At 40.9% G+C, this 60,948-nt stretch overlaps 4 protein-coding genes and 2 pseudogenes across 6 annotated transcripts; 3 read left to right on the forward strand and 3 right to left on the reverse strand.

The window, feature by feature from the left end:
* The first annotated feature begins 8,183 nt into the window (after positions 1-8,183).
* On the forward strand, positions 8,184-10,661 carry LOC146705778 (uncharacterized; annotated as a pseudogene).
* Positions 10,662-17,052: 6,391 nt separating this feature from the next.
* On the forward strand, positions 17,053-23,284 carry sftpba (surfactant protein Ba). The gene is made up of 10 exons (XM_085463592.1): positions 17,053-17,164; positions 17,239-17,288; positions 18,756-18,830; positions 21,470-21,592; positions 21,685-21,795; positions 21,888-21,968; positions 22,118-22,301; positions 22,647-22,705; positions 22,793-22,858; positions 22,941-23,284. Exons 1-9 carry the CDS (start codon positions 17,113-17,115, stop codon positions 22,847-22,849), a joined length of 792 nt encoding a protein of 263 aa, XP_085319718.1. The 5' UTR covers positions 17,053-17,112; the 3' UTR covers positions 22,850-22,858; positions 22,941-23,284.
* Positions 23,285-23,597: 313 nt separating this feature from the next.
* On the reverse strand, positions 23,598-32,725 carry mat2aa (methionine adenosyltransferase 2Aa). Its single transcript, XM_085463591.1, has 9 exons — positions 32,372-32,725; positions 30,580-30,657; positions 30,120-30,242; positions 29,631-29,743; positions 29,366-29,509; positions 27,857-28,075; positions 27,564-27,746; positions 26,771-26,904; positions 23,598-26,199 (listed from the first exon to the last, which is right to left on the reverse strand). Exons 1-9 carry the CDS (start codon positions 32,469-32,471, stop codon positions 26,097-26,099), a joined length of 1,197 nt encoding a protein of 398 aa, XP_085319717.1. The 5' UTR covers positions 32,472-32,725; the 3' UTR covers positions 23,598-26,096.
* Positions 32,726-38,385: 5,660 nt separating this feature from the next.
* Positions 38,386-39,868, forward strand: LOC146705781 (serine protease FAM111A-like; annotated as a pseudogene).
* A 766-nt stretch (positions 39,869-40,634) lies between these two features.
* On the reverse strand, positions 40,635-53,650 carry inpp5ja (inositol polyphosphate-5-phosphatase Ja). Of its 3 annotated transcripts, none has more exons than XM_085463593.1 (13): positions 53,380-53,650; positions 53,103-53,280; positions 50,554-51,228; positions 47,047-47,154; positions 46,769-46,877; positions 46,546-46,662; positions 45,947-46,122; positions 45,497-45,608; positions 45,196-45,305; positions 44,004-44,214; positions 43,755-43,892; positions 43,438-43,683; positions 40,635-41,856 (listed from the first exon to the last, which is right to left on the reverse strand). In XM_085463593.1, the coding sequence occupies exons 2-13, from the start codon at positions 53,108-53,110 to the stop codon at positions 41,371-41,373; spliced, it is 2,496 nt and encodes an 831-aa protein (XP_085319719.1). In that variant the 5' UTR covers positions 53,111-53,280; positions 53,380-53,650; the 3' UTR covers positions 40,635-41,370. The 3 variants fall into 3 exon arrangements, with proteins under 3 accessions (XP_085319719.1, XP_085319720.1, XP_085319721.1); XM_085463594.1 differs by having other exon boundaries at positions 43,438-43,542; positions 43,618-43,683; positions 53,103-53,649; XM_085463595.1 differs by having other exon boundaries at positions 43,438-43,542; positions 43,618-43,683; positions 53,055-53,649.
* Positions 53,651-53,946: 296 nt separating this feature from the next.
* Positions 53,947-59,839, reverse strand: smtna (smoothelin a). The gene is made up of 8 exons (XM_085463596.1): positions 59,641-59,839; positions 59,014-59,116; positions 57,476-57,551; positions 57,232-57,360; positions 57,084-57,141; positions 56,796-56,901; positions 56,518-56,669; positions 53,947-56,390 (listed from the first exon to the last, which is right to left on the reverse strand). Exons 2-8 carry the CDS (start codon positions 59,095-59,097, stop codon positions 56,243-56,245), a joined length of 753 nt encoding a protein of 250 aa, XP_085319722.1. The 5' UTR covers positions 59,098-59,116; positions 59,641-59,839; the 3' UTR covers positions 53,947-56,242.
* Between the last annotated feature and the right edge of the window lie 1,109 nt (positions 59,840-60,948).

The raw sequence follows: 60,948 nt of genomic DNA on the forward strand, positions 1-60,948 counted from the left end.
GAAAGAAGTTAATTTAATTGACTTTGAGTGTGCCGTTACTGTTGACAGGCTCCCTTCATCTCAAGAGTCGATTTCTGCTGAAACATTTGAATTGCAGGGTCAGAATTGGATTCAATTTCAATTTCAATTTTATTTCTATAGCACATTTAAAAGTCACAGGTACAACAAAGTGCTTCACAAACGAGCATATAGCTTAATATATAACTACATTAAGCTAAGTAGTTATATATAAGTTATATAAACAAGATGAAAGCACAGGCTGCTGGCAGTGGTGTAATCATGTAGGGGGTATTTTAATAGCACACTCTGAACCCTTCAGTACCAATTTAGCAATGCCAGAGCCTATATATTGTTGCTAGCCGTGTCCATCCCCATATGACCACAGTGTAGCTTTTGATGGCTTCATTCAGCAGAAAAAAAAACAAACCTCAAATCATCTCAAATTGATTTTCTGAGCATGACAATGAGTTCACTTTACTCAAACTGACTCCACCGTCATTAGATCTCAATCCAGTAAAGCACCTTTGATGTAGTAGAACAGGTGATTTAATTCACAACCATCAAATCTACAGTAACTGTGTGATGCTATCATGTCCATATGGACCAAAATGTCTGAGCACCTTTTTGAATCTGTGTCATGAAGTATTCAGGCATCTCTGAAGACAAAAGGATTCTAGCAAGTGTGCACAGAAACACACAGAGTAATAGAGACAGACACAAAGGTAATATGTGTATTAAATCTATGTTTATTTGTCAACTTCAATCCATATTCCTCAGAGAAGCAGCTTCCACGTATCCCACCCCTGAAATTAAACTATATTTGCTACTGGCTTTATCTTCTGAGATTCAAATTTCAAATATCCATTCAAATTTCACGAGACTGTATTACAAGACTGTACTGTTTTCCAGCTTTTGTTTGGTGATTGGTTTGGTGATTGGTGTCCTCGCTTGCAAAGCTGCAAATACAAATATTTATTGTTTCTGGTTATACATGAACGACAAACGGAAAAAACCCCGTACTGTGATCTACAATGAAGAGATGAGCTTGATCGCGTCACAAATTGTGAGGTTGAAGGAAGAAGAAATGTGCAGAATGCCAAACTGATTTCAGAAGCTGTGGAAGAAAAAGTACCTTGGAGAACAATGGGTTTAAATTAAACAATGAGTGATGCAATATTCAGTGGAATTCCAGCCTTTTTATTTACTGTATCTATTGTGACACTAGGAACACGATACTATAGCTTTCTGTTAATGTCTGTCATCTCCTCTGATTCAGATTACATGATACACATGATCACCAGGAAGTTTTATTTTTTATAGGGTTGAATAATGAAGCGGAAGAACAAAAAGAAAATATTAATCATTTTTCATTTCAGTACACGCCTCTGCAACACAAATCCAACACTCTTTGTTAGTTTGCGTGAGATACTATTCAACCTTTAACAACCATCATAAAAGTACATTATTACTCACAGGGCAGTGCATTTCTTATTGTGCAAAGAGAAGTTATTAAGTGATAATGTGATAAACTAAATGACTGTGGGGTTTTGCAGAATAGCAACGATGAGGAAGGATCTTCCTGCAGTGTTGATGAGCCAGGTAATGAGGTGACGTTGGTATGGAACAGTGTTAAACCATGTGGTTGATACAATTCACAATGAGGATAGTGATGCCAAACTGCATTTCTTAGCAGCTTTTCAAGGCAGTTCTTGGAAAAATATTTAACAAGCAAATAAGCTGTCAAAAAAGAAATCGCTGCTCTGTTTCTTAATCTCTGGCTGGCAGTGGCCAGTTTAAAACATCTCATACCAGCTTTGCTCCGTATTTTTAGATATTGTGCAACATTTACTGGGTTTTCCTGCATGCACGCAAAAATAAAATGAAAAATAAATTGGCAACCCCTCCAAGAAAGCTTTGGGCTCACTGTTTTTATATATATATATATATATATATATATATATATATATATATATATATATATATATATATATATATATATATATATATATATATCGTAGTGGTTAGACTACACGCCTTTGGAACAGAGGATCGCAAGTTCGATTCCTGCCTGGGGCGTCTGTATCCAGTAAGGGTCCTAAGGCTAGACCCCCTATGCTAAGCAAGCCTACCGCAGACATGAGCGAGACAGATAAATATGAAGGCATGCCGGCTCGGACGTCGCCCGGATCAACAAGGTCCGCGTCAGGTGTTGAGGAACCAGGGCACCCTGACGAAAAGTGGGCTACTGGAACAAGAAGGCATCGGTGGGCAAGAGACGAAAACAGGGCGTTGTTGGAATGCTACTACGCAAGTAACCCTGGCGGAAGGGGCTACATGAATAGGCTGAGGGACCTATGGATTCTTCGATACCCAACATCCACAATGACAGCGAAACAACTAGTAGCTCAGTGTTCCAACATTCGAAAGAAGGGACTGCTCTCACAGCTAGAGATTGACAAGGTACAACACAAATGCTACGGCAAGGAGGAGTCAGGACGCCAGGTCAGGGGGGCGATATCATCACCCCCACCCGAGATTGGGTACATAGCCCCAAGTGCGATAGGAGAAGGATCGTTAAGTGCGAGAGGAACTGACCTGAAAGATAGGATCATGGCCAAGCTTGAAACCTGGATCCCCCGTAGCCGGTTACCAAGATTACGTGAAGTACCCTCAGAAGGTCTGCTAGATGATGTTAATGCAGCACTACGGGCAATACCTACAACCACGATTACCGACACTAACAAGCTGATCTACAATACGGCAGCAGTGATCAGTGAGATGCTTGGCTACAAGTTGAACAGCCACAAGGGGCAGTACCCTCCATGGAGAAGGAGGCTAGAGGGCAAGATCAAAGTAGCACGGAGGGAGGTTAGCCAACTAACGGAGTTGCAGAAAGGTGCGACAAAGAAGGTGCATAAGAAATACAGCAAGCTGTCCATACCTGAGGCCTTAGAAACTGCCAAGCAAAGACTCACAGCCTTGGCCAGCCGCTTGAGAAGGTACACCAGAGAGATAGAAGGCAGGAGAATAAACCAGCTGTTCTCCACAGAACCAGCAAAGGTGTACTCTCAGTGGCAAGGGAACAATAAGAGAACAGCACCACCAAGGCTGGAGACCGAGCAATACTGGAAGAGCATATGGGAGAAGGACGCAACCCATAACGGCAATGCTCAGTGGCTAGTGGATCTGAGGGCAGACCACAGCAACCTCCCCGAACAGGATCCAGTAACCATCACAGTGGCAGATATCCAAGAAAGGGTCTCCAGTATGAAGAGTTGGACAGCACCAGGGCCCGACATGGTTCACGCCTACTGGCTAAAGAAGCTGACTGCACTCCACGAGCGTCTAGCAGCACAAATGAACCAGCTGCTAGTTAACGAGAGACACCCGGAATGGCTAACCGAAGGTCGGACGGTCCTGATCCCCAAGGACCCCAAGAAGGGACCGGTCCCCTCCAACTACCGACCAATAACCTGCCTCACTACTACATGGAAGCTCCTGTCAGGCATCATATCGGCTAAGATGAACAGGCACATGGGTCAATACATGAGCGGGACACAGAAAGGAATTGGCAAGAATACCAGAGGCGCAAAACACCAGCTACTGGTAGACAGAACAGTCAGCCGAGACTGCAAGACCAGACTGACCAACCTGTGCACTGCCTGGATTGATTACAAGAAGGCCTATGACTCAATGCCCCACAGCTGGATACTGGAATGCCTAGAATTGTACAAGATCAATGGGACCCTAAGAGCCTTCATCAGGAACTCAATGGGGATGTGGCGTACAACACTAGAGGCCAACTCCAAGCCCATAGCACAAGTCACCATCAAGTGCGGGATCTACCAAGGAGATGCTCTGTCCCCACTGCTGTTCTGCATAGGCCTGAACCCCCTCAGTGAGATCATTAACAAGACTGGCTACGGATACCGACTACGGAACGGAGCAGTTGTCAGCCACCTCCTGTACATGGATGACATCAAGCTGTATGCCAAGAGTGAACGAGACATCGATTCACTGATCCACACTACCAGGCTATACAGCAATGACATTGGAATGTCGTTCGGACTGGAGAAGTGTAGTCGGATGGTAACAAAGAGAGGGAAGGTAGTCAGAACTGAGGGGATTGAACTACCAGAAGGCAACATTGCAGACATAGAGGACAGTTACAAGTACCTGGGGATCCCGCAGGCGAATGGGAACCATGAAGAGGCCGCTAGAAAAGCTGCAACCACCAAGTACCTGCAGAGGGTCAGGCAAGTCCTGAGGAGTCAGCTGAATGGTAAGAACAAGATCCGGGCCATCAACACCTATGCCCTGCCCGTGATCAGGTACCCTGCTGGGGTAATAGGCTGGCCAAAGGAGGAGATAGAAGCCACTGACATAAAGACAAGAAAGCTCCTTACCATGCATGGAGGGTTTCACCCCAAGTCCAGCACCCTGAGGCTGTACGCTAAGCGGAAGGAAGGGGGCCGGGGACTGGTGAGTGTCAGCACCACAGTCCAGGATGAGACAACGAACATCCAAGAATACATTGGGAAGATGGCCCCAACTGACCGAGTGCTCAGTGAATACCTCAGGCAGCAGAAACCCAAGAAAGAGGAGGGAGACGAGGAACCATCATGGAAGGACAGGCCCCTGCACGGTATGTACCACCGGCAGATAGAGGGGGTGGCTGATATCCAGAAATCCTACCAGTGGCTGGACAAAGCTGGACTGAAAGACAGCACAGAGGCACTAATCATGGCAGCACAAGAACAAGCTCTGAGCACAAGATCCATAGAGGCTGGGGTCTATCACACCAGGCAAGACCCCAGGTGCAGGCTGTGTAAAGATGCCCCAGAGACAATCCAGCACATAACAGCAGGGTGCAAGATGCTAGCAGGCAAGGCATACATGGAACGCCATAACCAAGTGGCCGGCATAGTGTACAGGAACATCTGTGCCGAGTATAACCTGGAAGTCCCGAGGTCAAAATGGGAGATGCCCCCAAGGGTGGTGGAGAATGACCGAGCTAAGATCCTGTGGGACTTCCAGATACAGACGGACAAAATGGTGGTGGCTAACCAACCGGACATAGTGGTGGTAGACAAACAGAAGAAGACGGCCGTAGTGATCGATGTAGCGGTTCCGAATGACAGCAATATCAGGAAGAAGGAACACGAGAAGCTGGAGAAATACCAAGGGCTCAGAGAAGAGCTCGAGAGGATGTGGAGGGTGAAGGTAACGGTGGTCCCCGTGGTAATCGGAGCACTAGGTGCGGTGACTCCCAAGCTAGGCGAGTGGCTCCAGCAGATCCCGGGAACAACATCGGAGATCTCTGTCCAGAAGAGCGCAGTCCTGGGAACAGCTAAGATACTGCGCAGGACCCTCAAGCTCCCAGGCCTCTGGTAGAGGACCCGAGCTTGAAGGATAAACCGCCCGCAGGGGCGTGCTGGGTGTTTTATATATATATATATATATATATATATATAATTTTGTTCTTAACTTCTTTTAAGTAGAACAATACAGAATCACTATGCAGACCAGTTATGCTTACATAAAGAGTCAGCCCACAAAGGCCCATTTTGATCCAGGAACAAACTCTCCTTTCCCCGCTGTATGTCGACTTGTATCCTCAAACATAAAGCCTGAGGGGGGGCATAAATGTTGGCCCTTTAACTGTATTTTCATAAATTTTACAGCCTGTCCTACTGATAAAGACCTTCCCCACAGCCATTCATACCACTAAACTGAAGTAATAGGTGAACAATTAAATAAACGAAAAGCTCCTGTTTTTTCACTGTGCACTCTGGAAAGATCTTTTCCAGCAGTTTGCTGACAGCAAAAATAAATCAAATAAAATAAAATAGGACATTTTCTATGACTTAACAAAACACTTCTGTAATTTTACACATTTATTTCTTACAATTTAAGCTCAAGCCCTGACAGACATCTTTCATTTACTTCAGCAGTATTTCTTTATCATGTAAAAAAACAAAACTGAGAGGTACTGTTGAAATGGCACTTCCTTCTCTTATACTGAGATCTCTCGGGAATTTAAAGTTAAACTACTTTGCACTGACAGAAAGACCGCTTAAGATCAAAGTATGTTGTATGTGGCTCATGAACATACATGATTTACATGAACGTGATGTACGCTTGACACTGAATACTAATATTCTAATTACTTTCCTTGGAGGCCAGCAGTTAAAACAATAAAATAATTACTTACTGTTGGGGGCGATCGTGGCTCAAGAGTTGGGAGGTCGCCTTGCAATCGGATAGTTGCCGGCTCGAGCCCCGGCTCCGACAGTCTCGATTGTTGTGTCCTTGGGCAAGACACTTCACCCGTTGCCTACTGGTGGTGGTCAGAGGGCCCGGTGGCGCCAGTGTTCGGCAGCCTCGCCTCTGCCAGTGCGCCCCAGGGTGGCTGTGGTTACAACGTAGCTTGTTATCACCAGTGTGTGAATGTGTGTGTGAATGGGTGGGTGACTGGATGTGTAAAGTGCTTTGGGGTCCTTAGGGACTAGTAAAGCGCTATACAAATACAGGCCATTTACCAGTACTTGAAAAGTAAGCTGGAACATGAAAGGGAACAAAGGCAACAGAGCTGACCACAAAAGAGGAACATGTGAGGGAAAACAACACATTAAATGAAGCTCAGACAATGGTGGCAGCAGACCATTTTTTTTGTAACAGTTTCACTTTGTTACAAAGAAGTGCTTTACCCACACTGAATTAAAGTCATCTGTGCAGCACTGAGGCTAAAGGATAAACAAAAACAGAAACATGAAGAAAAGGAGCCTACATTTCCAGTTCTTCCACAGATTTGGACACCTGACAGCTACATGTGTCTGCAAAGGTCAACATAGCACCAACCAAGAGCCATGTTCAAGGCCTGGAGTTTCATCAGTAATAAGTTAGTAATAAACGAAACTCCAGAATCATTGTGTGGTTCTGACTTTGACTTTTGAATCATAGTTTGGTTCTAGGGAAGTGGATAAAAAATGTTTTTTGCCACAGGTATGATAATAATGATCGGGCCATGAATGGGACAAAACCCCTCGGAGTAAAGAAACGACACTTCCCTCCTGATTATGAATTCAAAACACGGCAGTGGACTTTTATCGGTTTTATCAGATGTGATCACATCAGCCAATTCCTGGCGTCGCTCTCGCTGTATCCTTTAGATTAAAAAAAAATCCTATTAAAAAGTCCTATTAAAGTTTTTCCACCTTTAGTACTAAAGAGTTTTCAGACGGAAAAGTAGAAGAGAAAAGAATCATACCCAGGCTGCTGCACCAAGCATTGTGGCACATGATCACCTGCTTACAGTTTTTGCCCGTTGCTTGAACACTATAAACCCATGCTTAGACTAAAGTAACACAACTTGAAGCTTTTGTTGCCATACCTCAAACACATGTACCCATACCTTGAACAAAAGCGCTGCTTTGCACCCTAGTTGCAATTATGCAACACACTTACTCCTTTATGCAACACACATGGTCCTGCACACTACACTCTATTTCATACATAAGACACCTCGTTCACAAAATGACATTTCAGGGTGCCATTTGGAAAACACATGTATCCAAAATACAAAACACATCGGGTAATTGCAACCACTCAAATACACACCTGAAGGCACTTACTTGCAAAACTGAACACCAATTAGCCAACTACAAAAAGCCCTCAATTTAGCCAATTCAAGAACTTTGCAAGCATGGATGGAGGGAGAGCAAGAGGAAGAGGAGGAGGAGGAGGAGGTCGAAGAGGCCATGGACGGACCCATATTTCTGATGAAATAAGAGCAACTTTGGTGGACCATGTCATCAACCATGGCCTGCCTATGAGGGAAGCTGGGCAGAGAGTCCACCCACATCTAAGCCGCTTCACAGTGGCATCTGTAATAAGAACATTCCGACTAGAAAACAGGTCTGTCTTCACCTCTCTACCTTCTACTCTACTCAGATGGTTTTTATAGCACTGTTCTACAGTATATACCATTACCATATCAAGTGTACAGGGTATTGCAGAGTGCTAATGCTCCTTTTGCAGCCAAAGTGGTAGTTTCTGTGAAACATACCATGATTACTTATATTGAAGTACAGTGTTGTACAGTGGATGATACAGTGTATACAGTAAAGTACTGTAAGAAAAACAAGCAAAGCGATGACAATATGAGGTTGTATTTCTCTAGAATGACTCGAAGACCTTCTGGGGGAGGACGCCAACGCCTGTTCACACAACAGCAGGACCTTGCCTTTGTGGACCTAGTGGGGGCAGACAATGCCATCCGTCTCCACCAGCTACGAAAGCAAATACTTGCAGACAGGCAAGTGTTCAACAACATAAACCATGTGAGCATCACCACCATCAGACGCATCTTGGGAAAACACAGCATCACCATGAAGCAGCTCTACAGAGTCCCATTTGAGAGGAACAGTGACAGGGTCAAAGGACTTCGAGCTGAATATGTACGGGTAAGTGTAACTGTCCCTTACATGTACAATAGAGTATTGGTGAAATCCAGTAGCAGCTGAATATGTACCATATCAGTACCACATGGATCTATTCTGAGAGCTACACAGGTACCTGTGTGATGGGGTGAGGGTTCTGTACAGTGGGGCAAAAAAGTATTTAGTCAGCCACCAATTGTGCAAGTTCCCCCACTTAAAATGATGACAGAGGTCAGTAATTTGCACCAGAGGTACACTTCAACTGTGAGAGACAGAATGTGAAAAAAAAAATCCATGAATCCACATGGTAGGATTTGTAAAGAATTTATTCATAAATCAGGGTGGAAAATAAGTATTTGGTCACCTCAAACAAGGAAAATCTCTGGCTCTCACAGACCTGTAACGTCCTCTGTAAGAAGCTTTTCTGTCCCCCACTCGTTACCTGTATGAATGGCACCTGTTTGAACTCATCATCTGTATAAAAGACACCTGTCCACAGCCTCAAACAGTCAGACTCCAAACTCCGCCATGGCCAAGACCAAAGAGCTTTCGAAGGACACCAGGAAAAGTATTGTAGACCTGCACCAGACTGGGAAGAGTGAATCTACAATAGGCAAGCAGCTTGGTGTGAAAAAATCAACTGTGGGAGCAATCATCAGAAAATGGAAGACATACAAGACCACTGATAATCTCCCTTGATCTGGGGCTCCACGCAAGATCTCATCCCGTGGGGTCAAAATGATCATGAGAACGGTGAGCAAAGATCCCAGAACCACACGGGGGGACCTGGTGAATGACCTGCAGAGAGCTGGGACCAAAGTAACAAAGGTCACCATCAGTAACACACTACAACGGCAGGGAATCAAATCCCGCAGTGCCAGACGTGTTCCGCTGCTGAAGCCAGTGCATGTCCAGGCCCGTCTGAAGTTTGCCAGAGAGCACATGGATGATACAGCAGAGGATTGGGAGAATGTCATGTGGTCAGATGAAACCAAAGTAGAACCTTTTGGTATAAACTCAACTCGTCGTGTTTGGAGGAAGAAGAATACTGAGTTGCATCCCAAGAACACCATACCTACTGTGAAGCATGGGGGTGGAAACATCATGCTATGGGGCTGTTTTTCTGCCAAGGGGACAGGACGACTGATCCGTGTTAAGGACTGAATGAATGGGGCCATGTATGGTGAGATTTTGAGCCAAAACCTCCTTCCATCAGTGAGAACTTTGAAGATGAAACGAGGCTGGGTCTTCCAACATGACAATGATCCAAAACACACCGCCCGGGCAACAAAGGAGTGGCTCCGTAAGAAGCATTTGAAAGTCCTGGAGTGGCCTAGCCAGTCTCCAGACCTCAACCCCATAGAAAATCTGTGGCGGGAGTTGAAAGTCCGTGTTGCTCGGCGACAGCCCCAAAACATCACTGCTCTCGAGAAGATCTGCATGGAGGAATGGGCCAAAATACCAGCTACTGTGTGTGCAAACCTGGTAAAGACCTATAGTAAACGTTTGACCTCTGTTATTGCCAACAAAGGTTATGTTACAAAGTATTGAGTTGTATTTTTGTTATTGACCAAATACTTATTTTCCACCCTGATTTACGAATAAAGTCTTTACAAATCCTACCATGTGGATTCATGGATTTTTTTTTCACATTCTGTCTCTCACAGTTGAAGTGTACCTCTGGTGCAAATTACTGACCTCTGTCATCATTTTAGGTGGAGGAACTTGCACAATCGGTGGCTGACTAAATACTTTTTTGCCCCACTGTATGTGTAGCACTGTAGTACAGTAATATGTTCTCTTTTTTTTTTCAGAGAATCTTGGCCATGGATGGAGCTGCACAGCCTCATGAATTCATTTTCATTGATGAAGCTGGATTCGACCTGTGCAAAACAAGACGATGGGGTCGTAATGTAATTGGCCAAAGGGCAATTGTGCACGTCTCAGGGAAGCGCGGGGGAAATATCCCATTGTGTGCCGCCATAAGCCTTCGAGGGCTTCTGCATCATCATGCAAAACTAGGTCCATACAATAGCCAACATATACTCACATTTCTAGATGCTCTCCATAATATAGTTGTACAGAACAGACCAGATCAGCCCAGGTTTGTGGTGATATGGGATAATGTCAGTTTCCATCGGGCTGCTCTGGTCCAGGCCTGGTTCTCCAACCCCAACCAACTTGAAGTGGTATACTTGCCCCCTTACTCACCATTTTTAAACCCTATAGAGGAATTTTTTTCGGCCTGGAGATGGCGTGTATATGACCGCCAACCACATGCCCCCATGCCTCTTCTGCAGGCAATGGAACAGGCCTGCGGCGACATTCAGGTGACAGCAATCCATGGATGGTTTCGACATGCAAAAGGAGTTTAGGTTTAGAGAGTAGAGTTTCAATTTGGCACAGATGTGAATGGTATATTTCCCAGTGTTGTGTCATGTTTACTTGTGTTTAGAGTTTTGGCACAATGAGCGAAGTTTTGCAAAATGTGTTCAAGCAACGGGCAAAAACTGTAATCAGGTGCACTAAACTGGCACTAAAACTGACTTAAGGTTTCAGTGGATGGGTTAAAAACACAATGGTTGTTACTGTTATTACTGGCAGTGCGTCAGTAATGTTCTCACCTAAGTTATCTGTTCCAGTGATAGTGAAGACTATAATAATTAATCCTTTCACCCACCAGAGGTCACTACTGGTTTCTTAGTGTTTTTTGTTTTTTTTGCATATTTGTCATAATTGCATGTTTCAGGAAAACATATAAACGTTAATATTAGACAAACATAACCTGAGTAAATGTAAAATTTAGTTCAGTTCAGTTTCATTATTTCATTTATTAAGGGGAAAAAGCTGTCCAAAGCTACTTACATAATTGCTCCCTAATCCTAATAACTGGTTGTCCCACCCATGACAGCAAGAACTGTAATCATGCATTTGTGATGACTGCCGATGAGTCTTTCACATCACTGTGGAGGAAATTTGTCCCACTCTTCTTTGCAGAACTGTTTTAATTTAGTCACATTGGAGGGTTTTCAAGCATGGACAGCCAGAAGGATCTTATGTCCAGACTTTCACTAGGCCACTCCAAAACGTTCATTTTGTTGTTTTTGAGCAATTCAGATGTAGATTTTCAGGTGTGTTTGGATCATTGTCCTGCTGCATAGAGAGCAGAATTCACAGTTCCAACAAATTACGCCAATTCATCCGGGTCCTGAAGCAGCAAAGCAGCCCTAGGCCATAACACCATGTTTGACTGTTGGTGTGATGTTCTTTTTATTAAATGCTGTATTAGTTTTATGCAGACGTAACTGGACTCCAACCTCCAAGAAAGTTCAACTTTTGTCTCCTGAGTCCACAAAAGTCTTGGGGATCATCAAGATGTTTGTTGACAAATGTGAGACTTTTTGGTCAGGAGTGGTTATTTCCCTTTCCATGCATGCTGCTGTTTCACTTTCTACAAAGAAGTGCTTTACCCACACTGAATTAAGGTCATCTGTGCAGCACTGAGGCTAAAGGATAAACACAAACAGAAACATGAAGAAAAGGAGCCTACATTTCCAGTTGTTCTACAGATTTAGACACCTGACAGCTACATGTGTCTGCAAAGGTCAATGTAGCACCAACAAAAAACTGTGCTCAAGCCCTGGAGTTTTTTCAGTAATAATTTGGGATTAAATGATACTCCAGGATCACCGTTTGGTTCTGACTTTTACTTTTGCACTACGGTTTGGGCTCAGAGACAGAATTACACCCAGGCTGCTGCACGAAGCCTTGTGGCACGTGATCACATGCTCAACCAGGTTGTAAAGCTGAAGCTTTGGCCATCACACACCTTTGCCATTGTAACACACATTCCAGAGAATTGATTTATTGGCAGGAACACTTACTGGCAGTGTGTCCATAATGATCTCACCTAAGATAGTTATCTGTTCCAGTGATAGTGAAGACTGTAATATTTAAACCTTCCAGTCATTCACTGAGTCTGGATGGTCCCTGTTTCATTCCCCCCCCCTCCCCCCTCCCCCCTCCCCCACCACCACCACCACCACCAGAGGTCACCACTGTCCATCCCTGACATGAACAGCTCACCTGTTGTCAGCTCTGGTTTTCCTGGATTTGCTCACGAGACTTGGATGGGAAGTTCGTCCCCAGGCTTAAGTGTTTCAGTAAAAGCCATTCTTACCAAGGTCAGCACCTGGAGACAGAACTGATAACAGATCTGTGTCAAGTCTATGGGTGTCCCAACACACCCTACCGGTAAATGAGTGATTGAACCAAATGGTGGCTGAGAACAGAAACAGAATTATCTCCTATTACACCTGAGTGGGTTAGGGAATAATCAATAACTAAGCTATATCTATACCAATACGAGAGATAAAGAAGAACAACAGGAAGCTAGGATTTCCCTGTTCTTCCAGGTGAATATGCCCCAGCTGTATATCTGAGAGCAAAGTTTGGTGACAGACATAAGGGACGTGAAGTAGAAAGTCCCCCCTATGATGAGAACTCTGAGTTAAAGCTAAGAGTCACAGCATAGAAAAGGCAGCAAACAAGCATAAATAAAAAAAAGCAGAACTTTACTGTAAAAAGTTGCAGTTACAGGTGCACAGTGTAAATCAAGCATGAGTCACAAATGGAGTCCTTTCACTTCTTTGTAGCTCGCTGCTTCATTTATAACTGAAACTCTACCAACTATATAACAAATTCTTGATCATTATGTATAATATTCTAAAAAATATTCACCGAAAACAAAAGCGTGAATTACAAAGATTTATTTGCATTTTTTTTGTTAATGAGGACAAATTTCCTGGATGTTACCTCAAACATAAAAAGCAGGCAGATTTTCTGCAAGAATACAGAAAAACACTCCAGTAATGATAAGCAGCTGTGCACCAAGACTGTAATGGGGTTGAAAGGGAATGACATTCATGTAAAACTGTCTCACTGTTGGCATCTAGACCGGGGTGGGGAACTCCAGGCCTCGAGGGCCGGTGTCCCTGCAGGTTTTAGATGTGTCCTTGAACCAACACAGCTGATTTAAATGGCTAAATTAGCTCCTGCAGTTCTCCAGAGGCCTGGTAACTAACTAATCATGTGATTCAGGTGTGTTGACCCAAGGTGAGATCTAAAACCTGCAGGACACCGGCCCTCAGGGCCTGGAATTGCACACCCCTGATCTAGACTGAAACTGTAAGGCATATTGAAATAACTGAAGTGACGTGTTCTCCTCTGACAGGTGCTGCTACTGTATTTTTGTGGTTTCTCACAGGAAAACTCAGGTTATATCGAGAAAGGGGAAGACTGTCGGGGGACAGCTTTCAGCTCTGGAAAACATTTACAGCATGCACTGACTTAGGAAAGTCAACACCATCTGCAAGGACCAAGCACACCCATGCACAGCCAATTTGAACTTCTCTCATCCAGCAAACTAGAGCAACCTTTCACACATAGACCTTGAAGCTCTGAATTACGAGCCAAGAGCCATAAACAGGTTTAACTAGTCCATCAAATGTCCGCATAACGACTGTTTGGACACAGTTTTAACTACCACACTGCAAACCTGCACTGCAACCATATTATTGCATTACCTGAGTCATTTTGAAACCATTTGCAATTTGCACTGTATTCATATTTTTTGTTTTATTAAATTACTATTTTTTTTACTAGGAAAATGATTTTATTATATGGAAAACTTGCACAGTGTAAAGTCATTGACTGCGCTGTGAAAATACGGTTTTGGACATTTGTGAACAACAAGAATGAGAGAAACATAAACATTAAAATTACTCACGGTGACTTAATGACCTCAGATTTTTCCCTCAAAGGTTAATCAGGTAGAGACTATATAAAAACAGCATGAGCTGCACCAAGTTTAGTGGTTTACACATTTGCCTGGTGATCCCAGATTGCAACAGAAAGGACATCTAGTGTAAAAAATCTGGTAATCAAACATGCAGAGCTACCTGCTGGGCTGTTTGATTTGGAGGGGGGGGGATTGGCCCTTTTAAGACTACATGTTTCCCAGCATATATTCACAAATGCCCATTGATTGTTAAAGGAAAAAGAAAACAAACAATCAAAATTCTCAAGAACATATCAGGAATGCATCCAAATCCATTTCAAGTGTTCTTAATTCGTGCCTGTTGTGGAGGGAATTTCAGGCCCTGGAAGAGGTTTGCAGTTTCAGACCACCGCTGTTCAAAACGGTGATGCTTCTCATTATCTGTGTCCACAGCTGTGAACGGGGCAGTTTTCAGAACTTCACTTGGTTTGGTGTGAGATTTAGTAAAACAAAAAACAAAAAAATTGGAATGGTATCAAAAGAGTGAGAGACATTTTTCTGAACAAAGCAGAACTAGATAATAGTTAAATAGTAATAAAATAATTGTAATCTAGATAAATATGACCCAAAGGTTTATAGAATTTGGTTAAATCAGCCAAATCCATTAAAAATGTATATAAAGTCCTTATTAAGTTGTTATAATTGAAGAGCCTTACAGTTTTCTAAATTCTAATTTTCTACATTGTCTTGTATAGAAATAAACGACTTCAACAATTTGCATTATAATTTAACTATATGAAAAAAAAAAGATTTCTGTAAAGTCGAGAGAGCTGCGTCTTTCCAACAAAATCACTCCACGAACTCCCTGTATTTTGATATTTGGTACAATTTCCAGTTGAATAGCTTTTGAATTATTTCTTGTCTAAACATGTGGGAGCAGGTACATCTGAGGTGTCACTGAGCAGTCCTTTGTTGTAATGCAAACATAAAAGTTGAAGAAGCAAGAAAGGGAACTAGTGCCATGATTTCCTGTAACTGAAGCCTCATGCTGCTTTTGACTTTATTTGAACCTGAACATGTGATTGTGCAGGTGTTACAAAATGTAGCGCAAACAATATGGCCTCGGTTATCTTCTACAGCAGTCAGTGAAATAATAATGCACATCTTCACGAAAAAAACCCCCACACTACTCTGCACAAATTAGTGACCAGGAACTGGTTGTCCCACCCATGACAGCAAGAACTGTAATCATGCATTTGTGATGACTGCCGTTGAGTCTTTCACATCACTGTGGAGGAATTTTCTTCCACTCCTCTGCAGAACTGTTTTATTACAGCCACATTTTTATGGTTAAAGGTTAAACGGCCTGTTTAAGGTCATGCTGAAAGCATCTCATGTCCAGACTTTTCCTAGGCCACTCCAAAACTTTAATTTTGTTGCTTTTGAGCAATTCAGACGTGGATTTTCAGGTTTATTTGGATTATTGTCCTGCTGGATAGAGAGCAGAATTCACAGTTCCAACAAATTATGGCAATTCATCCAGGTCCTGAAGCTGCAAAGCAGCCCCAAACCATCACACTACCACCACCGTGTTTGACTGTCAGCGTGATGTTCTTTTTATGAAATGCTCTTTTTTGGTCAGTCTCTGTTTTTTATTGTTGACCTTAACAGAGGAAAAGGAGGCCTGCAGATCTGTATATGTTGTTCTGGGTTCTTTTGTGAGTTGTGAATGTGCTCTTGGATTAATTTTGCAGTGGGAGATTCACAAATTCTGGGAAGGGTCAGCACTCTTCGAAGGTTTACCTGTTTGTAGATAAAGGCTGTCACTATGGTTCATTGGAGTCCCAAAGCATTAGAAATGGCTTTGTAAACTTTTACAGAAAGTGTCTTTAAATTGTGATGTGATATCTCGTTTTTTGAGATCTTTAATTTCACTTTGTCCGACAGGTTCTAGTTAAGTGTTTTCTTGATTCAACAGGTCTGGGTGTGGTTAGTGAAACTAACCTCAGGTTTCTACAAATGCGATTAGTCACAGCAACTTTCTTTCTTTTTTTTTTCTTTTTTTTTACAAACAGTAGGCCCAGTAGGCGGGTGTGTTTAGTTTTTTTCTCTTAATAAATGAAACCATCATTTAGAAAATGTGTTCTATATTTACCCCGGTTTTTAGTGTCTAACAATACTTTTTGTTTGATTTTAAGCATCTACTCTGTCTGACAGTATTGAGCTAGTTATTCTCATTTTTTCCACAGGAAGTAGTAGTACGAATGGCATGTCACAGAAGTTTTAAATGTAAAAATAAACTTAACAACGACCTACAGTCATAGATCTGTGGTTATCAAAGCTTGTTGTTAGCATTAGGTCAAGGCTGTAAGGCAAATTCCTACATGTTTTATATTATTTGCTGATATTGCACAGACTCTGGGAAGCTAAAAGGAACGAGTTGAAGCAGGAGAAACATTTCCCCCATTTATGTTTGTCAAATGCAAACTGAGATTACAATCTGAAACAGTTACGTTGTGAATGGTACAGTTTTAAAGAAAGAGCGATAAAGTATGCAGAGTTGGATATGACAGTGTAGTGCATTAGGAAATACAGCACATACTTACAAAAAAAGCCCACACATGTCTTGAAAGATAAAATAATAACTTGTTTTTGCACCTTTGTGTGAGGAAGTGAATATGAAACTCGACTAACATTACCATATTGAGAATGGGAGGGGAATAAAAAAACTTCTGCTAACTGAATGAGATCTTATCAAATTGGTTCAAGCGTGCTCCCCCCCCCCCAAAAAAAACCTAACGGGTTGAGACCACAGCTGTGGATCAGATATAAGCAGCTCTTGCAGTTCACCCACAGATGTGAGGAAGGAAACCTTCCAGAGACTAACAGAAGATGGCCCTGCTTACATTTGCCCTGCTTCTCTCCATCGCTCTCCAAGGCTGTGGTAAGACAATAAAATAAAGTATAGTGATGAGATTAATTAAAGTGAAGGTTATTAATGAAAATTTCTTCCTGTAGCCTTGACTTACAGCAGCGGTGGTTTGGAAAGCGTTCCTGAAGAGTTAAAAGTAAGTGATTTCTCATAGTTAAGCCATGTTTTACATTTAAATCAGGGGTGTCAAACATAAGTGACGGGGGCCAGAATCAGCTCTGCAAGGACTCCAATTCAGTCCACTGGACGGCTTTGGAAAATCTTTTCATGAGTCTTACCCAGTGTTGGTCAAGTTACTTGAAAAAAGTAATCAGTAACTAATTACTGATTAGTTCCCCAAAAAAGTAATCCCGTTACTTTACTGATTACTTATTTTCAAAAGTAATTAATTACTTAGTTACTTTTTAAAAAACACGATTTACAACCTGAAGAGGTGATAAAGTGATAGATCTTTCAGCCCAATTCTACTTTTTCTACATAATCCATCATACAAAATGTAATCAAATGGAAAAGTCTCTTTTTAAAACTTGTTTTATCAGTTTTAATCTTTTAACTTTATGCATCAAACAAAAATAAAATTATATGCACCATTCTCTGACTTGAAGAAATTAATTTAACATTTAAACCTATTTTCTGCACATTCCAGCAGATAAAATAAAATATTTTTTGTGTTTGCACTCAGTCTTTCAAATAGATGCAAGTAAAACACAGCAGAAAATAAATAAAGTCAAAGACTAGTGGTCCCTTTGCTCTATTTTCACCTGTAAAGCAGGAATGGGGTAGGCGGAGGTTTACTTACTTTGAAAAGTAATCAGATTACAGTAGCGCGTTACTGCCCATCTCTGGTCTTACCGCATTGCCTACTAATAAAGGCCTCCTGCATGGCCACTCAAAGTAGACCAAAATAAATAAGTAAAAGACATGAAAGTAAAAGTATGTTGTGTGTTTTTTTCACTACTGACTATAGAAATTTCTAATTTGTTCAATGCGTGAGGTCTTTTATTTACTTCAGCAGCATTTCTTTGTCATGTAGAAAACCTGAGATGAACTGTAGAAATTACATTTCTTTTTCTTATGTTAAAATATCTCAGGCAGTCAATGTGTAGTCTTTAAACTCACAGGAGGGGAAACTTCACTTGTCCGGCCCACTTATGATCAAAGAGGGCTGTATGTGGCCCTCGATGTGAAAAGAGTTGGACATCTGTAATTTAAAATTTAGTAGTAGTTAGTAAAAAGGAAAAAACTCACATAATTTCCCTGAGTACCATGAACATGTTTGCAGACTTTTTCCCTAAAACTCTTTTTTTTTGTGGGGAATTGTAATGACACTATAGGAGTGTGTGATACTTTAGCACTGCTCACAGTGAGGGCAAAAGCAAATGTAAGGGCGCAGTGTTGAGAAGTGAGATTTTCATTTCTTCAAAATGAAGAAGTCTGCTGTTACGCGTCGAGTTATAAAAGGTTGTAAAAGTTTTACCACCTACTTTTGAATCCAGATTGAATAAACTTTAAACCAAACTAAACTGTGCCCACAGCACAGAGATCCCAACAAACCTAGATTTAGGGTATTAATTTATGTTCATCATGTGATTTTGTTTTTCAGACCGGAGATGTTTGCCAAGACTGCACCAAAATATTTGAACTCCTTGTTGACATGCTTTCCAATGCAGACCTGCAGGTGAGTACACCTGGTGCCCGAGGAGCAAACACATTCCTAAATGTTCAAATTTGCTCGCTGATAATGTTATCCACATCTTCCATTCCCATATTAAATATATTATATAAGATTAAAATATGAGACCTGTGGCATGAATAAAGAAAAACTAAATATTTTACATTCCAGGAATTTTTAGTGTAATCTTATCATCTAGAGCACATTTTTCACCTTCGGAGATGTAAATAATCTGTAACCAGTTGTGCATGTCTTAAAAACACACACACCAAACTAAAGGTCACTTCATAGTTTTGGTGGTGAGCCACTTCCTATTTTTTCTAAGAAAAGTTGAAATGAAATTTACCATTCAAATTTTGTTCTCACACACACACACACACACACACACACACACACACACACACACACACACACACACACACACACACACACACTTGACTTCCAAGATCCTCTTTTGATCTAGCCTGATCTGGTTTACAGGCTCCAAAGACAGAAATAAGTTGGGGGGTTTTTTTTTTATCACGTATGTTGATAAACATTGATATAAAAGAGGATGTACACATGGAAAGATGCAGAGAAAGATGTTTGGGATTTATTACATAGTATGTGTCTGGAGCTTATGTAGCACAGCAGCATGCTGGTGTGAAGTCAAGCAATGCCTTTATTTAATGAACACAGCAGTATTGTGAACACCCCTTGTTTTCCTTTTTCACACTGACATGGAGTGATGTATATATAAAAAAAGAAACAACACATTAGTGTCTGAATATTTGAGTTTCACCAAACACCGCATTGCTCAGTGTCCACACTTCACCTTTAAATCGGTTCTGCCGCTACGAAGTAACACCTAAAAAATACCAGCGTTTAATCACATGTCACTGTATCAGTGCACACTGTTAATCTCAAAAAACAAAAATGAACCAAATATCTGTTTAAAAAAAACAAACAAAACTGTTACACAATACTGTGCAAAAGTCTTGAACCACCCCTCGTTTTGTTGTGTTTTGCTGGGGAAAAGGTGCAGTGGTTCATTGCAATGTGTAAGCATACATGGAAATACAGCGTAAGAGACAAAAACAGAGTCTGATTCTAATGAGGTTGAAAGTCAGTATTTGGTATGACCTCCTTTATTCTTCAACACACCCTGAACTGTTTTCGTGTTATCTCTTAATATTCTTATTAGTCTTCAGAAATAGTTCTCCAGGCTTCTTGAAGGACATTCAAAGCTCTTCTTTGGATGTCGGCTGCCTTTTGTTCTGCTCTCTGTCAAGATGATCCCACACTGCTTCAATAATGCTGAGCTCTGAGAGGCCCATCCATTACCATTAGAGGCAGGCACACTACTGGATAAAATGCATCCCCACACAACAGGAGATGCCAGATGGCTGTAAACACTCACTGTTGGATCGCTTTACTGAGCTCCTCTGAAAATGACTTAAACCCAAAATTTTTCAATTGGTCAACCTTCTCTTGTTATTTCCCTTCCTTAAGAGTGGCTTCCTGACAACCACCCTGTCCACTCAGACTCAATCTCTTGTTAGGCAATGATGAAGACTTATCCTCTATTTGTCCAGTTTCCTGAAACTTTTTACGGACACGCTGCACCTGTCTGCCAACCTTTGATTAGGTTGGTGCAAAAATACTACTAATACTAGGGTTTTGATGCTTGAATGCATCATAGGTCAGTATTAAGTGTCTTAACAAGAAAAGGGTTCCTCAAGACTTTTAAATAGTATTATATAGAGGAAAATATGAAAACATAAATAAAAAGTAACATATGCCTTGTTCTCAACCACTACCACATGACACCATAGTAAACAAGTCTGGGGAAAAAAAAACCCTGCTACTGTTAGGCACAAACAGAAAACTGAATAGTATTCATTCAGTTCACTTGTTAACTCTGTGACTGTTAAGATTTTGTACTGAAGCTTTATATCCACAACACTGATTCTGGTTTAGGGCCTCACATAGTATTAATAGGTGGTTAATGAACATGTTGTGATTGGATGAAAGCTAAAGGGGCAGAAGACAGGGGGGCGATCGTGATTGATTGAATCTTTATTTTGAACATGTTGAAAAAGTACAACAAAATAGAATTAAAAGACACAAATGAACAAAGCAAAACAAAAGGAAAACGAGCAACCAGCGGGGCGATCGTGGCTCAAGAGTTGGGAGTTCGCCTTGTAATTGGAAGGTTGCCAGTTCGAGCCCCGGCTCAGACAGTCTCGGTCGTTGTGTCCTTGGGCAAGACACTTCACCTACCGCCCACTGGTGTTGGCCAGAAGGGCCGATGGCGCGATATGGCAGCCTCGCTTCTGTCAGTCTGCCCCAGGGCAGCTGTGGCTACAACTGTAGCCACGTCTGCCCCAGGGCAGCTGTGGCTACAACTGTAGCTTGCCTTGCCTTCCACTAGTGTGTGAATGGGTGGATGACTGGGTGTGTCAAGCGCTTTGGGGTCCCTAGGGGGGACTAGTAAAAGCACTATACAAATACAGGCCATTTAAATGCATTTTAATAAATCAACAAGTTTATTTATGTAATGTGAAAAAAAAAAATGCCACACCTGCTCTGCTTACTTAGCTGAAGACAAATGGGGCTACCAGTCTTTAAGTCAATATTCTGACTCACCGCTTTATTCTGCACAGAAAAAGATCATGAATGGCATTGAAAGCGTGTGTGCACTCATGCACGGTCCAGCTGCCAATCTCTGCAAACAAGAGGTGGAGAAGATGTTCCCACTGGCCATCAATTTTGTTACTTCCATCTTGGTAAGTCTGAGAAGTCCAAAACCAGATGCATCCTTGAGTATGGCATTTCTGACACTGAGAAGTCAGTAAACATGTTTTCCTCTCTTCCACAGAAACCAGCGGAGGTGTGCAAAATCCTCGGGCTCTGCAGCTCTTGTGATAAAGAGCAGATGCTCAGCTATTTTGCCCAGGAGGCCCTTCAGGCTGCTGTGACAAGTGATAATGTGAGTATCTGAAGTTTAGAAAGACACATTGCGGGGAGAAAAAAAAAAACAAACATTGTGCTGAACTCTTGCCATTTATGTGCCTCAATCAGGTGAAGCCTTCAACCGAATGCTCCTTCTGCACCTTCCTCATCAAGACTTTGGAGGGTTTGCTTCCCAAAGAAAGAACAGAGGTGAAACACGGTTATACCGCACATAAAAACAGTACTTCCTTGTGCTGCACACAGACACTTAAAAGCAATCAGACCACACAGCTGAGAGTAATCACTGCCCGTGGTTTTTTTTTGTTTTTGTTTTTTTAAACTCTGCTCCTCTTCTACAGGAAGCAGTGGTCAAGCTGCTGGAAGAGATCTGCCATATTCTGCCGGCCTCCTACCGCAACCAGTGTGAGACTGTGATCGACAAGGTCAGCAGGACAGTGCTGGATGCAATACTGGCTTATGCGACCCCGCAGGCCATCTGTCACCTCATGCACTTCTGTAAAGGGGAAGAATCTCTGCTTGTGGGTCAGTTTGTTCTCCCTTGCTTCTATTGCAGTGATTGTGATCGTTTACTTAATATGTCATATGTTGGACACAAAATCTCCAGAGACCAGGATGTCCAATAATTTGTCTTGTACATGCTTTATATTTAAAAAAAAAGTTTAAGTGCAGACCTAATATGGCATAATTATACATTAGTTACAACTGCATCATTCATGCATTACAGTACTTTTTAGGCCCAGGAACTGAGATTTAAATTTGATGCATCCGTCTAATCTGAAAGCACAAATCAAAGTATACAAAACGTCCCTTTAAAGAATTCTCAGTTAGCAAGTGAACTTTCTTCTATCTCCTGCTTTAAACCTGCAGATCCATGCACTCTGACAACATACAGATGCAGAGACGTCAAGACTGCTCTCAAGTGCGGAGTAAGTAAACCTCTATTACAATGAATTCACCCGTTCAGCTTTCAGACACTGCAGTATTACATGCGATGCATGTCTCACTTTGTGCAGACTCTGTTCTACTGCCACAAATTTGCCTGGAAGCCTCTGAACTACAACACAATCTGAAGGATTAAGGTGGGTGTACATTGATTTCACACAAACTGTAATCAAAGTAAAAAACATGCAGTCTCAATAACACAACTTCTTTTCAAAGCAGATCCAATAAGAGTCAGCGTGGTGGACGCAGCAGATATTTCATCGAGCACCAAATCTTCATCAGCAGCATTTTAACAGTATTTCACATCCCAATTTGATTTCTTACTGCATACTGTAATTTTTGCATTATATATTCAGCCTGCACAGAGTTATGAAATGCAGAAAACATTGTGTTTAAGTGTCATCTTTACTCCGCTACTGCTACTTCTTGTAGCAGAGTAAATATTACTGGCTCAGAGTTAGATTTCACTTATTGCCTTTGTGCTTTTTTTTTTTTTAAATATACCAACCATTTCTCAAGTTTCCTGTCTCTTCTTTAATAAAGTGTTTTTGTAGTGTTTCCCAGCTGACTTGACAACATATCCTTTGCTGTTAAATAGACTTATGTTTGAGATTTAGAAGTCAAATGAGGTAAAAGTGTTTGAGTCGACTGCTGAATGTAGGGTGGGCAGATATTTTAGTCTTTAGTCATCTTCCTACTTTCAAGTCAGCAGTTTGGAAGAAGTAATAAAGCACAAATAGAGACCGGAAGTGTTCGTCTTTACCACCTCGCAGACAGGATCACTTCTGCTTTATTTAAAAACATGAAAGTGTCATCTACAGCAGCACAGTTTAAAGATGTTGAAGTTAGCCCTTCACATAAAACAAGCACAGCCTGTAAGCACAAAGCAAGGGTGCATTTTATTTCAACAGTTTAAGAGAAAGTCAACAACAAATCACACTCGGAAACGCCAAAGACAGAAACTAGCCTTGGGGTTGTCAGGGTCAAAATGGTAAGTTGTGTACTTTGAGGTAGGGGAAGAGGAAATTTGCAAGAGGAGAAAAGGCACTTTTTTTTTTTACCCCCCATGTTTAGCAACTGCTGGCAGACTTAAATGATTTTAAAAAACAAAAACTGAACAAGGGAGGGAGTGCTCCTCAAACACATCGTCCACAGGAGACATGTAAACAGGCTGGTTTCTCTGTACAACACCAACTACCATTTTCTCCATCTGTGGATGAGCGAGAGGAGACAAAGTTTAAAAAGTAGGTTCCTTAATTTAAATAACCAGTGTGACATTAGCCCGTCAGCCACAGCATCCTGTTATTGTGATTGCATCCTGATGCGTTTGCTGCATGCCTGAAGGAGCACGATGAAAAAATAAAATCTTACCAAACACTGCAACATTAATATATCACTTTAAGCATGCGCCAAGTCTGAATGAACGCAGTCACATAAATGCGACACCTGCATCTCTGTGGGTTGCTCAACTCACAAGACAGCAACCTAGAAATAAATACACTGGACATGGCAAGTTATCCCACCAACTCTTCCACTCGGCGGCAAGATTAAAACAGTCGTCTACAACTGATCTCTCCCTCCCTCTGTCAGAGGTTGTGTGTGAGGGTGCAGATGTCAATAAGCGCAAGTAGTCTTTTGCACAAATGCCAGATATAAAGCCTGCAGGATGACCGTAACTATTGTGGGAGTGTCTGAACAAAGGTGAGGGGAACATTAACCCTCTTTCAGACATGTTTGCCAGATTTGTAGGAGCAATTTAAATCTGTAGTACATGCAACGAGCCACAAGGTGGTGCTACAGGAGTCAGACTAAAAACCTACTTCACTATAATTTTGGGGAACACAGCACCATCTAGCTGCATGATGCAGGCATATTTTAAACCTGCCAATAACCAACACAGGAACATCCAAATGCTGCAAGCCTGAGTTGAATCAGCATTTAGGTGAGAAGTGCAACAGGAAAAGCATTTAAAGGCAAAAACTCCATAAAAGCCTCAGGTTTGAATCTAGCCAGGGTCTGACAATCACACATACATGAACAATCTAGAGTTTTAGCAAAAAAGTGTATCAGTCTCTTTAAAAGAACAGCAGTTATCTCAGAACAGTTTCTCATGGAAACATTTGATTTGTCACAATCATAGCCCACAATGTATGGCATTAAATATGAATACATCGCTTTAAAAACAAATATTTTAAAAGAAAAGCTTCTTTTACAACTTCTGCATTCGATTAACAGCATCTGTACATGCAATATGCGTTTTAGGTAACCTTAAAACTACTAACTGAAGCTGTGCGGTGCTCACATCTTTGTGATGTAGCTTTACTCTTCATGTTCCACTTTCCCATTGAGTTCAGGCGGGACAAACCAGGATAGGCAACAAGATTGGGAAAAGTTTTCAGAATTTAAAAAATAAAATCTACTTGACAAACATTCAGTTGTCCCTCCTTGCTAGTCAAACTTAGGTCCCACATTCAAACACCATCATAAAATATTTAAGTACGGTGTTTCCATGAGATAAAGGCAGCCCCTGCTTAGAGGTGACGGAGCCCAGGTTTCTCTGTAATACACCCAGACTCCGTCTCGGTAATGCCAAGTACTGTGCCTTCATCTTGGTCAGCAGAACGTTGACACATTTAACATCATTTGTAACATTCACATGGTTTTAAAGCCTACAAAATAAATCGAGGTACAGCCCAACATAACCACGAGATCATAGCAGCTTCTGACTTCTCTGTAAAACGTCAGAAAACACTGGCCTGAAGGGACAGCACAAACAAAAATAGAAATAAATAGAAAACTGTAGCGTTTGACCCATCTTTGCCATCAAGAGGTTTATAAAAAAAATATACATTTTTTTTTTTAAAAAGGAGTGCAAGTGGAATAGAAGACGTTTCTGTACTGTGTAGTTACCGTCAAGTTAGACAAAACATTTCCACTGATCACTTCTAAAACTACACTGCAGTGAGATTCTGAATTTGAAGGTTGTGGAATACTAGAAGTGTTTTCATTACTGTATGCAAGTATGGTTTTAATATGGAGGTGTCAATAATACCAGATTTGCTGACATACAAATCGGTGCACTCTTTCCATAGGTGTGCCAGGAAACATGATCGCCATTAATTATGCAAAAGAAAAAGAAATGCACCAGAAATTATTTGAATCTGGCCGCAGTGCTTAAACTCTGGTCTTGGCAACTGAACTGAAATAGCCATTTTTTTTCTCTGCAGGGATGTGTACCAACATGTGGATAAAGGGCATTTTGTATGTAGCAAAGGCTGTCAAAGTGTGGCTGTTTGTGAGAGGACGAATTTTAAAAAGGGAGAAGACTGGAAGAAGGATGACAGATACAAGGCCCATTAAACAGGAGGGGGGTGTTCAGTACATCAGCTTCTTTGGCACCTCCCATGAAAAGACGTCACGACCAAAGTGACCGTAAGCTGCTGTGTGCTGGTAGATGGGCTTCTTCAGGTCAAGATCCCTGAAACAAGAATTAAATAGAGTGACTCGCCAGCTAAACATTTCTGCTCTTGGTAGTCGGCATCACAAATGCAGTTTGGTTAAAGGAACGGTTTTAACAACATACAATAGCTGAAACTTGTTGTTTAGAGATGTTAAAAACACAAGATTGTAGAGGAATGTTATATCATATAACTCAAATACACATGCCAATGTTTTACCTCATTAACAGACTAGGTTCCATTTTGAGAGTTTTCTGACATTTAGGCCCCAGACCCCAAGAGAGAGGGAATAACATCTGATTGGGTGAATGCCAGTTTCACTGCTGAAATATAGAGAAGTAAAACCACCTACTTTGTGCCCAATTTCACCTACCAACTACTTGCCAGCTGGTCAAGGAATCCACATTTTTCTCTGTAGTAACCGTAGGCTGCCAGATGCTCAGACCAGTTTCTAGGCCTGTACAGCTAAGGGCTTAGACTACATGACTAGCTTTTTTATGCCTCTTGTTTAAAACCAAATGACAACGATCCTAATAAAACAGAACTAAAGTGCAGGTTTGGTAGCAAAGACCTGATACTGTCACAGAATACCTGACAATAACTCCTGGACGGAGGTCAAAGTTCTTGTTCACAATGTCCAGCAGCTCCCTTTCACTCTTCTGGGAGGTCCCGTAGTGGAAGATTGAGACAGAGAGGGGATGGGAAACACCAATGGCATAGGATACCTAAAACAATTGTTAAATCATAAACACATCATTCAAAAATAATGACAGGAGAGACATTTTAACACCAAAGCACTCCACATGTGCTTTAGTACACTGATTATAGTCAAAAAGCTTCTCCAATTCAATTGTGAGTGTGATGATACAGAGCTGATCATTGCTGCAGTTAAGCCCAGGAATAGTGAGCTTACGGACAAGCTGCAGAGACCAGTTAGAACTGCTCACCACTTGATTTGCTTTCCCAATAGAGCAGCATTGAGAACTTTTTAACTGTAGAGTACATTTTACAACACATACTGTACACACTGATCAACAACTCAAGTCTAGGCAGTCACAGAAAATATTTTCTATGCTCTTAGAAAGCACAGGAATCCAATACCAGCAAATGAAAATCCAGAGCAAGATGCAATGATGCATGTACAATGGTAACAGGTTTTTGCAGACAAATTAAATATGAAAACATTAAAAGGTGATTAAACCAACAAGCAGAATTCAATAGATGACAAGCTGGTGCATGACTGTCTACGGGGAGCTGTAAACACTGCTTTTTGTGAGATGTAAAACCATGAATTTGAGTACCTTCAGTTCTAGAGGCAGCTGAGTTTTAAATCCCATTATATGCAGGTTTTAGATTGAGTAAAACTGATATACTGTGTACTCACCTGGACCAAGACACGCTTGCAGAGCCCAGCTTTTACTAGAGATTTGGCCACCCAACGGGCAGCGTAGGCTGCAGAGCGGTCTACCTTTGTGTAGTCCTTCCCAGAAAAAGCTCCACCGCCATGGGCTCCCCAACCCCCGTAAGTATCGACAATAATCTTACGCCCGGTCAGTCCAGCATCACCCTGCCAGAAGTAAAGGTGGAGGTATTAGTCCATTAAATCTCACTAGAAAGTTTAATGACCTTAGTGTGACAGCATGGCTGCCTTCAAAAGGTTTACAGCTTTTGTTTCACCTGTGGTCCTCCAATGACAAAGCGCCCACTGGGCTGCAGGTGGTAGATTGTCTCATCGTCAAGAAACCCGCTGGGAACCACGGCTTTCACCACCCGCTCCTTCAGAGAGCAACGCATCTCATCCAAACCTACGGCCTCATCGTGTTGCACAGAGATCACAATTGTGTGGACGCGCAGAGGTACCATGGCTCCTCTATCCTGCCTGTACAGAACAGTCACCTGAGGGAGAAAACAAAGACAGGTGATGGCTCCAGCTAGTATGATCACAGGCTTGAACAAACGTAAGCAAAACAGTTTGCAGGAACAATCTGCAATAATAATGACATGCATCTGTATTTACCACAAATATTTTCACTGCCTGTGGCTAAAGCATTGATAGTTAATGTGAGGATGTCTTTTAGCTAACAGTATCTTTCCAAAAACAGCATAAAAACCCACAACACAAATCTTCATTTCTTGCAGAGCTCCCAAAATGTAGGACAGACAGTATTGTCCAATTTTATCTGAACTATAAATATAAATTGTATAAAGATGATGTAGCTTCTGTGTTTGAAAAGTGAAACCTGTGCACAAAAGCTTTAAATCTGCAATGTTTTTAAGGTCCACCAGGTGGAGATACCTGCAGCTGGCCTATGGGAGGACTGCTTTCTTTTTTCACATTGCTTTTCTGGTCTTTCTCCTTTAGATAACAGTAGTGGGGAAATGAGGGATTAGGGGGAAAGACATGCAGCAGTGAACCTTTGATTGGAGTTGAACTCAGGCTGTTGCGTTTAGCTTTTCAACACAGTCACCTGCTTACTATGCAAGATAAACTGGTGCACAGGAAAGACTAAGAGTCAACATGTTCAAGTGAGAATGTACTCTTTACAAGTCAGTTTTGTAAACTGTCTTAACACATCCCATCAGAAAGGAGGATAATCCATGGCATGACTTGTCTACCAAGTTGTTAGCCAATGAGTGTGCAGTTTCAGTCAAACCCTCTCCTCACATCAGGTTTTACAAAAAAAAAAAAAAAAAATAAATAAATAAATATTTTGAGGCTTCAAAGCTGGACTTCCAGAACTAATGAGTGGCATCATGGTAGCTACATCCACCCATCCAACTTTTACACCGTCTGTGTGAGTGAAACTTTATAAACTGCATCAAAAATGTACAAGAGTCAACAGCAAATGCACCAAAACAGGAACAGAGGGCACCAAGCACTTTAAACACAGAATATAAAATATTACCATTCATTATTTATACACAGTATTAAGATTTCCCTTTTACAGCATGTCAAAGCAGGAACTCAACATTCAAACCACACTTAAATCTGCAAATACTGTCTAAATTATTCAGTACAGTCAGAAATAGGGTTACAGCCAATTACCAACTAACCATAAGTGTACAAACTGAAGAGGAGGAAAAACAAAAGCCGAACAAAGGAAGGAAATAAACAAACTTAGCTTCCACCTACACTTATAACTTAAAGAACTGGCTCCAAACTGTAAATATACTTTGACCACATACCTGAGTCTTGGAATCGGGGCGGAGCCAGGGGAGCTCTCCATTTCTGCGCAATTCAGCCATCTTGGCATTGAGCTTGTGAGCCAGGACAATGGTAAGCGGCATGCACTCCTCTGTCTCATCAGTGGCATACCCAAACATCAGACCCTGCCACAGTTGCAGTCATGTGTCAAATCATTAAATGATTTACCAAATCATTAAAGTACATTACTGCTACATTTCTGGCTTCAGTTACTTGGCTCTAGACAAAATGTAAGAATCAGCTGACCTGATCACCGGCTCCGACATCCTCCTCTTTGCGATCCAGGTGAACGCCCTGGGCAATGTCAGGGGACTGCTGCTCCAAAGCCACCAGCACATTGCAAGTCTTGTAATCAAAGCCTATAAATCCCCCAAAATAAGCCTCAGTAAAATGTTTCAGCTTATCATTATACGTCAAAATAAAGTAGTATTAGGACAAATTTTGCATCTACTGAATTTGTCACTATGTGCAAACAAGATCTGTAGACCAACTATAGTTGATAATAATTTTAAAAAAAAAGTTCAAGAATCTTTCAGCCTACGTCCATGATATCAGTGGCATTAAGCCAGAGTGGTGGCACAAGTCTTTTTATGAAAGGGTAATAATCAGACTTCAAGATTTACTGTAATTTTCTCCAAGAGAGAAGAGAGTTACCATTACTTTTCTTTCTTTGGCCTTTTGGATACAACTGCACACATTTGAACCAGAGCTAAACTCACAGCTAGCTGATCTTACCTTTCGAAGAGTCGTTATAGCCAATATGTTTAATTGTGTCCCTGACAACCTTCTGGTAGTCCACATTAGCCCTGGAGGTGATTTCCCCAGCCAACAGGATCATCCCAGTCTTGGCAACAGTTTCTGAGGACAAAAAACAAAACAATATGCAGTGAAAGCAATGAAAATGGCCTGAAGAAAATGCAGTTCATTAACAACTGTTGCCATGTCTGCACCTAAACCCCACCCTAGGGCAGAACTCTGAAAGCACATGATAGATCATTTGAATACAAGCCCCTAAAAACAACATTTTAAGAAAGTACATTTTCAGACTGGTATTGTTTCAGAGATTTGTAACATGCCCAATTTTGCATAGATATGGTTCAACAGTGGATCATGTGCCATAGTTTAAAAAAAGAAAAAAGAAAAAAAAAGAAGAAAAAAAAAAAGCCTTTATGGTTGCCCTGCCTCTTTGACTTACCACATGCTACTTTGGCATCAGGATCTTGTCTGAGGTGTGCATCCAACACGGCATCGCTGATTTGGTCACAGATTTTATCTGTGGAGCAAAATAAGCACAACAGTTTAATGCGATTCCTTAGTTTGGTTGGTAAAATGACGATAACAGCTGATATTTTACTTCATAATTAAATGAATGAAACATTAAATTATGCATATTATAAAAAGCCAAGTCTCAAATTAATAATTACGATCATTAAGAGAAGGTTTTACACTTCTTGCCACTTAAGACTGGATAATGACTAGTTTTCAATCAATTGTAACAAAAGCAAAAATCATTTCAATACAGAACAGATGCAAAGATATTTGTGCTTGCCCTTTCATGATGTAGTTTCCACATTTGATTGCTTGAATGCAAAGAAATTGAAACCCATAGCCTAAACTCCATATCCACATATTTGGAGGCCTTTAACTATAGTATAAGACCAACCATAGTGTGTTGGTCTTCAACTTCAACATTTCCAAAAAACAAATTTTAGAACCGGTGTGACAGGATTTACAAACAGACTATTCAGCTTTCAGGTTGTTGAAGCAGTTTTTCTTCCTTTCTAATTGCAAAGGCTGTAAACGGGACTACTTTGCCCTCAGAGTTGAGCACTAGCCCCTGCAGTGCCTGTATTTAGGAGTACTGGTAAGCCTATTATCTGTTGCAACAGAGCTGTCCCAGTATGAGACTGAGAACTGCAGCACACTGTGTCCCAAGCTGCTCAATAATTCTTCAATTAAAGCATGCAAGACCTCAGTTTTGGCTTCTTGTAAGTCTTTTCACTGAAAAGATTTAACTAGTCTTGTCACAGCGTTTTTAATGATGGCTTAAGTGCTCTAGTAAGCCCTTACAGTGAATTAGCCAACACAAAAGCAGTCCTGCCACAGGCCCGAGCCTCATTAAGCTTATTAAGTTAGGTTTTTGTTTGAGCTGTTTAGGAGAGGTGTCAGTGTGCGACTTGAAAAGTGGCGATAAAGCAGGACAAATCAACTCTTAAACATCTCCGACAAATTAAGCATTATTATCTGTCTGAACTTATGATATGATGCAGTGCTAAAAGGTAGCCAAGGGTCCTAAATAAACACAAATTTGCGTGTATTGCCAACACCCCCAACGGGATAAAACATCTGACTGCTGACGGAGAGATGGGGTGGATGTGATTGACAAGCACCAACAGTCCGGGATAACGTGGTGTTAGCATACCAGCTAGCCGCCATGCAGCTAGCATGCAACAGTGACTTTGAGCTTTCAAATAAACTATTCCCTTAACTTCTAAGGAGTATAAATGATTACAGGTAGAGTCTGTAAGGTATGTGGGAAACTTTACATTTTGTATAAACTGTTTAACAGTCCACAAAACAGAATCCGAGCAGGCCATTCTTTCATTCATGTTTTTTGAGTTAAAACGTTCTAAATATCAGTTTTATTCAGCTTTAGAGTTTAGCCGAAATTAGACTGCTCCAGCCAGTGTAACTTTTAGCCCTTTCCCTTTTAAAACAACCTTTACATTCACTTAAATCACGTCGTGTCCTCTTCTTTGTGTCCCTTTTACTTAATATTCCCTGACTTTACTGTTCAAAAGTAAATTAAACAAGCCACTGAAATTATTATTTCTAGCTTTTCCATAAACTCCACTCAGACATGCCAAGCTAGCAGCGGTACCCAACCTTGTTTGACAGGCTAACAGGATGCTAAGCTAATTATTATGGTCAAGGAGGAGGAGGGAGGAAACTACCTCACAGACAGGGAATGGCACGTTAAAACTTACCGGGGTGTCCTTCTCCAACTGACTCAGAAGAGAAGAGGAAGCAGTCTTCATCGTAAACCGAGCTGCTGTTGTTAATGAAACCGTTCATCTGGTAGTTCATTTTAGCCACTCTTAGCTTACAAGCTAGCCGACTATATACCCACTACACAGCTTTAATAGAAAACCGGGAGACACGTTTTACACCTTCACTAGGGTCACCTGCTTCTCTCACACATACACACGCACACACAAAGCGACAACCACAGTTAAAGTTCAGGGAAAACAGGACGGACCAGACAGCTGAATTTATGGTCTGCACGAATTTCCTCAGACCCCTCAAATCATTGCTCTGCAGCCAATGTTATTGTTGAGCACAGACCATGTGGTGCTCATGGGCGTGTTCATACCAAGAGCTAAACGCCAAATGGCGCTGAAGACAAATTGCTCAAGTGACTCAAGTGAACCCTGAGATCTGCTGCACGCTGTGTTTCGTTGTGTTTAGTATTTGGAAAGCAGTTTCCAACGTTTGTGACAAGATGTTATGGTCTAGAATGTGGAAATACCAAAATAAGAACCCTAATAAACCATGATTGCACTATTAAAATATATGCCATGAGAGGGATTAATTTATAGCGCGATTGTAAATACGTAAAGGATAAATTTCCACTGTACTGTGTGCAAAGTGTTTTCATTTTTTTTTTTATATTTGTACTGAAAACATTATGAGATGTGCAAAGAGAATAGGAAGATGTCAAACAGTTTTTTGGGAAAATTACAATTTTTGTAATACCCTCTGCACACCAGCACAATGGATTTAAATCAAACAATTAACATGTGATTCAAGTAGAGACTTTCAGATTTAATTAAAGGGGTTTAGCAAATGTATTGCATTAACTGTTTAGAAAGTACAGCCACTTTCAGAGGCTCAAATGCAACTGAGCAATTGACTGACAAGCAGTTTCATGGCCATGTGATGTCTTTCCCCCGATAATTCACAAAAAAATTAAGCAGATAAGTTGATTCTAAGCATCCAACCTTTGGTAGCTTTCCACTGGAACACTCAATAAGAGGTCCAAAGGGAAGAATGTGCAAATGAAGACTGAAAAACCAGAGAAACAGCAACAACTTTAGGAAGAAATTCAGTGAGCAGCTCAGCACCACCAAAAGGCCTAAAACATGACAGGAAACAGCTTAAGTGGATGATGACAGAATTGTTTCCATGGTCAAGAAAAACAGATAACAAAACATCTAACATAGTGAAGAAGGAGGAATGTAAATACAAATGGGTTTTAGAACAAGATGCAAACCACTGGTTACACCCAAAAATAGGAAAGTCAGATTAGACTTTGCCAGAAAACATCCAAAAGAGAGCACAGTTCTGGAAAAAACATTATACAGCTGAAACCAAAACAAATTTGCACCATAATGATCGTGGAGAAGGAGAGAAACAGCTAATGATCTGAAGCATATCACATTATCTGTCAAACATGTTGGAGTCAATGTTATTGCATGGGCATGTATGGGTACCAGTGAAACTGGGTCACTAGCATTTATTGATAATGTGACCGCTGATAGAAGTAACAGCATGAACTGTGAAGTGTACAAGGCTATACTCGCTACGCATGTTCAGCCATATGCTGCAAAACTGATGACTCAAAGCGACCCAAGAGTTTCACAAGATAAAGAAATGTCTTCAGTGGTGACGCAGTCGCCTGATTTCTGTAATTCTTAATCATATTATGTAATACTATTGTTAAACCCACAAACTGCACTCCAGTCACATCTTGATCCACTTTTAAATCCACCATGTTGGTGTACATAGGCAAAACTACAAGAGATATGTCATTGACCAAAGATCTACTGTACTTTTGGAAGTCAAAGCTTTGCATCTATTTTTTCAATAAGGTGCCACATTTATTATTTGATGCTGAAGAAATTCAAAAGTAATGTTAAAATGTAATGAGATCACACTCCATGTTTTTGTAATCCCAACTTTAAAAAACGTTATTTGTGTTCTGGGATAGATAGAAGAACTAGAATTAGTGTCATAATCCATTAGATTAATTAATGAATTATTAAGGGACACCAAATAGCTCCAAAATGGTACAGCCACATGAGGGCATCTCACCTTCATTTAGGCAGAACCACATAAGTATATAATGGAAATATATCTTCTCCAATGGTAAAGTGAATTGGAATTAGAGTCCTGTTTTCTAACAATATGCTAACTGATTCAGGATCTGAGATGCAACTCTTATTTGTCTTATTTATTTATCCATTTATTTCAGTTTCACCGTTGTATGGTTAGTCCATCAAGTGCATTTGATCAGCAACATCTGGTTTATACTTACCCTCTTATTTACTATGGAAGCATTAAGTGTGTACTTATTTTTTCACATGACCACAGGTAAAGTTTCTTTTTCATGTGACTTGCTCAGATAAGGATTCCTTTTTTCTTATGCTTTTTCATCATCTTTGGTTTTGGATCTTGGATCTTGTTGGTTAGAGTTCTTAACATTGACTCAACATTGACTTCTTGTTGGACATTCAAAAGAAAGACTTTTTACCTTTTTGAAAACACCTTTTTAAGTCCAGCATGCACTCTACACATACATGCAAAAATATAAGTCGAGTCCACGTCTCTTATGTTTTCTGTTCATGACTGATGGATGGCCAACTACGTGAAAAAATAGGTACCCTGCTTGTGTCAAAATTTGATTGATGGCCCCAGCCTTGACCTTTTGACCCTACCGGAAGTACTCCGGAAGTGTCTTATCGATTCCATATGTGTGACTAATCGCATCCGGTGGAGGAAAAAAGGAGGGGTGGTTCCTGGGGGGATCAGAGAGGGAGGGTTCCTGGGGCATGGAGAGTTCAGGGGGGTGACGCAGCAGATTTCTGTTGAGTCAGTGCAGTCCACAGACAAACTCATAGTTTGAATTCTGTTTAAATATTATGACAATGTGATCTTGATATCCTTTTTCTCAGAAAAGAACTATTTCTTTTTTTCAATAGTGGATGTATTTTACTTTCTTATATTACAGGCACAATAAAATAAAAACCTTTAAGATTATCTGACTAGTAACGGATTGCATTTTATTTATATATATATATATACATATACATATATATCCAGTGCCTGGGTGGAGGTAAGCGCTTGTAATGACAAAAGAAGGACTTTCTATCTGCTTGTAACCTACAGGCTGCCCACCTCGTATGTGTAAAAAAACCATAAATAACCCTCATGAAAAAAGCGCAGCGCCCGTACTCAGAAATCGGCGCCAAATAATTTTATTAAAACACCCTCGGATGAGGTATTGTGCGGGAAAGACTTTTCTTTGTTTTAGAGTGACTTTTCCGACAGGTTTTCTCATTAGCAGAAACTCTCGACAGACAGAAACTCTAAAAGAAAAAGTTCTTGTTTTACGCACATCAAGGAGGAGTCAACAACCCCTCTAATCGTTATTAGTATTTCTTAATGCCTCCAGCCAAGAAAAGAATTTCATAAAGGCCCCAACTCCTTGTACGTGCAAAATAACCCAGATGACTACGCCAGATGGAAGTATAACCGGAAGCGTGGCAGGGACTTTCCCTTTGACCTTCATCCTGCTCCATGATCAGCCGTTAAATCTTTCCTCAATATTGCTGTAATGTAACAACAAAGTTAGTTTTTTAAGATCAGACAGTTCCCAAAACATTCCTTACACACCCCCGCAGTCACTGAATTAGCATCTGTGGCACAAATAAGCTTCAGGGACTGACTTGTTTTTTAGAACCGACCTTTGACACTTGGATGTTGGCTTAATTTTTACCCAAAGAGAAATTTGACCCTAATAAAAAAAAAACACGATACTGTGGTGAATACTTACCTCAACTTTGATGGGTTTTTTCACAGCTATTTATTTTGAAAAAAAGTAAACATGTCACAAGGACACAATGCACATTGCAGAGTACATGAATGGGAAGTAGGAATTCCTCCTCTCTATACTTACACTCCTCCCAAACAAATGTCAAGTCATCATTTCCATATTGTGTGTCCCACTTTTCGAGTTTCATTGAAGTGTATCCAAGTGCACAAGATGTAAAACAATGTATTCGTTTTTTAAGCCCTTCACCGAGTCCCCGTCAAGATGCCGTTCATTTAAGAGACTAATAATTTTTTGAATTTAAATTGTGCTAACTTCAACGCAGTAACATTAAAAATAAAACATATTAGAACTAATTTTTGTCGGACACAAGAACAACTCGAGCATCTTTCTTTCGGGAGCCGAACTAGGGCTTACAAGTTTGCCGTGGCCCTGGGGACCAGTGCGAGGTTGTGCGGCAGATCCTGGCGTGGAGGGTCCAGACACTCCCACAGCGCAGACTTTGCTATCCGCACAGAGCGTTTCTGGTGTGGCTTATGCAAAAGAGACAACACAGCTCCCTGTAAGCATGTCTGTTGTAACCTGCCCTTTATAAATATCTCTTTGATTATTCAAACAGTGTTTAAATTGTGACTCGTTTGTTATCCAAAAACATTTTATCTATGTTAAAATATACAGATATATATATTTCAAGTTTTTTTTAGCTCAAACAGAGTCTTGAGCATATTCATATAGCAAATCCACATAACCAGTGTGCACCCTAATGTACATCTTTGAACTGTATGTTAATCAGTACATGAAGCGTACCTCTGAAAAGAGTCCGTCATTTGGGAATTTACTGATTTGTTTTTTAAACTGCAGTTTTCACAAACTACGGATGATGAAATCCTCTGTATTGTAGAAAATGCCTTTAAACTATCGCTGTTCCTACTTACTGAGTTCCCTAGCTACTTCTTTACTATGTGAATAAACTATTTGAACAAGAAAGGATTTAAAGACACATTCAAGCAAAGGCAAAAAATTTGTAATGAAATTTATGTGACCATTCTTCTGAAATCACAAATTACCGTAGATCATTAATAGGGAACAAAAAAGGAGGATCACATCAGCAATGGGAGACAGAAGTCTTGACACGTGCTTATAACTTAAAATACAAAAAACCCAGTTACAGCTGGTAAGATTTATGGTATAAACCAGACTTTCACAGTCTGCATCTTTACAGGGTTTTTTTCTGCTTTTGTTCACTCCTAGTGTGATTAACATACAACAACCACAAACACAGAGCCCACTAACTATTAGCTGCTTTCCCCCCTAAACAGTCAGTTGACTGAGAGAAATGCAATCCATTATTGTTAACACTGAAGGAGATGTGCTCCATAGTCAGACTTATATTTCCTTAACTTACATCCTCTGTTTAATTCCAACATCCCTTTGATGGAAAATTGGTTAAACCATTGCTCAACTTATGTCTGAATGACGGCAGATAATTCTGATGAAAAGGAAACTGACCCCGTAAGCACTTTGCAGCTGAGTCAAGGGCTCGTGGAAATAAGGTCAGGAGGTGTCCGGTATGAGTGCGCATGCGGCCTGACATTCCATTTGGGGCATCTGACAGACACATTAGTGCAACTCAGGGTGTGAGCAGCAACTCCTGTATGCTAAACATAAGAAAAGTAATGTGTAGTGCTTCTTTTTTTTTTTTTTTTTTTTTACAACCGAGATTCCAGGGCTCATGCTTGTATGGTTTTCTTTTATTCAAAAACAGGTTAGTTTAGCGATCGTGTAACTGTGTAATTGACCTTTTTACCGGTTTGAGGAGTTGGTTCCCTGGTCCAAATATTTGGGATGGTCAAATACCGAGTCTCCAAATGCAAACAAAAGGATATTTTCTACTTTATATCTTAAATGTGTATAAATGAGATCGGATGATGTCCGATAAAAGTAATAAACAAGAAATGTAAATCAGTTTTTTTAACTTTGCAGACTCATTTACCCACTCCAGTGAAAGCGGTAAAAAAAAAAAAACGATCATGACTTTAAAGAGATTATGAACAAAATGCAATACATTTTGTTTTTTGCTACATTAACAACTTTTCCAACTCTGATTCTCTGTAGGACCCACACGGACATCAGTTCAGACTGAAATCCAGTTCAGACGGCACACGCAACATGTTCAAGCTTGCACGGAGGCCTTTCAGTAAATATAAGAAGATGGTTAAGGCGAGAGATTGCTATTCTGTCTTTTACATCGGTACAAAGGGAGGACTAAATGCCAAAAAAGACAAAAGTTTTTTTTTTAAATGACGCTTTACAATAGTTCAAGTATCTTTGTGTTTACGGGGAGAAGGGAATAACTGCGGCCGAGGCTCTGAAAAGAGACGGTCGATGACCTGGGCTACTTTGAGCTGGTTAACGAACGTAAGACTGAGTGCACAGACATAATCGATTGTCTGGACAATAAGAAATTCTAGATATGTTTTCCACAGGGAGCAGATACGGAAATAAAAGATGTAGCCATCCCAGGGCAGCAGAAACCTCCACACGCATCAAATAATGCAAAGCGTAGCAGTGGAATGACATCAGTCTTAGATGTAGCACAGCAGAAATGGGCAGCAGCATTGACCGTAAGGAGGTTTACAATCTACTTTGCCAGCAGTATCCGCATCTGAAACGATGGATGGAGAGTAGATTCCCTAAAAATTCTTTTCTGGAAGCACTGAAATACAGGAAGGAGACCTTTGGAAAGAGCCGACAGTCTTTTACTGAAATTTGCAGTGTTATGTTGCTGCTCGAACTGAGCGAGTCAGTTTGTCTCATAACTGGTTCCTTCATAAAGCAAGGCACAGGCTTTGTGCTATTTGACAACTTTGTCTTGACCAACGCCCACTTATTCGACTACTGGGTTAAATCAAACACACCTAACTGGTGTGAATTTTTAAACGTTACTGTGGTCTTTAACTTTGAAGACCAAGAATCAGACAGGAACAACCTCAGCGCTAAGGTGTTCATCGGCAACGATAAATTAGATTATGTCATACTTAAGCTGGAAACAGAGAAAGTGCCGCCAGGGCTCCTTAAGAGATTTGGACATGTGCCTTCAGGCGGCGAGGCCTGTGTCGTCGGACGCCCAGGAGGAGGAGTGAAAAAAAAAGAGTCCTACGTGCGTCGTCAGAGAGGCGAGAGAACGCTGAGAATAATGAAAATGTAGAAGACTGCGAGGAATTTTGCAGTCTTTGTGAAATCAATCAGCAGATCAAAAATGACCCGTATGGAAATATCTACGTCACCTACAACACTCTCATGTAGCTACCACGGCTCTTCCGGCTCTCCGGTTTTCGATGCCGACGGACGAGTGTTTGGTCTGCACAGTGGCGGGTTTTTCTATGGGTTTCCGAATCTTAGTGAGAATGTGATTGCGTACGCCTTTCCTCTGCTCACTATATTTGAAAACTATGTGGACAATCTGAAGAAAGACGAGTATGTGGAGGTGTTGGAAAGAGTTGAGGAGGAGGCAAAGGGAAATCCTCACCTAGAAAACATTATAGCCTCTGTTGTGGGGTCAAAGAAAGGCAAACCTGACGCATTGTTGCAGGAAGTTGAAAGTAAAACAGATTCTGAGGAGATCAGTGATGGCTGTGTAGAGACAGAATGATCGCAGTAGTTTGTTTGCCTGTTTTGTACAGACAAGTGTCGAACTCTTTTTTACAAATTTACAAATTACGAATTTACAAATTCTTAGTTTTCACTCGTTATCATTATTATTACGACAAAGGGTATGGGGCTCTTGACAACCATTTTCACTGTTGGTCGATAAATGTTACCATTTTTAGAAAAAACAAGGACAATTTGTTTTGCCCCTACATAGAGACTACACCCGAAAGTCTCTACATGCGTTCTTCTTCCCCACTCTCGCCAAGTGCGAGATAGGTGATTATTGGATCATTGGGCTTCTCCATCTGTATTGTAAGATCTTTACCTTACAATATAAAGCATCTGGAAATGACTTCTTGTGAAGTGGTGTTTTATATATAGAACTGAACTGAATCCAATTAATCGCCAAATTTAAACCCCCAAGTTAAGTGGCAACTTGTATTGCATCTCCCTTTCCTGTGATCCATAATAGTTTGTAAATGACGTATCAAACACACCTTTCCTGTGACCCCCGTGACTTTAGTAACATGTTTGGCTGTTAACATTTGCCAGGGGATTGAAGACGAATGCTAATTTTGACCTTTGGTCTTTCAAAGTCTCTCTGAATCAAAATATTGAAGTCCAAGTGGAGTCATGAGTTGTTGTTCACTTAAAGCAGGAATGCAATTAAGATATATCTGAACTGAGGGTTAAGTGAGTTCACACGAATGTACAAACGTATGCTTTTTCTTGACAGCATAATGTCATCCAATAATCTGCATTTGTTAGTTTGCATTTGCTCTTTTATTTGCACAATCGCATAGATGACACAACACAGTTTCCTGGGAGCCAAAGAAACACATTATTAGCCTAAACAGTCACTCAAGGTGCCCTATAGAACAGGGGCTGTATCCACAAAAAGCGATGTTCAAGTTTTCACAGTCACATGTAGATTTCAGATTTGGAATGATTTGGATGCATTGGATTTGTTTTATGAATACAGACCAAGACCTATAGAGTTAAACATTTAAACCATCATGTGTTCCAAAATGAAAGTTTGACATATTTATGGTTTAGCACAAAGGTCTACACAAAACCACACACACACACACACACACACACACACACACACACACACACACACACACACACACACACACACACACTCTGCTGTTAACTGTGATACCATCAATACTTGTGATCCAAGGTCCTTACTCTGATGCAGAACTGACATATTGACAGCAATATGGATCCATGTAAACATGGATCCATATTGCTGTCAATAACATCTGTTCATATCGGTCACAGGTTTGCTCCAACTTTAGCCTCATATTCTGTATGCTTGTTTACATAATGATATAGCTTATGAGTCTATAAAAGCACTGGGAAAGCAAAGGAATGTTTGCAAACTACATTAGGAGTCAATAAATGCCCTGTGACACTATGAGCACAGTGACACGGGGGTCAGATCAGACTCTGATTTGATGGATATTGCTTTTTTTCCCGCTCATACACAGTCTCATTTTAACTCTTGATCTTCATTTTCTTTGCAGTGTCTGTTTCCCCTGTCTTTCCTATCCGTTTCACCCCTGTGGGGCTAACCTGAGCTGGTCTGGGTTCACCTAGGATAGCAGCAACCAGGGCCTCTGGTGCAGTCACCACACTACCTGGAGACACAGGGCTGCGAGGACTGAGCGGGCTGATGGTGGGAGATGGCACGGCGTCGGGGGACATCAGCCGCTCCTTTTTAGAGCAGGGAGAGCGGCTTCGTGTCTGGCTCTCTTTGGAGCGAGGCCCGAGGCTGAGGCTCTGCAGAGAAGGGAGGGGATTAGATGAAAGAGCAGGAAGTGCAGGGCTGCGACTGCGCCGGTGACGGTGGTGGTGTTTGCCCGCTTTAGGGCTCGGGCTGCGGGAGTTTGGAGCCAGCAGAACAAGAGTGCTGTCATCTTCAGAGCTGACATCGGAGCTCTCGGAGCGACACACGGTGGGACTGTGAACTGGCATGTTGATCTGTTGAGGACAAGACGTATGTCGGCACAACGGTCAATATGCTTTACAAGTAAGTACAATAAGTGCAAGTGAATTAAAAATAATAATTAACTTAAAGATATCAGGCACTTCGTGTCTTTTGACAATCTGCATTTTCGAGCAGATTTTTAATGTTGTGGCCAGGTAAAGTGGGGGTAATTTCACTGCTTGCACAGTGGTAGCAGTTTAATCTCCATATTTTGACTCAGATAAATGAAAAGTAGCGGACATATTAAGAAGTTTTATGATAAAATATTCATGTTTTTCTCTTTGATAAGCCCAGCTGCCTTATTCATGCGTCCTGTTTTGTCAGTCAAACAGTTGGAAATTTGTCAGATATTACTTCACTCTCACAGAGGACAAACAGATCCTGGAAATATTCACATTTAGTGGATAGAATCGGATTTTTTTGTTATTATATTTGCATTTAAATGGCAAATATAATATACAGTTTACTTATATATACAGTATACACTAGCCATGCCATTTATACCTGTTCAACTGCTTATTGATGCAAATATCCAACTAGTCAATCATATGGTAGCAGCTCAGTGCATATAGACGTATAGATATGGTCAAGATGACCTGCTGAAGTTCAAACTGAACATCTGAACTAGGAGGAAAGGTGATTAAAGTTGGTTTGAACATGCTCGTTTCAGTATTTCTGAAACTGCTGATCTATTGGGATTATCCCACACAGCCAGTATGGACTGAAAAAGAGAAAATATCCATAGGAGAGCAACAATAATCCAAATATCCTCTGGTTATGACCAATGCATGTAAAAGATGATCACATATCAATAATGTGAGTGAAGTTGCCCCCCCCCCTTCTTCAAATCCAACAAAAGTGGTATCAAACGTTCGTGCTGGTTCGTGCTGCTATCATTTTAAAGATATTAATAAAAATTTCTAGAGGTCGTCAGAGGTCAACCAGCCCCCCCACATTAATGGAATCAAACAAAACTGGTATCATTCAACTGTGCTATGTTTGTGCTGGTTTGTGCTGCTGAAATTGTCGTTTGTGCTGCTTCCGTTTTAAAGATATTAACGAAAATGTAAAGGTCAAAAGGTCAACACAGAAAATTTCTTGAATATCTTTAAAATGATAGCAGCACAAACGAAAATCTTTGCAGCAGAAACCAAATTTTTGCAGCACAAACCAGCACAAATGTAGCACAAACGTTTGATACCACTTTTGTTGGATTTTTAGAAGGTGGGGGGGGGGGGGGGGGGCAACTTCACTCACATGTGCACAATATGTCAAACCTTGAAGCAGATGGGCTATGGCAGCAGAACACCACCCTGGGTGCCACTCCTGTCAGCTAAGAACAGGAAACTACGGCTATGTTTCATCAATCTTCAGCAACTGTGTGATTAACTGTGTGATCCTATAATGTCAATATGTACCCAGATTTCAGAGGAATGTTTTGCAGCACCTTGCCCTAACCCTGGTGCTAGGAAGACATACCTAATGAAGTGGCTGATGATTGTACCTGTGTACCTGGATCTGTTCTTGACTAACAGGAATGCATTTGCTTCACGTTGTTCTATAATTCGTGTTACCTGAATTGGTGATGACAATCCAACAATGCTGTTCATGTTATGACTGTAGTAACCCAGGATATATTCACAGTCATCTCTCGGCAAATCCTCCTCTGAGAATGTCACCTGTGGAGAGAAAACCAGACAGAGTATCTCTGAGTTCAGCTCAAAACATATTTGTGAATTTGGGCTAAGGCTCACCTGCGTTGCATGCTCCGCTTTGGCCCACACATACGCCTGATAATCTTTGTGATGTCTGAATCCAACCTGCAGGAAGATAATTGCAGGTGCTGACACTGTGGGAAATATGTGTAATAATTTATAAACTTAAGACTTACCTTGTATATTGCCACCCAGTCCCATGAGCTGCGCTGATAAGTTGATGCAACAGTGAATCTGACTGTAGCATCTGAGGCTTTGCACCATTCCTTGTTTACCTGCAGTTCCACCAGAGGCATATCCACCCTGAATGGGAACTAGGAGATAAGTTATAGATAGTTAGATAAAGCACAACCTAGCAATGTAACAACACAGAGATGTAATTATGGCATGCTTCATCTGAGGTCATATGATAATCATTGTCTCACATGTAGTGAAAACAGGGCAGAAACAGGTTTGTGGTCACTGATGGTGAAACTCATGTGACTGCGATACGCATGCTGTGTCACTTTAGTTGCCCCCCCCAACCACGAGGTCAGGCCACGCTGCAGTGCTGCATTGTGGGTAGGAACTGGTGAACCAGTGCGGCGAAGACGCCATAGGATGCGATCTGTCCAGGCAGGTTTCCTCTTTTTAGCACTGACAGAGAAACAGACACACGGTTATAAGCGGTGGAAACTTTGCTTTTAGACAATAAAATCAACAACCCTGTTTACACTTGGTTTTAAAATGCATTTCAGACATCTGAACACCAACTGGAGAGCTGATAATTCATCATCATTTATACTTGCTACTCCAACCCTAATGCTCACTTCTGTTTACGGCCAAGGTTGATAAGCTGAAGTTGAAAGAGCCCCTCAGTTATCACACACAATAGTTACAAAAATGTTCAGATCTGTTTCAAGAATAAAGGCTGTTGTTCCCATTTGAAAAAGAAATTCCATAAATAGTTACATAGTTTCTGCAGGACAGCAACTTTACTGCAAAATGATACATACGCTCAGCTACCTTACTGTTATATAGAAGTCTAACCAGAATACAACCAGTTGAGTCCAGTCCCCCATTGCAAAGAGATCAGACTGATTCAGTTTGATTCTGTTGTGTTGTCAATCTGGTGACAAGTATTTGAAACCCTCCATCAATCTGTATGAGCCGGTCTGACTGGTTGACCGTGACAGTTTGGAGGCAGGTTGCCTCTGATCAGCTGATTTGTGTTATCACCTTGCAATTGAAACTGTTGTCCAGAGGTTAAAAGTGTTGCGTATTCAATCTTTGGACAATCAAATGGCAATCATTTACCAGATGGAACAATAATAATGCAATTACCAGGCAACCACCAATTTTTCCTATAGTCACAAGAAGGTTACAATCCTATTTCTATTCTGGTGTGACTGATTCATAATATGTGTCCGTGCTATTCCACCTGATGAGACTGAGTGGATGTCCTTCAAAGTCAAAGACGACTACACTGATGACACTTTGTGTTATGTCCTTATCAGAGAAACATCCTGACATATTAAAATTTAGGATCATAGTGTGTCTCCACTTGGGATCTGATTGCCCAAGATGCATTTTAAAACCAAGTGTAAACAGGGTCTAGATAGAGATGACTGAACCAACCTGGTATCGTAGGTATGAGTGCCTACATCAAACTTATAAGTAGGTGGGAATTTAAGTTGTCCCTCCATGAAGCCTTCCAGGATGAGCTCTGTGTTTTTAGCCATGTTGAGCTACAGAGTAGGGCAAACATTCCAGAATTATAATATTAGAAATTATTATTATTTAAACACAGGTTTTTGTGCTACAGCTCCCTCTGTTGGTTGTAGTGTCTGATTAAACAGGTGGCATGAAGCCTTCCAGAAAAATCCATCTGTCTCTGTGAATGTGTGAATGCTTTATTAAAATGCTGAAGGTGCCTCACCTGATCCCGCTCCCACAGAAGAGGCAGCTTATTGCTGTCAATGGCACATTTCACCACATGGATATCATAGTCTTCAATACGGAAATTTAAATCCCCAAACCAAAACACGACACTGGGAACAGAATAAAGAGGCCTTTACTTCAGGAAGAGAGCACAGATACAAAGAATAAAACAGTCAATTTACCACTGTAGTGCACTGTGCCTATGTAGATTCAATTAAAAAAAAATTAACATAAATACATATCATTATTAGCTAAATTAAGCGTGCATGCTAAGGGTTCAAGAGGTTCGATCAAAGCAGGAAACATTTTTTAACAAATATATGTGTGGGATTTGTTCATTGTTATAACTTAATAATAACATCACTTTGTATGGGTGTGCAAAGCTTTTTTCAGTTAATTAGACCTTTTATTAAAAAAAAGAAAAAGAAAAAAAAGAAAAGTCACCCACTCATGGTCTAGTACACCAGTAGCAGCCCCTCCTTCAAACTGCTGCTGCTGCAGGATGCTTTCAAAGTCTTCCATCCTCTGTTCCAGGTTCCTCATGTGAGCTGGCAGGTGACAGTTGAGGAAGCACACGGGGTGGCCGAACATGGTCATCCTTGCACTGACGCCGCCTTTATTCCCCTTAAAATGACAGGAAAGGGCGAAGCATGCAGCGTCAAAAGGACCTCTTATGCAGACAAGATTTAAAATTAAACAAACATCAGCGTATATCAACCAGATCTGTGCTCGGGAACAAGGTCGTGTTGTTTTTTTTCCCCAACACTCACAACACCAGAAAGCCAGACAGTCTGCTGCTGCTGCACTGACCTCAAAGAGAAGGAGACTGCACCAGCAGCAGCCAGGGGTGATGCTGACATCAACATGCACAGGAAGGTCACACACTGACATATGCACCCAGGCATGCATGCACCTGCTGGCAGGAGGGAGCACACACACACTATATCTTCCCTTGCTACCCCCAGTGACATGAGCCCACTTCAACTTTTGCAACATCATGAATCTCAGCTGGTTTCAAAGCAGCACTCTGTAATGTGTAGCACGTACCCAGTATCCCCCAAGTCCTGTGCGTGTACTCTGTGTCTGCACACCTCTGAGAAATGGAAGGTGGCAGAATTTAGAGAAAACCAGCAGCAGCACTCCCTGCATTCGCTGGGACGCCACCTGAACACATGAGATGGATGAAAAATAATATATCCATAGCAAAAGAAACTACAATTCTAATGGCACTAAAGGTTATGAAGGACAACAGATTTCACTCCTTACTGACCAAAACATATCCAAAAGGGCTGAGTGTGTCCATGCAAAGCTCACTCCACTGGTCTGAGAAAAGAACATCCTTCAGTCTTTTGTTTATCATGGAGTTGACTTCTTGGAGTCTGGATGGTGCCAGAAAGTAGAGAAATGTCAAAATGAAAATAATAATACTAAAAAAAAGGACAGTGATGGGTAACAGGAGGGGAAGAATCAAAATGAACACAGATGACTGAGTGGGCATTCACGGCTGTCTCTTTGGCACCGCTGAGCCGTGCAGAATTACTTGCTTACCCGATGATAAACATGTCAATGTTCCCATCGGAGACATTTGGTCCAAAGAGAGAAGTGATGTCATCTGGCGGCACAGCTGATCCCACGTTCCATGTGATGATGTACACCCTTTGAAAGGACAGAAACAGTGGAAAAATTGCATGAGTTCTATAGTTTAAGGTAAACAAGGACGTAATCCATGCTGTAATCCTCAGAGAAAGAGCTTTCATCAGGGTTTCTGTGTACAGAAAAAAAGATAAGCACAATTAAGCACCTCTGCATCCCTTGATGATGACTAAGTATTCTGCCTGCCTGTGTGTGTGTGTGTGTGTGTGTGTGTGTGTGTGTGTGTGTGCATGTGTGATTGTGGATGAGTTATGGCAAAGATAAAAAGAAAGTATGGAGCTAATCATCCTTTGAATTACCAGTTTGATTATTTTGTGCTGAAATATCCAAAATAATTAATTAAGACTCCATCTAACCATCAGTTTCTTTGGTTTGTGATTTTCCTCGGTTAACAGAAACAGTGAGAACCACTGATTCACTTTGCTTTAACGTGAGATCAAGAAAAAGAAACACATCCTGTTTTTCGAACCGCTGGAACCAGCAAGTATTTGGCATTTTTTCCCCAGAAAAAAAAATATTTGAGGTTAAATGGACTCAGTGAATCAGCTTTACACCTCTGCACATTTTGCTTGTCATTATTTGGATATGCAATTTCTGCACTGACAAAATGGTTTTATTAGCACAGACACACGTTCGGGGTCAAATAATTTATGTAAATAGACATCCTGTTGTTAGTTACAGTGCTTATTTACAGAAATAAAAGCACATCATTAGAGTTAATATTCTGCTCTGCCGATAGCCATTTATTCATAATTTAAAGTGTGCAGATATGATTTGTTGTGAGCTACATTACACCAAAAAAAAAAAAAAAAAAAAAAAACCAGGGAAAAAAAGTGCCTTTGGATGAATTTGAGAGCTGTTAAACTTGGTGTCATCTAAACAGCCTTTGACATCATTTTTTCATTCAGTCCAAAAGATCCAAATATCTCAACATTATTAGACCTTTTTCTTACAAATGTGCCCAACAAATATTAACAAATATTCATCTGTTGCAGAATTTTGTAATTATAACGTGCCATTACTTGTTTAAGAAACTTAAAATCACCCAAGCTCAAACTGCATTATGTTTTTAAAAGGCGTTTTAAGACATCTGAAGCACAACCTTTAGTTTTACATGTACAATAGTGCTGTGCGATAATGCAAATTTTGACATCGATCTGATTCCAGAAAAATACAGGTGCAGTTTTGCAGATACCAGTCCTGATACTTTTGACTTGTAAGGGTAGCTTAAGTAGGGAGATCAGTGTGTCCTAATTTATAATATAAATTATCATCAACCCATAAATTCTAAACACATTTTAATGAAAACTAAATCATTGTGATTTTTTTTTCACAATAATGAGTTAACACATCAAAACAGTGTTTTCAGCATTTCATGTATTTTGAAACTGTTTGGATTTTTTTGACCTGGAATGTAATTGTGGCTTTCTCTAAAGCACTCTAGGCCACCTTCTGTCCATTATTATTATTATTATTATTATTATTATTATTATTATTATTATTATCAATGGATCCATTTGTTTATAGAACCAATTCTGCTGCTGTAATCTGTAAAGCTTTGAAATCCATTCACCCCCCCAAAAGTGTCAACCACACCTGACGGTATGGATGCTTATCTTGTAAAGCTTGCAGCTGATTTTAATCCTGAGCTTATTAATTACATTTTTCCCATCTGAGTCTGTAGACTAATGTTGTTACTAAAATATGGAAAGCAGCCTGTGTTCTCCTCTTATATAAGACTGGGCACCAATTATTGCCAGTGATATATAAACTTTATACCCTGCCAAATTTCAAGAGTCTGAAATAAACACTCACCTGAAACAATATTTGTCTGACTTAAGTCCTAAGTCAAACTAGGTCTGTTCTCAAATTGGGTTTTAGTACCATAATAGCCAGTGTTTTGGTAACAAATGATATTATTAATTCCCTAAGTAGGACAGAGCATTGTGCTGCTATGTTTTTTTCTGATCTTTCAAATGCATTAGGTTCTGCTTACAATGAGTTGCTGTTAGGCAGATTCAGTGATACTGGTTTGAGTTACAGGGCTTCACTTTATATAGAACACAGTGCCAAACCAAGTTTCCTAAAGAACAGAATACCCCAAGGTTTAGTTTTGGGTCCTGTTTTATTTTCTATTTTTAATTGAGAACATTGGGAAGAATATGCCTCAAGCTAAAGAGCTAACGTGAACCTTTATGCAGATGACACCATCATTTCCTCTTTAGTCATTACGGTGATTTAGGCTGTTTGTGAGTTTCAAACAAGTGATGACTTTTAGGAATTGCGGGCATCACTGAAAGGTTATAATTCATTCACATGCCTAAAAAAACTGAGCTCATGTTGGTTTCTAGAAATCGCTTTCAAATCTTAGTCAATGTCGGTCTTTGAACCGTAGGAGAGAAGTATTTGGTTGGATGCCAACTTTCCTTTAGTGCTGAATATTAAGCACTTGGCGAAAAAGCTGAAAGTCAGGCTTGGTTTTTATTATTGAAATAGGGCCTGTATTAATTGATCAATTAAGAAAACATTTGCATAGGCTACACTCTTAAATGTACTTGGTTATGGTGACATTATTTACATGCATGCTGCCACCTCTGCACTTCATTTTTTACATGATGTGTAGTATTTACACTTTATTGTCTGGTACACATCACTGTGTACTTTATAATCTGCTTCCCTGGCCTTCGTTAACCCAAAGGAGACAACCATAATTTATGTACAAAGCCATACTGGGTAAATTCCCTTCTTATCTGTGTAAACTCCTAACCCCTTTAAACAGCTGCTATGATTTGCGTTTCTCTTAGTGGCTCCTTTTTAGGGTACTCAGGATTTTTCTGAACTTGGTAGAACAGTATAGGATACAACAGTATCCCGTTTTGCACCTTGGTCTTGGAATAACCTTCAGAGGACAATTAAGCTGAAAGCTTTTATCTCCCTGGGAGACTTCAGAGCACTCATATATGTTCTTCTGTAACCAAAGACTGCAACTGCTATTCATAAACTGAACTTGATATTTTGTATTGCGTTACTTATTGACTTTGACTTGCTTTACTTTGTATAACATGTAAGCACTGATTTTATAATTTCTAATTTTATAATGGTGTGCCTCCTCAGCCAGGTCTCCTTGTTGAAAAAGATGTATTAATCTCAAGGGACCTTCTAATTAAATAAAGGTTAAATAAATAAATAAACACAACGGAAGTGCCTCTGGGAAATCTACCAACACAATGTGGCCGTGTCACTCTGTCAGTTCAAAAAGCTTTTAGTGAAATTTGCTGCTGTGATTTATGTGATGTGGTCTGGCACACATCAGCTCTCTTATCAGCCCTGACTGAAGGACAGCATCTGTAGCTGTGCTTCAACACAAAATGGGCAAACAGCCACACACATTGTTTCTCTCACCTGAAGTCATTGTTCTCTCCTCCTGGCTTCTCAGACTGAAGCTGGCTCTGTGCTGAGCTTCCAGGTGAGGGGGTCTTCTGGGGCTGAGGGCTGAGGCTGGGCTTGAAGCTTAGGCTGGAGGGCAGGTGAGGTGATGGCTGGCGAGGAGGGGGGGGAGGGGGAGGAGGGGATGGTGGTGGTGGTGGTGGAGGAAGGCAGGGGGTGGGGTTCAGGTAAGGCTGGGGGCAATGGGGAGAATGAGGACTGTGAGGAGGCAATGAAGAATCTGTTGGGGAGTGTAGGAGTATGTTTGTACTCTGAGGTCCTGGGATGCAAATAGGGATCAAATCTATCTCGTTGGATGGCTCCACTGAAATTCTGGTTTGCCTTGGTTTATTTCCAAGAGCAGTTGGCCTTGGTCGGCTTATGCATGCCAGTGTTACTGGAGTGGACGCAGGCTTCGTCTGCCCTGACTGCATCTGCTCAGTCCCCCTTTTTGGCATAACGACCACCTGCATGGGATTCAATCCAGACGTTTTCTTGAGCTTTTCTGACTGGCTGCTTAGAGGTGCTTCCTGTGTTTGGAGTTGTGGAGGTAAATCCAGACCAGCTCCAATTAATGAACAGTTTCCAGGCTGTACTTTATGGCCACAAGGGTCCGTGCCAACTTGTTTCTGCGGCAGGCGATCCATCAACCTGTAACATCGTGTTTATGACATTTTTCTTAATGGTGTTTAAAGGAAAAAGAAATCACAGTGATTCTGCTTGCAGAATGTAAAAAAGGCACAAAATTGCAACATTGCTTGTCAGCACACAATTGGAAGAGCAAAAGAAGTGCCTGCAGTGAGTGGAAAATGAGAAAGAGTATTACATTATTTTGAGTACCTGTCCACATCATCCTCCCTTGGCATCACTGATGATGTTATCATGACTAGGCAACTGGGCTAAGGAACTAACTTTAGGCCTGCTGCGTCCTGGATTACACCCTAGCTGCTAAGCACAGTTAATTAGCCCCTGACCCTCTTACAAAGCAAAAGAAAAGATTGTTAGTAGTTATTTAGATAAGGAATAGGGCTGTAATGTGCTTTTAGAGCACACTGCTTTTTGTAATCTCTCACTTTAACATTTGAGTTCAGTCAGAAGGGAAGCAAAGGGGATCGGACACAGCTGCAGATAATGAAGCACATCAGGCAATGTCAACAGATGCTGTGGGTCACAAGCGTAGGTGTCAGTTCCGCTTGAATATTCAGGAGGAGACACATTAACCTGGGGTACGTGTTAGTCCCCTAGGAAATTTGAAGCATTGTACACTTCATTTCCTGCATTCTGGTAATTTTAATGCTCCAATTTGTTTCTTTCTGTTTAGAAATGTCAAAACTAACCCCACAAATAACAATTTACAACAGCCTCCTGGAATATAATGCAGTGAGTCTTTCAGGCTTTTTGTCTCAATTTTGTATATATATATATATATATATATATATACATGCATAGATAGATATGAGCTCATCTCTGGTGAGTGGACACATATAGGCTGATTTACTCTCCTGCACTCCACTCCTTTGTTTCTGCCTGGATGTTGATGCTTAACAAGTTGACAGTTTGTGCCTTTTCTTTGGAGTAAAGTAAATGCACACCTCTTATTTTTTCACAGATTCACTAATAAATCCACATTCAAAACTTCCTGCACATTTTATACAATCGTTTTTTTCTTGGCTATGTTATTGAGACTTACCGAAAATAACAAATGACACAAACTTAAGGTTATTTAATAAACTAACAACATTTTTAATGTCCTAACATTAAACCTCATCCTCATCATTTCTTTCTGTGCTCCGGCAAATTATCAGAAGTCAAGCTTTGCAGCTTCTGACTGACATCAAAACAGGGTGTGTGTTCGTGGGCTTAGTGGGATTAATTACATTTAGGAGAAAAGATCCAGTGTTGTGAGCTTTGGATATTGCAGGGATAAATAATATTTCCAGAGTAAAAGAATGAAGCATTGCTGAAAAAAAAAAAGATTTTAGAAGCATTTTCTCTGATTTTATTTATGGAGTCAAATGTGTTCAACCCTAAAATCTACACCTGTGGTTACATGAAAGAGGATGCCTGACATAAGAAGGACAGGTGCCTCCCTCCATTTTGTTTAAAGTCCTTCCACTCATAAATTATACACCTCTGTTAATAATGAATGACGTTCAAATGAGGACATCTTTGTAACTGAGAAATTCACGTGATCACAGCAATAACCCGTGAAACAGAGCTGTGAGTAATAGCGATCACACAGGTTTGAAGTCAAGAGGAAACTTTTGGAGCTTAAAACCCGGTGCCGGTGGGCCTTTCACATATGCACCCCCCCATGAGGCTGCAAGTCTGAATGACAGCTCCGTTTTAAACAAAGGTAAGAGACTTATAGAAAACAACAACAACAAAAAACGCAGTTTTACAGGTGCAACCAAGACAAACACAAAGACAGCGGCTGTTTCTCCCCTCACACTGACGCTGTGAGGGGAGAAAATTACCTTTCATGCGTTGTTATATTTCCAAGGTGAACGAAAAGGTGAGCTCACACATTCATCAGTCCTCTTCTTCTTCTTTTCTTTTTCTCGCACACTTATGAACGTGAGCTGGCTGTCACAGAGTAAAATCGATGATGTCCGGAGAAAGTCTCGTCCGGTCTGCAGGGCTGATGCGACCCGTCGGTACTGTGGATCGTCTTGTCACGGTGCAGCCTGCGCCGCCGCCGGGCTGTCAGGACAGAAAACGGTCACGGTTGATGCGCCCGGACTCTTGCATGTTGATGCCTGTGCCGTTATACAGCAGTTGATTATACCTCATCCTACTTACTATCGCTGCCTCTGGCTACCTCGCGCAGTTCGCCGGTGCAGCTGTGCACTTTGTAGTCAGCATCCCGCCTGCACCTCCTGCACAGCAGTCTTACACCGACCCAGCGCCTCTCTTTCCCTCTCTGTCTTCCCAGCACACAACCTCTCCTTCTCTCTCTCCATCACACATACACCCTAGATAAAAGCATGAACACCAGGGGGTGGGCAGAGCAGGACAGGCAAAACAAAATTCAGCTGCCAAAGTGCAGCCGGCCAGAAATAACTGAGCATCTGTCCTATCACTGACGCATTAATCTGACATTAGTGCGTCACTGATAGCACGAATTGATCCATATGTCAATATTTAAATTTCACTTTGGGCACTGGCAGCTGGTAATATTATGTACATCACAACAATCCATTAAACGAACAAAATAATAAGCGTTAATAGCAACTGATGGTGTTTATGCCGAGCTTTTTTGTCGAGCCTATCAAGAAACAGAATTTTGATGTATAATGTTTGTGACTTTGCATTTTTTTTAACGTTTGTATTATATTCCTTAATACACACAAGCTTGCGCAGTAAACAACTGCAAAAAGCAACCGTGTCTCAACAGAAAACATATTACCTCAAAAGTACTGTTATTACTGTTTGGGCCAGTAGTAGGGCCAGTCTATACAGTGACAATGCATTCAAACCAAACTGACTACATACAACATTTTCTCTAAAAGAGCATTTAATAAAGCCTTTAATTTTGATTCTTTGCAAGGTATGAAAATTACTCTACAGATTTTGCTGGACTGCATTTAAATGCACATCAGAAAAACTCTTGTGAACATACAAGAGATTCCAGAAAATAAAGTGTGAGGCATCATAAGAAACATAACAGCAAGAAAAAGGGAACATTTGTGATCAGGAGTTTACATCCACGCAGCATGAGCATGAATGTCATGGTAATTTGGGGCTTTTAATGATTTCTTTGTACTGTTCTTTTTCCTGGATGGAAAAAGACTCTAAAAATCAAGAATTGGGTGCACAAGTTTGACTTAATTTTATATTTTTTCTGATCCACACAGATTTAAATATATACCCCACTAATATTTCGTACAGGGATTCTCAGCAAGCTGCTAAGCTTAAGCTTAACAAGCTTCTGCCACAGTTCTGGCTGGATATTTCATCACTCTTCTTGGCAGAACTGGTAGAGTTCATTTACATTAGTTGGTTTCCTTGACTGGACCCGGCTTTTAAGCATAGTCAACAAATTTTCAATAGGGTTGAGATCAGGGCTGTGGGAAAGCCGCTCCAGAAGCTTAGTATAAGCCTGCGTCATTCAAAAACCTGTTTTGATGTGTTTGGGATCACTGTGCTGTTGGAACCATCAACTGTTCAATGATCCACCTGCTGATTTGAGGTGAAGGTGAAAAATTTGGAGGTTGTTCTTCTCCTTCAATATTCCATCCACTTTGTGCAACGTACCAGTACGACTGGCAGCAGAACAGCCTCAGAGCATTATGCTAACACCACCATGCTTAAAAGCTGGTAAGTGTGGAAGCTTTACCTTTACTCCAAACACACCCGTTGTCACTGTAGTCAAATAGCTCTATCTCGGTCTTGTCTGATAATACATTTTCTTCTTCATAAGGCATTTGCCTTGTCCATGTGGGGATCTGCAGACTTCAGTCAAGCTTGAAGGTGTTGATTTTGGAGCAGGGGCTTCTGTCTTGGTCAGCATCCTCTATCTCCATGGCGATGTAAAACACCCTTCAGTGTGGATAGTGATGCTGGTTTTCTCAGCAGTTTCCAGTTTATGGCTTGGCAGGCAGGCTGAGCCTCAGAGGTTCCTGGATTGTTCCTGAAAATGCTGACCAACTTCCTCTCATCTTCTTCCAGATCTATGCAAAGTGGTGACATATCAGAATAACTCGTATTTGTATACAGTTGTTTGAACTGATGATCTTGGAACCTGCAGTTGCTTAGAAATGGCTCAGAAAAACCTTCCTAACTTGTGCAAATTGGCAATTCTCCATCTTTAGACTTTCTCAATATTCTGAGTATTGATCCTATCAAATAAATCCTTTATGCTGCCAGACAAACTACCAGTCGTAGTCAATCATGATCACTAATGAGAAATTAACAGGCCTTGGACTTGTCAAGTTTAAAGACATTGTTGATCATTTGTGGCTTAGGGACAATCCAGAATAAATTCAAACTTGTGTACCCAATTCTGTTTTTTGAAGTTTGTAAAGATGTAGGCTGTACAATCATTCCCTTTCATGGCCCTAAAGTATATATATTAAGTTCTGATCACAAATTTTAAAGGTGAGATAGTCAGAGTTGCAGACAGCCCACGTCTTTTAAACTCCACGCCCCATGTCAAGGCAAATTGTAAACTGTTCATTAAAGTATCCAGCACACCACCAGCTGCTGGAGAAAATGGCATCAGGGAAATGCTTTAGTACCATTTTTATCAATATAACAGTAGGGGGTACAACGCATATAATGGAACTAATATTTATTAAATGGATCTGTAGTGCTTACACTCTCTGGCCCTTAACAGCATCATCATAAAAGTTGTTCCCAGAATCTCCCTGTGACTGTGGGATTAATACACATGTGTAATCTCACTGGAATGTACTGATCCAAAGCGCCAGCTGTCCACTGAGAGCACAGACACCCACAAGCCCCTGCTAACACACACAAACCAATATGAATACTACACATTTGGCACATTCAAGTGATACATGAGCCAGATGTGATCGGAGGCGAGATGTAAATATTTAGTTGAAAAAAAGCACACAACATTGTCCCTTTTGACATCAGCTTTCTGTAATGTGTGTAATATTTGTAAAAACTGTAATCACAGCAACTCCCGAAGTTTCTGAGTCTATGGCCGCTTCTTGGTTTTAACCAGGCCTTTTTCCACCAGACAGCGGTAAAACTCCTGGATATATGTGTACACGCATTTCCAGTCGGGCTCGTTCATCCGGACTAAGTCATCGGCATCCAGCAGAGGGGGGCAGCCTGCCAACCTCCTGCAGAAAGTGCAAATGTCAGTGAAAAATGACTTGAGAGAAACAATGTAAGTGTAAAGTTACTTTGTTATTTATAATTCAAAGCTCGAGTTTTTGCAGATAGGACATATAAGGAAGGAGAGCTCACTCCGCAGTGTTGAAAGCCAGCTGGAAGTTTTCCTTGGGCTTGTTGGGGTTGAGGATGGAGTACTCGAAAGCGTCAGGGAAGAAGCGGTGCACCAGGGCGCAAAAGGCAATGCCGTCTTTCCAGCTGGAGGAGAAGTTCTGAATGTCCACCCCCTGTTTCATACCAGAGCGGGATAAGTTTAGAGGGAAAAGTGGCAGCAAGAGGGACATAAGAGTCAGGGCTATGTGTAGCTCCACGGGGCAATAATTCATAGACAGAGTGAGGTAGGGCATATTTACCTCATATGGCTCTGTTTTGGCCCTGCACCAGTCCAGAAGCATCTGTTTGACATTCTTAGCGTTGGGTGCCGCAGCAGGAGGAGCAGCAGCAGCAGAACTGGCCTTGCTGAGGAGAGGAAACAAAGACACAAAAGTATGGGTCACCTCATCTTTTCACATGGCAAATGCTTTGAGCATTTTCCCGCTCATTGAGCTGAAGCATAATGTCTATATCAAAGAAGCAGATGATTGTTCTTTAATCCCCTTTTTGCAAAAATGTTCATCTACACCGCCTCGCATGTGACTCACCTGCCTCCTGTCCTGTTAAAGGGAGTAGCTGCTGATGGAGATGGCTGGCTGCTTGGTTCTAAAATGATGAAGAGAATTAAAGTGTCAAAATTATTAAAACTGAAGTGCAGGATGATGCATTAACAGACATTAGGGGGTTCACAGTTACTGTTTATTGGCGGCTGCTGGTTCATGGATGCCCTTCCTATGCTAACGGTCCCGCCTGTCGTTCCCGCTTTGCTCAGACCTTGCTGTCTTAGGTTTTGCTGCCTTAACCCTCGCTCCTGCTCCCGTTTTTCTGATGATAGGCAATTTAAAGAAAGAAAAAGGAAAGCAAAGGACCAAATGAGTCATGATTATAGCACTTCCCCTCACTATTTGACAGAGCTGTCAAAGTTTTCCTGAGATTTCACCTCTTTTTTTCTTCAGGAGATCCCTTAATGCAGAACGGATCATCCGTCTCTCTTCAAAATCTGAGGTGTTGTCGAGCTAAAAAGATAATTACAGGTACAGAAACAATATAAAGAAAAAATATTATAAACCACCTTGTAATCCGGTCTTTCAGAATATTTTTATATGACTGCAGGCATGTCTTGTAAATCTAGGCAAAACTGAGGTTACTTGGTCCTAAGTAATGTCATTACTTTGGCTTCCAGTAACACTGTGAGGAATCTTGGAGTCGTTTTTCTGACCAGGATATGTATTCAGCGCGCACATTAAACAAATATGTAGGACTGCTTTTTGTCATCTGTGCAATAATCCAGAGCGATGCTGAAAAACTAGCCCACACATTTGTTACCTCTCAGCTGGACTACTGTGATTCATTATTATCAGACTGTTTTGAAAGCTCCTTAAAAAGCCTTCAATTAATCCAAAGTGTTGCAGTTATTCTCTCAGGAGAGAGAGGGAGATCATATTTAATATTTTGCCCATATTAGCTTCTCATCATTGGCCCAGATTTAAACTAGAAATAAAAGAACTACTAAAAGAATTATTGAACTGAATTTAAAACCATTCTCCGCACATATAAGTGTTTTTGTGGTTCCCAAAAAAGATCATTGTTATGTCAACTGGTAACATGTGATTTAATTAAATTAAGTTAACAACTCAGATCAACCCAACAGATTTAAGTTACAGTTTAAGTTTAAGTTATACAATAAGTGAAACTTAGCATTGTCACTTAACAAAAAAAAAAAAAAAAAAAAAAAAAAAAAAGAAATAAGTTAACGAAACAGGTTTTAATTTCAACTTGAATTGAAAGTTAATAGAAATCCCCCCAAAATTTACTAAACTAAAGCAGAAAACTGAGTGAGAATCATTTAAAACATTGCATTACATCAAATACAGTGTAGAGTTTCTAAAAGTAGAGTGGAAGGCAGAGACTTCAGCTATCAGGCCCCTCGCCTGTGGAACCAGCTCCCAGTTTGGATTCAGGAGACAGACACCTTTTCTAGTTTTAAGATGAGGATCACAACAAGCTTATAATGGCAAGCTGGATCAGGTGATCCTTAATTATGTCATAGTTATGCTGCTATAGCCTCAGGATGTTGACTTCCCATGATGAGCACTGAGCGTTTCTTTTCCGCTCACCCGTTTTCATTCTCCTTGTGTTTATTCGCCGCTGCTTTATGTCATTAAAATTGACCTTCTCGTTCCCATAGTTTGTGTTTTGTCCTGTCTCCCTTTCCTTTCCTTTCCTTTCAACACCCAGCTGGTCATGTCTCTTTGATACTGTAAGACATTTATCTTATAATATAAAGCATCTCGAGGTGACTGTTGTTGTGATTTGGTGCTGTATCAATAAAACTGAATTTAAATGTCAGAAATTACACAGTTTAGAACACACAGGATGGCAAAATGGAAACGAAACAACAATTATCTCACTGCTTTTTCTTTGCATAGATGTGATATGGATAATTTGATTGGCTGAAGCCACCTATAACTCACTCACCATCTTGTTGAGAACATCTTCATCCTCAATAGCAGCCAGTTCTTCGCTGGTTAGCGATGATTTGCCATCAGTTTTTGACTCCATGTCTGACAGGTGAACCTGGCTGTATGATAACAGAGCTGTCCTAACACATACTGACATAATTCTTGACTTTCTGGGTTTTTTAGTTGTTGTTTTTTTAGCAACAACTTCGCCTTAATAATCCAAAGTTAATCACTGACACAGGATTAAAAATACTTGAATTATTTCTGACCAACCAGGCCAGATAGTTCTCACTGTTTACAGTAAAATTAAAGCACAGGTTTTACAGATAGATCTGAAGAATTCGTCTGCATGCAGTCAGTAATTTTAATACAAACTACTCTGTGAGCCTTTGCCGACACAGAAGGACGTCTCAGTTTATCGCAGCAGATGCCTGACTACGGCACAGAGGTGGGAAAAACACGTACAAATATAGTAATGTAGCAAGCATTACTAAAAGAATCTGATAACAGCGTGCAACTATGTGCTGAGACACTGGAAAAATCTAGTACTCATTGACACAACATGGGAAGCACAAAGAAACAAGACTGTGAAAATTAGACTCAGATTAGGGGTTGGCAGCTGCTGAGGTTTGGTGTGACTCACCTGTTTCAGGGTGCGTTTTGTGGTGATCTTTAGGAGTCAGCACGCCTTGCTCCTCTCCCTGCTCCTCCTTTAAAGTTCTCTGGGGAGCTGTGGGAGCTCAGCCCTGCATCACACCTCACACTGCAGCGCTTCGTAAGGATGCATGTTTGGAGAGAGAGTGCAGATTGCTTACACGAACCACCCAAAAAGGGATGAAAGAGGAGGAGGAGAAGAAGAAAGAAACACATCAGGTCCTGGTTCATCCATCTCTGTCACCTTCAGAAGAGTCCCTCCTCCTCTTGTTAGTGGATTCTGGATGATGCCATGTGAAAATTTATGGCGCATAACCTCATATAAACTTTGACCGTGGCTCTACTGGAGTGCTCCAGACGAATCATCGGGGTGGAAAATAAGGAGTTAACAGTGGCAAAAAAAAAGTGAGGAGCATTGCCTTATTGAGGCAAAAGTATGACCACTGGACTTTGTTTACAGAAGTCAGAATGTCTTTAAAGGAGGACGGAGTGCAGACACACAGAGACGGATACAAACAAGCGTCTGGGAGAAAACAGCTTAAAAAAATATGCTCAACTTCAGCTGTGACTCTGTTAAGTGTTTGAAAAGTTTTAGAGCCTAAGATATGGTGCCATTAAATCACAAAGCACACAAAGTGCTCCATCCAGTGGTGAGCATGCATAACTGCTTCAAAATGTCCTCGAAGTGAGAAAGCACCAACATGAGGTGGCTCAGGCCTTATTTCCCCAGCAGAGATTTTTCAAGCTGCAGGAAAAGCTGGGAATTGCTAAAGTTATACAAACTGATTCAAAGTTTTCAAATCTTATAATCAGTGGATCTTGAATCAGAAATGAAAATTAGTTCCAACTCTATTCTATCTAAAGAGCTTGGAAAGAAAAGCGTCTGGACTTCTTTCAGTTGCTTGAAGACGTTTCACCTCTCATCCGAGAAGCTTCTTCAGTTCTAAGGGTCAAATGGTGGAGAGTCCCAGATATAAACCCAGTGGGAGTTTCCCCCCAAAGAGGGACAAAGGACCCCCTGATGATCCTCTACCTAATCACATGAGCCATGAGCCAAGGAGGTACTGGTCCGTGTGTGTGGTTGAAGGTTGAAGTTTACCGTTTACCATTTGTCTTCTCTTTCTCCAGCTCCTTGGAAGACAGGACCAACTTCACACCCGATCAGATTTGCACACTGTTAGACCTCTGCCTCACCACTACATATTTCAAATACAACGAGGGTTTCTACAGACAAAAACATGGCTGTCACCTATTGTAGCCAACCTTTACATGGAGGAAGTGGAAAGAAAGGCTCTTG

Source organism: Copadichromis virginalis, linkage group LG7, assembly GCF_057382275.1.
Source record: "Copadichromis virginalis isolate Kocher_CV1m ecotype Utaka linkage group LG7, C_Virginalis_male_GT1.1, whole genome shotgun sequence".
Taxonomy (NCBI): Eukaryota; Metazoa; Chordata; class Actinopteri; order Cichliformes; family Cichlidae; genus Copadichromis; species Copadichromis virginalis.

What these genes read in the sequence shown, in the direction of transcription:
- sftpba (XM_085463592.1), top strand. Translation starts at nt 17,113, where the DNA reads ATGGCCCTGCTTACATTTGCCCTGCTTCTCTCCATCGCTCTCCAAGGC. An exon ending in GCGTTCCTGAAGAGTTAAAA is followed by an intron (nt 17,289 to 18,755) that starts GTAAGTGATTTC and finishes TTTGTTTTTCAG; the next exon opens with ACCGGAGATGTTTGCCAAGA. An exon ending in CTGCTGTGACAAGTGATAAT is followed by an intron (nt 21,796 to 21,887) that starts GTGAGTATCTGA and finishes TGCCTCAATCAG; the next exon opens with GTGAAGCCTTCAACCGAATG.
- mat2aa (XM_085463591.1), bottom strand. Translation starts at nt 32,471, where the DNA reads ATGAACTACCAGATGAACGGTTTCATTAACAACAGCAGCTCGGTTTAC. An exon ending in TGATGCCAAAGTAGCATGTG is followed by an intron (nt 30,243 to 30,579) that starts GTAAGTCAAAGA and finishes TTTTGTCCTCAG; the next exon opens with AAACTGTTGCCAAGACTGGG. An exon ending in TTGTCATTGGAGGACCACAG is followed by an intron (nt 27,747 to 27,856) that starts GTGAAACAAAAG and finishes TACTTCTGGCAG; the next exon opens with GGTGATGCTGGACTGACCGG.
- inpp5ja (XM_085463593.1), bottom strand. An exon ending in CTGCCCTGTTTTCACTACAT is followed by an intron (nt 43,893 to 44,003) that starts GTGAGACAATGA and finishes CTTATCTCCTAG; the next exon opens with TTCCCATTCAGGGTGGATAT. An exon ending in ACTGGGTGGCAATATACAAG is followed by an intron (nt 43,684 to 43,754) that starts GTAAGTCTTAAG and finishes ATCTTCCTGCAG; the next exon opens with GTTGGATTCAGACATCACAA.
- smtna (XM_085463596.1), bottom strand. Translation starts at nt 59,097, where the DNA reads ATGGAGTCAAAAACTGATGGCAAATCATCGCTAACCAGCGAAGAACTG. An exon ending in TCTCCTGAAGAAAAAAAGAG is followed by an intron (nt 57,361 to 57,475) that starts GTGAAATCTCAG and finishes GCCTATCATCAG; the next exon opens with AAAAACGGGAGCAGGAGCGA. An exon ending in CCAAAACAGAGCCATATGAG is followed by an intron (nt 56,670 to 56,795) that starts GTAAATATGCCC and finishes GGTATGAAACAG; the next exon opens with GGGGTGGACATTCAGAACTT.